We start from the raw sequence: 72,089 nt of genomic DNA, 5'->3' as shown, positions 1-72,089 counted from the left end.
GTACCCTCTCTGGCCTAGTCGCAAGCACTGACTCGATTGGAAAGGGCGTCATAAAGCCGTTAGATCCTCTCCTGAGACAAGCTGGCCGGGAACTGTTGTAACTCTCTGTTGGTCGATCGTGGATACGGGACAGCGGGTGCTCAGATATTTACCAAAGAAAAACAACCAAACAACCGTATGTTTTTAGAAGTTGGTACTTCATTTACAAGACCATTTTCGGCACCTCATTAATGCCATCTTCAGGACCATATACACTCCATGTATAAAGGATAAACTACATTGGTGCATGCATTACCGGAGCCATCACAACATGGATTCAGTTAATTTTTTTGGAATGGGTACTTCGAAAACACTCCACAAAAAATTCACTGATTCCTGATTTTGATGGTTCCAGTTTGTGTGCCTTGATGTATATGATTCTCTATACATGGAGTACATAGGGACCGGAAGATGGCATTAATGAGATGTCGTAACTTTCTTTCTTTTATTTGTTTTACTTGTGCCTTTTTTCCTGCCGATACGCAGGGTCTGCGCGGGTAATCAGATGTGGCAATGTTAGTTGAAGGGGTGGCCGGATGTCCTTCCTGCTGCCAGCCCATACTCCCCGGGAAGGAATTAGTGTACCCCAACTGTCTGCGACTAGTGTAATCCATGGAATAGTGCGAAAGTGTTCAGATGTCTGCAAGAAGTGTAACTGAGGCGGGACGTGGGGACCAGCCCGGTATTCACCTAGGGGATGTGCGCCTAAAAACCAGATCCAGGCTGGACGATACACCGGCCCTCGACGTCAATCCGCCGGGCGGATTCGATCCGGGGCCGGCGCACCTACCCGAGTGCAGGAATGAGATGCTGTAACTGATACTTTAAATAAAATAACAACAATCTGATGAACGGGCTTGTCCCACATATGTTCTATGGCGGAAAGTTCTGAGGATCTGACTGACCACGAGAGTACTTCAACATCGCACAGACAGTTTACAGAGATACGTGCCACGTTTGGACGATCATTGTGCTGTTGAAAAATGGCGCCACGATACTGTCGCATGAGATGTAACACGTAAGGACGCAGTACGTCTGGGACGTCCCCTTGTACCGTCGAGTTTCCTGAATCATTTCCAGCAGTGAACTGAAGTCATATCCAATGGCGATCCACACCATGATTCCATTGAGTAACACTGCCCTGCCTCTCCAGAACTTTTGAAGAATCGGAGCTCTCCCCAGGTCGCCACCAAACTCACTGACGATGTTCTCATCTGCGGTAGTGCTGAACCGCGATTCATCACTGAACACATTGGGACGCCATCATGAGCAGCGCATGCTTCCCCGTCAAGGAACCACTCCAAATGCAGCCGTTTTTGTTGTAGTGTTAACGGCAGCCTGTGCATGGGACAGTATTCCCCAATCCGGCGCTACTAGTATCCGACAAATGGTGTGAGATGACGCAGCCTGTTGTCCATTACTTGTTCTCGGATAGAGGATGCAGACGTGAAGGGCTACGATGTGCTTGGTGCACAATTATGTGATTCCTTGCTTGTTGTGGTCCGACGTGGTCGATCGGAACCTTGACGAAAGTCCTGCTCTCACTTTCCTATGCAGTACTATATCTGGCTACTGTCATATCCGAATGCTGGACAAATCTGGATATCTCACGATTCGACCAGCCAGCCAAATAGTGACCCACAATGAGGCCCTTTTAAACACTGTCAGGTGCTGTCTCACTAGAGTACATGACATATCCGGTCTCCTTCACAGTGATCACTCAACAACTGACCGCTGTTCACACTCCCAATAAACCTTAGCAGCTCTGTAAACAACACTAAACACGAAAGTACTCTGTTTTTATACGTTCATTCTTGTGACTGATGGTCGACAGGACTTCAACCGTTCACTACTTAATAATATGAAACACCTGCAGTCGTTGTCTTGATATCATTTATTATTTTTTGATCACCATCGGTGATACTGTACACCATCTTCAGGTCTGTATGCACAAACAGTAATGATAGGGCCATCAAATTACTAACCATGTAATACAAAGACAGATTAAAACAGAAAATAAACCAAGGACAATACTATATAAGTGAATGGAGAGTTATCGTTTTATAAAAACCAAGAGATGCAATTCATTCTCACGTACCTAAAATAGAATTACATGCAATACACCATATGAAAGTCCACTCTGAACATAGTACAAATTTAATATTCATTAATAAAATCATTAATTAAATATTCCACGAATAAACACTGGTCAGTTAGGTGCCACACTGTAAACTCTTGAAGTAACCTATCAAAGTACAAAAATAACTGAAGGAAATGATAGATGTATGAAAGAAACCACCTATTTGTGAGATTGACCAGTCGTGTATGTTGATTCCATACAGGTATTCAATGATTTTTTTAATGATGTAAGTATTACCTTCACATATCCAGGCCATGTTTGACCATATTCGTTACAAGAAATATAGGTAGGACATACAATATTTTTATATTTTGTGATTTTGATCTCTTTGTCTGGATAGGAGCAATTTAGGTATAATACGACTTTTCATCTGTATCTAAATCCTCGGTACGAAGTTGGAGTACCTATTAAGTTTTTTAGCATGGATACTGCTGGTAACTTATTATATGATCTATGGAATACTATATGTTATGTGGATGTATATTTTTAATCTCTGACATTTACGTGACGTAGATAGTAGTTCTCGTTTGATATTTGCTTTATGGCAGTAAATGATATATGCATGCATTCACACATGAATAATGTTCACCCTGAATAGTATCTACTGTATGAAGCTGGTATCTGTACAGATATCATTGGTGAACTTGCAGCTCTCGAATAACAAAATTATAATGAAATCCAGACCTTCCCTGTTGATATTTATCAACGCCTGTAAGCAACTAAAGGTCTGTAAGCAGTTAAAGGTCTTCCCTATTGATATTTATCAACGTCTGCAAGCAGCTAAAGGTCTGGATTTCATTTTAATTTCATGAGTAGTATCTTGTTGGGTTTTTCCATGTATTCTGTGTGTGTTATGATGTAGGTGGTTTGCTACATTTTGTCTTTAGACTGATTTTATGCATGTGATGTAAGTATAGCCCTCTACAGCTTGCACCTCAGCATTTTATATCTTTGACATGACGTGTAGATATGTTTGTATTGCGTTTTTGATGGTTTTACCTGTACTGACAGATTTTATTGACGCTGTCCATTCGCAAGGGCTACTTGCACATAGACGCTTATATGTCGTTCATCCTGAACATTATCTTGAGTTGTGTATATTCTGTCTATGGTGCGACATCGGTGGTTTTCTACATTTGGTTTTTTTGACACGTTCTTGGACATTCACGTTATGTATATGACATAAATATGCCCATATAGGGTTCTCACCTAATCGTTTTGTAACTTCAGAGGGACATATAGATGTATTTATGCTGCCATTCACCCATATTCACACTTGGCTGTTGATGATGTTGTCCTTTTGCACATAGATGCATATATCTCTGGTTTAATTTTTTTGTAATGTTGTTGTAGTTTCTTTCATACATCTATCATTTTTACAGTTTTTTCGTAGCATGGTACGTTACTGCAGGATTTTTCACGTTAGTGTATCATCCAATTTTTAACTGTGGAATGTTTGTTTAATGACTTTATCAATAAATAGTACATTAGCACACTTTTAGAGTGGAATTTCGTTATGGTATACTACACATAATTCTAATTTAGGTGTGTAACAATGGATGCATATGTTGGTTTTTATCAAATGACTACTATAAATTCATTTTTATAGTATTGCCCTTCATTTTTATTCCGATTTAATCTGTCTTTGTATTTGCATGGTTGGGAAGTTGATGGTGCTATCATTACTGTTTATGCATACTGGCCTGAAGATGGTGTACTGAGTCACCAAAACTGACTGCAATATAATAAAGTAACATCAAAACGACGGCTTCAGGTGTTTCATTTCATTACCTAACACACTCTGTTGGCCCATCTATGTGTGCAGAGAGTTGCAACTGTAATGATTTACTTGCCCTCCGAAGGTGTGCATGTTAACAAAGTTACATTGACATCCCGTGGCGGCTTCTTGATGCTTCGCTTTTTTGTCAGGCAGTGCATGTATTCCAATTTCCGACTGTAGTGAGAAAATAAAAAGGCGACTGCAGGGAAAGAAAGGCATAACCATTCAACGTGAAGATGCTTTATTGACTACTTACGTATTGGGTTACGTACTCTCAGAACACTGGAAAAAAGGAATGTTTCTGAAAGACTCCACGCTACGTATGAAAAAATGTAACTGGTGTAGTACCGTATTATTTAAATTCCAATATGTCTTCCTTCGAGAGGAAGGAAGAATACGTGTAGAGCACCGAAATAAACGAAAAAGCCGATGGAAAAGTGATATATAACATTGGACTGCTACGTTCAGGTTTTACATTATCAGTAGTGAGCTGTTCTTTATTGCACGTCGAACCACCCAGGGAACTGGGAGTGAGCCTCCGATGTCTCTACAGGGAATTTCTTATTAATTAAAATTCCTGGTCATCGGCCTTGCTTCCCAATGGAACGGTGTATGAGCACATTTTTGAGAGCTTCCTCATTTTTGGCGCGTCGATCGGGCAGCTGGGTTTAATTAACTTTTGCCGCTGTTTATCAGCTAAATGGAAACGCACGCGCCGGATGCGTGGCGCGCTTCGGGAATTCGTTTGAGACACGGATACACCAACTTCCTGACGCACGCGCGCGCTGCTATCGACTCGGAATAAACAGCAATATGTGTGCCTCGCTGATCTCAGTAACAGAGATAACTCTTCCCTGACGCGGAATATTGCCGTGGTTCCTTTCTGAAGCTGATGGGTAACTTTCCTCGATAACATGGAAACTGACAGTTACGTGAAACAAAGCAAGGGCAGATGCACGTGTGCTTTTTTCCTTCCTTTATTTCGGTTTTTGTGTTTAGTACACCACACAACTGTTTTGCTGAGCAAAATATCGTTACAAAAGATCCTTATTCATCATTATATAGAATGCACACATCTGAAAATTACACATTTATAATTTGTGATTATGTTTGTACCAAACTGCATAGCATACTGAGAGTACAAAATCATCTACAAGATAAACTGAGTCGCTGTGATAACTTTGAACAACCTCTTATATATGTGTACAAGTTACCGTTGATAAGCTGGGCATATAACGAAACTGCTTCGTCATACAGAAATTTCTGAAAACCTTCGTGCTACGTGTTGTGTACATAGTTCCACATAGTCAGCGCGTACACAACTTTCCGACTGGAGCGCGCCCCGCTAAGCACAACAGCGCAGGCGCAGCGCTCGTCCGTCTCTGCACTATGAGATGGCGCTGTCTTAGAGACGGACCAAATTCTACTTCCGCCGATCCGCGTATTAATATGTAACGCAGCCAATGAGATTGCTTCTAACGTAGGACCTTTTCTCCTCGCGGATCACATTCGCGCAGTGATACCTGAACGCGCGAGGTATTATAACGAGTGTACAGACCTCAGATTAGTCAGTTGCCGGCCGCGGTGGTCTAGCGGTTCTAGGCGCGCAGTCCGGAACCGCGCGACTGCTACGGTCGCAGGTTCGAATCCTGCCTCGGGCATGGATGTGTGTGATGTCCTTAGGTTAGTTAGGTTTAAGTAGTTCTAAGTTCTAGGGGACTGATGACCACAGTAGTTAAGTCCCATAGTGCTCAGAGCCATTAGTCAGTCTGCATTAGTCTGCAATAGTCTGCATTTGTCTGCACCAGTCTGTACCAGTCTACATTAGTCTGCACCAGTCTATAGTCAAGTTTCAGTCTGCGCCTAATAAGATTACCATATTCCTGTACATAGCCATGAAGATAAATGAATAGACACTTTGTCAAGTATCAGAGATATGAGAGAGTAAGATTCACGTACCAAGACCAAGGGAACTTCAGATTGTCCATTGTAAATAGTATCCAGAACCAAGTTAAGTTATTTTTATGCTTGTTATTATTTTAGTAAACGTGTGTGAAAATTAATCAAGTTCTGTTTAAAGTTGGTCACCGTCAATCTGCTACTCTAAGCGTGCAAGTGGCATTTCTATCGTCTGACCTAATGGCAGAAGATAAACACGTCACGATAAGACCACGAGACATATTGCTGGCACTTGCCTACTTCGGTAGAGCGACAAGTCAAATAATCTGATTGTGTGTGTACCAAAGGTCTTACAGTACGCACACCACACTACGCATAAAAAATGTAAATGGTGCAGCACTTTGTTATTTGAATCATTAGTGATACAGTTGCAAGCTGTCCAAAAATATCTTTTTGATGGATGAAATTAAGGAGGAAATATTGGTTCTCCATAGACTTGTCTGAATTTCGTTATAAAAATGAGGAAATACCGATTTCTTCACGGAATCGTTTAGTCGGTGTGAGAGCGTTACGGAGGTCCTTAAAAAACTCCAGCGGCAGACGTTACGAGAGAGGCGATGTGCATCACGGAGAGGTTTGTTATTGAAATTTCGAATCACTTTCCGGGAAGAGTCGTGCAACATATTACTTCCTTCCACATAAATCTCGCGACATGATCACGAGGACAAAATTCGAAAACTTAGAGCTAATACAGAGGCTTACCGATATTCGTGCTTCCCTCGTGCTATTCGCGAACTGGCCAGGGAGAGGAGAGATCCGTTAGAGGTACGGGAAGTAGCCTCCGCCACACACCTTAGGTGGCTTGCCGACTGTGGTGTGGATGTAGATGTAGAAGTCATGGAAACCCATAACTAAATGTCAGGGTTTTACTTGTTGACCCATGATTTTAAAAACTCTAATTTCATTGTAGATTATGCACTCTAACGCGTCTCTCTTATCTAATCCTTTAATCAACACGTTCTCTGTTGGCATCTGTGACAGGTGTGGTTGGCTGGTCGTTGGGCGGCTTGTCTGCAATGTCCCTTTTTCGAAGCGTCATCAACCTCACTGCTCATTACAGCATCTTCATGGGCTTTCTTCATGGATAAGGGTAAAACAGCTAATCATGGATCAAGAAGCAAAACCACGAATTTTTCCAAACTGGTTTTGATGTCCTGGTTCAACTATAGCGCAAATGTGTATAAATCCATGTCGATTATGTTAATAACGAGCGTATGGCATTGGTCGGCGGGAGACCCCTCGCGGGGCGGTTCGGCCGCCGCTCCACAAGTTCTTTAACGCCATTACGGCGATTTGCGAGTGAATGAGGATGAAATGATGATGAAAGACACATAACACCCAGTCATCTCGAGGCAGAGAAAATCCCTGACCCCGCCGCGAATCGAACCCGGGACTCCGTGCGCGGGAAGCGAGAAGGCTACCGCAAGACCACGAGCTGCGGACTCGATTATGTTGAACGGTACTGCTTGTGCAGAGGAAGTTCAGGCTACTACTACACGTTCATAACTAAAAATTTTTATGACAGAGAAAGCATTGCTTTTTGATCCACCTTCGTGTATACGCGTCGTATAGTGCCATCCGTTAGTGGCTTAGGAAACTGTTTGTATAAACCTTTTCATTCTCATTTTCTATATGAGCAAATTTGTTATTGAAAGTTTTCTTAATAAATGAAAAGCACCAGTTTGCTTTTGTTGTACAATATTACTCTTATTGTTAACCGCTTTTCAGCTTACAAGGCCATCTTCCGACAATTACTGAAGACGGCCTTGTAAGCCGATAACCGGTTAACAGTAAAAGTAATATTGTAGAACAAAAGCAAACTGGTGCTTTTCATTAATTATAATGTTGTTCTACCAAGAAACGACGGAAGATTCTGTTAATATGAAAATTTTCTTAGTTTTCAGATGTAGTTTACATAAAGTTAAACGGTAACTAAATAGTAGAAAGTGTACCAATAAAAATAAAAAATTGTTAAAAATTACATTACGCCAGAAAGAGAGCTGTACTGGGTACGTAAAGACTTTATTTATTGCAAAAGCTTCTCGTAGTGTAGTCTGTGACTCACTGGCGTGTGACGGGATGTATGTGTTTGGATGCATTTGTATGAAAATGTGCTACGTGTAAGAGAGGCGTTGCTTGTCATAACTGCAGTGGCGACGTAGTAATGAGTGAAGCAGAAAGATATTGGCCTGCATGCGGCGATGAAAAACTGCCACAGAGACACCACTAAAATACATTGACACAACGTCAACAACGCATCGAACCAGCTAGCAAACAAAATGGCGTAGTTATTATCACACTGAACAAACTTTCGGGAGGTCGACAGTTGAAATTACCATCCAGCCATTCTGATCTATGTTTTCCGTCATTTCCCCTAATCTCTCCAGGCAAATGCCGAGATGATCCCTTTGTGAAGTCCACGGCTGATTTTCTTCCCCATCCTTTCGTAATCAGAGCTTGTACTGTCTCTCTAATGACCGCGCCGTCGACGGGACGCTAAACTACACTACTGGCCATTAAAATTTCTACACCAAGAAGAAATGCAGATGATAAACGGGTATTCATTGGACAAATATATTATCCTAGAAATGACATGTGATTACATTTTCACGCAATTTGGCTGCATAGATCCGGAGAAATCAGTTCCTAGAACAACCACCTCTGGCCATAATAACGGCCTTGATACGCCTGGGCATCGAGTCAAACAGAGCTTGGATGGCCTGTACAGGTACAGCTGCCCATGCAGCTTCAACACGATACCACAGTTCATCAACAGTAGTGACTGGCGTATTGTGACGAGCCAGTTGCTCGGCCACCATTGGCCAGACGTTTTCAATTGGTGAGAGATCTGGAGAATGTGCTGGCCAGGGCAGCAGTCGAACATTTTCTGTATCCAGAAAGGCCCGTACAGGATCTGCAACATGCGGTCGTGCATTATCCTGCTGAAATGTACGGTTTCGCAGGGATCGAATGAAGTGTAGAGCCACGGGTCGTAAAACATCTGAAATGTAACGTCCACTGTTCAAAGTGCCGTCATTGCGAACAAGAGGTTACCGAGACGTGTAACAAATGGCACCCCATACCATCTCGCCGGGTCATAACGCCAGTATGGCGATGACGAATACACGCTTCCAATGTGCGTGCACCGCGATGTTGCCAAACACGGATACGACCATCATAATGCTGTAAACAGAACCTGGATTCATCCGAAAAAATAACGTTTTGCCATTCGTGCACCCAGGTTCGTCGTTGAGTACACCATCGCAGGCGCTCCCGTCTGTGATGCAGCGTCAAGGGTAACCGCAGCCATGGTCTCCGAGAAGATAGTCCATGCTGCTGCAAACGTCGTCGAACTGTTCGTGCAGATGGTTGTTGTCTTGCAAACGTCCCCATCTGTTGACTCAGGGATCGAGACGTGGGTGCACGATCCGTTACAGCCATGCGGATAAGATGCCTGTCATCTGGACTGCGAGTGATACGATCCAGCAGTGCGTTCCGACCGATTCCATATTCTGCTAACAGTCATTGGATATCGACCAACGCGAGCAGCAATGTCGCGATACGATAAACCGCAACCACGATAGGCTACAATCAGACCGTTATGAAAGTCGGAAACGTGATGGTACGCATTTCTCCTCCTAACACGAAGCATCACAACAGCGTTTCACCAGGCAACACCGGTCAACTGCTGTTTGTGTATGAGAAATCGGTTGGAAACTTTCCACATGTCAGCACGTTGTAGGTGTCGCCACCGTCGCCAAACTTGTGTGAATGCTCTGAAAAGCTAATCATTTACATATCACAGCATCTTCTTCCTGTCGGTTAAATTTCGCGTGTGTAGCACGTCATCTTCGTGGTGTAGCAATTTTAGTGTCCAGTTGTGTATAACATTCCTTTCGAATTAGTTTGCTTTGTTTATAAATCTATTGTAAAGTGCAGCTTCAGTATCACTAGTTCCATAGTTCTTTCAATATAAATTCGTTAAAAGGTGGTATAATGAAATCGCGGTCTTTCATTCTGCAAAATCTTTCATACAGCAGAAGTACGGTTGCCACTTGTCGTACTAAGTCAATTCACGAAAACCTTTAACCCTTGCAGTAATACAGTAGATTTCATTAGATGCGTAGTACGCTTTATTGTATTGCAGTAAGAGTGTTACCTATGATTGATTATTAATATAAACTGAATGCAGATCTGCATGAACGATTTGTCTTCTTTTTCTTCGGAGTTTTTCTCTAGGAGTTAGCCGTTTTAGAGTTCCACAGGCTTCTTTTATTCCACTCATCCAGACGTAAAAATCCTTCTTCCATTCCTTCCTGTACATATTTTCCCCATCTTGCCTTTCTCTCTTTTTCGGGGCGCCACCGGTTTAAAATCTCTCTTGCCCAACTATGGTTAGCCATTCTCTGTACTTGCCTGCACCATCGAAACACTCTATTCACGAAATTTCTTCGCTTCCACTACACTTTCTTCCGTATTTTATCATGCATGTTGACTGAAACATTTTCCCCTAATTCCATGTCACTCTTCTAATTTTTCCCATACGTTTCCTGCTTTGAGGCCTCATCTCAGCTTCAAATAGTACTATGTTCTCTACCACTTTGTGACATACTCTTTATCTAATGTTATCCCGAATATTATTATTCAGAATCACCCCACACAAACCTTTAGCAGCTCTCTCTCCTATTGCTATTCTAGATCTACACTACTGGCCATTAAAATTGCTACACCACGAGGATGAAGTGCAACAGACGCGAAATTTAACCGCCAGGAAGAAGATGCTGTGATATGCAAACGTTTAGCTTTTCAGAGCATTCACACAAGGTTGGCGACGGTGGCGACACCTACAACGTGCTGATACGAGGAAAGATTACAACCGATTTCTCACACAGAAACAACAGTTGACCGGCGTTGCCTGATGAAACGTTGTTGTGATGCCTAGTGTAAGGAGCAGAAATACGTACCATGACGTGTCCGACTTTGATAAAGGTCGGATTGTAGCCTATCACGATTGCGGTTTGTCGTATCGCGACATTGTTGCTCGCGTTGTTCGAGATCCGATGACTGTTAGCAGAATATGGAATCGGTGGGTTCAGGAGGGTGATACGGAACGCCGTGCTGGATCCCAACGGCCTCGTATCACTAGCAGTTGAGATGACAGGCATCTTATCCGCTTGGCTGTAACGGATCGCGCAGCCACGTCTCGTTCCCTGAGTCAACAGATGGGGACGTTTGCAAGACAACAACCATCTGCACGAACAGTTCGACGACGTTTGCAGCAGCATGGGCTATCAGCTCGGAGACCATGGCTGCGGTTACCCTTGACGCTGCATCACAGACAGGAGAGCCTGCGATGGTGTACTCATCGACGAACCTGGGTTCACGAATGGCAAAACGTTATTTTTTCGGATGATCCAGGTTCTGTTTACAGCATTATGATGGTCAATGGTCACATCCGTGTTTGGCGACATCGCGGTGAACGCATATTGGAAGCGTGTATTCGTCATCGCCGTATTGGCGTATCACCTGGTATGATGGCATGGGGTGCCATTGGTTACATGTCTCTGTCACCTCTTGTTCGCATTGACGGCACTTTGACCAGTGGACGTTACATTTCAGATGTGTTACGACCCGTGGCTCTACACTTCATTCAGTCCCTGCGAAACCGTACATTTCAGCAGGATAATGCACGACCTCATGTTGCAGGTCCTGTACGGGCCTTTCTGGATACAGAAAATGTACGACTGCTGCCCTGGCCAGCACATTCTCCAGATCTCTCACCAACTGAAAACGTCTGGTCAATGGTGGCCGAGCATCTGGCTCGTCACAATACGCCAATCACTACTATTGATGAACTGTGGTATCGTGTTGAAGCTGCATGGGCAGCTGTACCTGTACAGGCCATCCAAGCTCTGTTTGACTCGATGCCCAGGCGTATCAAGGCCGTTATTACGGCCAGAGGTGGTTGTTCTGGGTACTGATATCTCAGGGTCGATGCACCCAAATTGCGTGAAAATATAAACACATGTCAGTTCTAGTATAATGTATTAGTCCAATGAATACCCGTTTATCATCTGCATTTCTTCTTGGTGTAGCAATTTTAATGGCCAGTAGTGTGATATCCTCCTGAAATGTACCGGAGTTATCTATTATTGTTCGCAAATATTTGTAGCTTCTATAGAATTTCATTTCTCCTTTCTCTGTGTCAATTTTCATCAAACCCCGTTTCATACACGTACGCTACGTTTTGATCAGACTTATTCCAATGCCTCATTTGCTGTTCTCCATTTTCAGAATGTATTCCATATCGTCTTTATCTGGTCGTCCCTAAATGAAAATGAGTGATCTTCACCAATCTTTATTCCAATGCGAGAGCATTTCCTGTACCAGCCATTCAGTTTCTCTTCCTAATAAGTATTAAACAGAATAGATGACATTCCACAACCTTGTTTTACCATCTGTCACTAGTATTACTTTGGGTAACCTTGTTTTCCTTTATAATCATTACTGTTGTCTTATTTCATAAATTTTTAAGCACGTTTATTTTTCTCTCGCATTAAACCTTCTCATTTGTTCCCATATGTTTATTCCAGGGACATCGTCATACGATTTTCGCAGGTCCACAAAGGTCGTGTATACACTTATATTTTCATTTCCGCATTTTCCTTGATACAGTGAATGTTATCAAAACAAGGCCGGCCTTGCCTAAAACCACTTGCCTATTCACTTAAGGCCGACGCGTTCTTGATGATAAAAAGTAGTGTCATGCAGAGACGATCATAGTTCTTTCGTGACAGATATTCCCCTTACAAACCTGCTAGTTCCACGTAGTTACGTCTCTGGCTGAACGATGTCACTATTGTAGTCAGTGAAATCCTGACAGTGTGTTCAGGAAACTGATTTTTTTGTGAATATTATGTCTTTTATTAAATATTGCGGATTTAATACATTTAGTTACGTGATGAAGGTGTGAATGTGAAGTAATACGTTAAACGGATGTCGTTATGTCTGTTTAATGGTAGCGTGGGCGTTGTATTCATACAGATTTCACATGCTCAGGGCTTATCTCGTAACGTATCATTCAGCAGTTTATGGTACTGGGGAAGCAAGAAACACACGTACTACGATAATTCAGCTATGTAAAGAAGGGACTGTTTTGCTATTTGTGGGTTTTCCGAAATTGTTCGTTTAATAAATTTCTCGAAGACGGTATTATGTTGTGATTGCTTCATAGCAAAACATGCAGGATAGTGCGGCTGTTTGATTGATAGCGATTGGTTATTCTGTATTTCACTCAGTCAAAAGAGAGTACTCTCGTGCGTAATTTGTGAGCTAGAGAATTGCTTTACGGAATATAGAGTTCATTTGGAGCTCTGCAGTCATAGCGCTGTAACGCGTGTGCATGGAGCAGCGAAAACTGGCTGTAATTTTGCGTAATTCTGAGTTAAACTCGCCGGAGGAGTGCCGTAAAGTGCTAATGAGGCAACAGTAAATATTGAAGCGCAAATTTTGGATTTCCTGTGCAAAACCATCATGGTGTGCTACGCAAGTCGTGACCGTGAACTGGACATTCGAATTGATCGATGTGTGAAACATTAGGACTAGCATTTTGTCGGAGACAATCCGTTTTAAACTTCCCAGTTACAGGTTCGGTTAAATACCATGAGCTGTCTATTACGAGTTACTCTCACTGCGTGTGAATCACTAAACTATACCTTCAGATTAGCGTGGACTTGACGGTTATTATGTATCAAAGAAGTAGGAATATATCGTTATATTAATTCGGAGCCTACCATTTAACGATTCACTTAATCTGATACTAGAAATCTTCTGATGTGCCCTTCAGAATAGTTTAGCGTGACTGATTCTTCTACAGCTCATCCAATCGAGAACCGTTATTCGTTTTCTAACAGGGCAGGTCCGTGGCTGCTACTTGAGAACAGGTCACCACAAGGTGAGAGGGACTCTTTCTGTGGGCGAAATACGACACTGCGCCGCCGTACTGGGAAATTGTATGAGAAATATTGCCTTCATCAGCCCTCCGTTTGTCATGTCAACAAGTATCAATTTCCGTCGTGTTTAAAATTCAGATTTCCAAAATTGTGCCGACACGCAAAATTAATATTTCATTACTGTGCGTTTTTTCATCATTGTTGTTGGAACACGGCGTTCGGTAGTCAGATGTTTTCCCGCTCTGACTAATTAAGGAGGAAAATTTAAATAGGAAATCCCGACGCGCGTTACCGAGCACTACATCAGGTCGAGGTGAAGAATTTGGCAGAGTCCTGTGGAAACGAAGCAGTGTCACACTCAAGGGTCCAGCGGCAGTCGCGATGAGAAGATAGTGACGTGACGTAGTGATGACCTGCTTGAGGTGGCTGCGCGCAGAAAAATAACTTTTGTCTGATCAGCGGTCAGGTGGATCGCCATCATTTTAGTCCCCGGCAGCCGACTTTTGTGACAGGCGGTACAACATATATCATTCAATAAAGACGCAAGGGTGAACTCTTGTGCCTAATTAAATAATCGTGAAGGGACGTGGTAACAGCAACGTCAAATGATATTTTGATTGTGGATTGTCACGTAACAGTTACTTGTATTTTTCGGTTAAAATGATTGCAATTGTATGTCAGTGCTATTGAATGGTCAGCAAAAAAATTTTTCTTTTGGTCGCACCTATGTAAAAGAAAAGTCTTGGAAAAAGTAATACTTTCACAGATTGATGATAGACAAATCTACGTCTTAAATAATTGTTCTCTCTGTGAAATGCGCGACACTAAATCATTTTTTCTTCTTCTTCCGGCATTGACGAAATACGGATGTATTTAGTACAAGATGTATCTTCTTGCCAATAATAACTGAATATTATTTTATAAATCTGTGTTTGTTGTGTAAAACGACAAACCTCTCGGTTATTATGTTTTAATCAAATCAGACAATTAATTTCTGGCTGTATAAATTAAGATGGAAGGGGCTTATTTGGTGACACAACGATCAAGCACCTTAAACCCTCTATCGTTACTAGAGGTTGAAAATACCCCTACAATTGTAAAGTTTTTTATTTAGAAGACGATCGATTTCGGATCTTATACACCCATCTTCAGGTGTTATTTGTTCGTGCTGTGACCCCGAGCGCAGCGATGGTCTAGTCCAGGGCGCAGTCCATTACCACCGAGCGCAGTTAGTTATTTTATTACCAGGGGGCCGTGTGAAACTTTCGCACTTTTACAGGTTAAATAATGACAATATTTTGGATTAGTGTAGTCGTTAGGATAAGGGTAGTTGCGCGAACCGCCTTTATCTTTGAGCAGGAGTTTTTGCTGCAGCCACCCTTCAGGGGCGACCCTTCTCACTGAAAGCTTCTAATCTTCTTTCCTTGGCATCTGTTGTTTATGACAGCAGTACTTATACCGCCCTGTTGTTGACTAAAGCTAATGACTAATGTGCAAGTACAAACACAAAATTAAATACGTATGGAAATTAATTTACTGCTCATGACAATGTTTGACTGTTATCATCTGCATGTAATTTTCATCTTTCGACCGTAATATTTACATTTGCCTATTGTTGAAGAGAAGTTTAATGAGAAATACGAATACAAAATAAGAAGAAGTAAATAAATGCGAGATATTTAAGTGAGATCGAAGTGCTCGTTTCTTACATAGTATATCACTAAGGCCACAAAAACCTCTAACACCATCTTGAGCTTTGAACTGCATTTCGTGCTTTATACAGGGCGTATCCGTAACAGTGTGCAAAAATGTATCAGGACATAGAGAATACTCCACGGAACAATCTGAGTTGGGAAACCTGGGATCAGAGAAGCCAGCTTAAAGGGATATGGAAGTAAATTTGTCTACCACTTTGTCTAGCATTACTGTTTTCCAGCTCATTCATCAACTAACATGAGTACAAGTTTACACGTACTGTACTGTCTATTGAAATATACATTCTTTATTTCCTGCAAGGAAACAAGGACGACGATCATCTGTCAGGATGAGCGTTGATATCTCTCGATCGATGAATGCGGGAGACTGGTTCATTGGAAAAAAGAAGTGAGGGATCTGGCAACGTGAGAAAGAATCGCGCACCCGATTTTGGAGAGGGAGTGCAGGAACGTGTCGCAGCGGACTCCACTACAAGTGATCGTCGTATTGCACGTGAAATGGGCGCTGCACATACTAGCGAGTACTTCACGAACAACCACACAACGAGTCCATGCAATGCTTGCTACTGACTTTGCACCAAGGGTCGTATTGCGTCAGTGGTTGCTCTAACAATAGATTGATCGACCAGGTCTCCTCAAAATCGTGCTGTGTACTACCGATGCCTCATTTGATCGTGATGGTACTTCGAACAGCAGGAGTAGCCATGTGTAGGATGAGGAAAACCCTGACGCTGAAGTAGTCACAGCATCAAGTACGTTTTGCTGTGAATATCTGGGCCGGCATTGTAGGCAACAATCTCATTGGGCCATATCTTCTACCTAGCAGTCTGACTGGCCACCTTTACTTGAGGTGAGTGCAAAGAGATCTAATTGATTGTTGGATTGTAGTGTGTCAGAATCTTGTTTGCCGATGTCATGCTTGCATTGAGGTTGATGAACATCAATTTCAGCACATTTTGTAAGATACAGTATAAATGGTACGTTCATTGTATCAGTGATGGTATTTACAGTTAACTGTAACTAATGTAAATAAAAAAGTTCGCACTAATGTGACTTTATTCCTAATATCTCCTTAATCTGGCTACTCCGACCCCAGGTTCCCTATCTTAAATTGTTCAGTGGAGCATCCTCTATGTCCTGTTAAACTTCGCACGCTATACGATAGGCCGTAATACGTACGTCACAACTTCCAATGCTGCAATGCGTTGTCCTGTGCCAACACTCCATCTCGCACGTATTGTCTTGGCTTTGTCAGTTAAAATTCGACCTGCAGCGTAGCGTCTTGGGAGATATTTATTGCTGAATATGCAATGTTATGTTCCAAACACGCCTTGTGAAGCAGATTAATCCGCTTGACACGGCACGGCAAATGTATTTAAAGCTGTTTCCAGGGCCACAGTAGTTACATCTCGGAATGAGTAGCTGGCCGGGGTGGCCGAGAGGTCCTAGGTGCTACAGACTTTAGCCGCGCGACCGCTAAGGTCGCAGGTTAGAATCCTGCCTCGGGCATGGATGTGTGTGACGTCCTTAGGTTAGTTAGGTTTAAGTCGTTCTAAGTTCTAGAAGACTGATGACCTCAGAAGTTAAGTCGCATAGTGCTCAGAGCCATTTGAACCATCGGAATGAGTAATTCGACCGGCAGTTGGTCGAGAATGTTTGCAGCTCCTCTAAGGCGACAATGACATACATGAATGTCGTTTCGGAAAGTACATCCATTTCGAAAAGACAACTTGTACGATGGGCAGAGACAATGGACTACCTCAGTGGTCCTGGTTATTATCCATGACAATGCTGAACACAAATTATGCAGTTAATAATTTCAAAAGAAATAAAATGTGATAAGGTGATATGAAAAGGTATTCTCTGATTAATAAGTTTCCAACTAAAATAAAGGTATGAAGCTGGGCATCGGTGATGCGCTTCTGTCTACGATAGTTAAAATTCACTTCTATGTTAAAATTTTCCGTGGATAATACGTTTTAGCGCAAAATCGGTATACAAATTCAGAATCCGGTTAATAAACCTTTCCAACGATATCTCTTTTCTATCTGTAGTATGTATTGAAAAATAGGGATGTTGTCTTGAGAAGTAGTATACATGATTGAAAAGTCGAGCTTGCATTTTAATTCGAAAACCGATTAACTCTTCACAAAATAATCTTTTTTTTTCTAAGAAAAACTAAGTACACTGTCATTCATTACTAAGCGCGCATTTGACCAACAATGACCTTTTGCCCTGAAGATAATTTTCGTTCGTTGTCCATGTGTATAATTTCATCTGAAGCAAAAATAATCAGCATTTACAATAACGTCAATTACAAATGCGAATATTTGCTCTTCCCCTTTTTTTAATGCCTTTATTGTGCATTATTCTGTCTGAAACTTTATGGCATCTTGCAATCTGGAAAATTAAATAATTTCTATGAAAGAAACCACTTCAGATGTCACGTACCATAGTTGCCGTCGCTTATGGTAGAGCCGCTAAACCTATGCTGTCCATTGTCTCTGTCATTTATGCGTCTTCGTCCGTCGAAGCAAAGATAAAGAGAGATCTAAATTCAGTACTAGTTCATTCGTAGCACTCGTCTGCCTGGAATTGGGCTGGATGCGACTGGGCTTCTGGACTACTAAAGCAAATGTCAGTGAAGTCCTTCTGAATGGGTGATAGGGTCATGTGTGATGGAACTACCAGGTTGATTTCTTCGGGGTGATTATGAAAACTGTCCGCAACACCATTCGAAGCTTGGGTAGTTCTATAACATATGACATGGTCACGCAGCCATATGGGTTTATTCATATGGACTATGGCGGCGAAAGCCTATGCTTTTATGTTACAATGATGAAGCAGACTAGCTTTTCTAGTACTTCTATCAAATTTTTTGTCGTTTATTTGAAGATATGTGTATTTAGAAATTTTTATTTACACTTCTTCATCTGGGTAATGAAAAATACACATTAGAGTAACATGAAGTTAGTTAGAACGTACCGAAAATAAAGTTATATCTTAGAAAAATGGCAGAAAGACATAATACGAACCACCTTGTTCACCATTTACGCCTCTGGGCTTCACTACCACGGTGAAGAGGCTACCCCTGCAGCCTTTGAGGGACCAGTGTGCAATCAGCTGGATGTTTTGACACATGTTGAAACGAACGATGCTTGTCGTCTGGTCTACGTGGACGCACTTGGATCAGTCCAGCTACTGACGAAGAAGGTTGAGAAGACCAGCCTTCGTTTTCGTGAAGCTGACACCACACACCGTCTACCCAGAAGTATTCATTGCTCCCTGTTTCTGAATCTAGTGAAAGTACTCAACTAGAGATATCTTAAGTTCTATGAGGAGCTAGGCTATCTCGGTGTGCGCTGTAGGACTGAGAACTGTGTGGTCTCCATAAATGGCTTTATTCTGGCGAATTTGTTGTACTCATTCGATCTTCAATACGAAGTCGCTATAAAAGCTGTGTCTGTTTGTCGCGATACCCACCCTCACCTTAGAAAAGTTAGCAGAACACACATGTAATCTTATGAAATATTTTATATGGGTAAAAAAAATTGAAAATTTTACTGATGATTGTGGGATCAGTCGGTTTTAAAGTCGATTACTACATGAGAAGAAGAAAACAAAAGAGCATCAACGAGCATGGTGAGCGTCTGGATTTGAACTTAGATAGAGAGGTATTATATTCGAGGTGTCTTGCAGCATTCACATATCTGATGAAAGATATTTTCATTTTTGCGGATGTAATAACAAAGGCAAATGTGTAACCATTGCAGAGGAACTAGAAACCCTTATTTACATGAAAAAAGATCCAAGTGGTATTCTTGCTGAAAAATCGACCTAGAAAACAAACATTTTATATTCTGCAAATATTCTCTTCAAAACATGAAGCAACCTTTTAAACGAAACATAAAAATCTTTATACTGTTAATATTTACTGATTTTGCTTTTATACTAACTATATTTTATGTATTTTTTAAGAATGGGTGAAAGAAACATTGAGTTCTCACATACTACCAAAACTAAAGAAAAATACGCTAGAAGCCGTAGCTCTGACTTGTTTGGCACTTTGACAACAAAGTATGTATCTGAAAATACGATTTGACTCATTTATAATAATATGAGATGTTGCTAAAAAGTAAATAAAATTAATGGAACATCTGAAATAAAATGAAGGTTTAAAAGCAAAATATAAGTAACTACAGAACAGTCCACCACAAAGAACACATAATAAGAAACAAATTACAGCTCCCACAACATATGGCCTACAACGTTTATTATGCGTTACTTTTATGTATATTCTATAGAGCATGTGCTCGATTCTGGTATGGAAAATTAAAATATATAAAAACACGCAGCCTTGTCATTTTATATATATATATATATATATATATATATATATATATATATATATATATATATATGTCTTTCATCAGGTATAAAAAGCGACACGAGGTCAACAATACTTAGCAGTCTGGATGTAGTTCAGGCAGCAAGTACATGCAACATCAAAACTCGCAACACCTGAAGAAGACGGCTCGTTCGGTCGACGAAACATTTGCAATTCCTAGAATACCAGGAAGCATAGTATTAAATTTCAGAATCTTAGAAAATATAGATTCTACATAGCGGAAAGAGAAAACTACTTAACAAAGGGTTTCTGACAAATAGCGAATGATACAAAGAAAGCAAAGGAAAAGTAAAATCTAAAACTGAACATAGTAGCTGTTAAGAAAGGAGAGAGTTTTGAGTGAGTGATAGCAGTATTTTGACAGAGACATAGCTGATCGAAAATGCCTTGAAAAGGACATGAGAATATATTATCAAAATATAATTAGAAAAATTGGTGAAAACAATGAATGAAGGAGGAAGTAAAACAGTAATTTACAGTAAAAATATCGACATTTGGTACCTAATGCAAGGTAGTGTGTTCAGAGTCATTCCAAGGAGGTGTTCGGAGATGATGGTACTTCATTAAAAATGGTTAAATCTATGGAAAAAATAATAGAAAGATAAGTGCAAAATTGTTTACAGAATTCCCTAAAACTGGAGATACACTGTAGTTATTCTGCTTCACAAGCAAGACAAGACATGAAAGATGTAGAGCCGTCAGACTGCTCCCCACAATGTGCACGATGTTCGCTAAAAGCATTATCAAAGGCATAACAAACACCGAATTTGAAGCAAGCAGAGGAAAAGGGTGGCTTTAGAAGAAGATACACTATATTGGGCCTCTTACAAGCCTTGAGCGAAGTTATACGTCGACGCAGAGAGAATGAATTGCAGTTTTGCGCAGGATTCGTATTTACTTTGGAATTTTTTGACTCCTTGTCAGTAAAATCTGTGCTAAAAGCCTCAAGCGAATGAACTCTTATCCAGATTTAAGGTACATAATAAAACTATTTGAAATATCGATTTCGTTTGCAGTTTGCATGATGAAAGATACAGGGTGTTTCAAAAATGACCGGTATATTTGAAACGGCAATAAAAACTAAACGAGCAGCGATAGAAATACACCGTTTGTTGCAATATGCTTGGGACAACAGTACATTTTCAGGCGGACAAACTTTCGAAATTACAGTAGTTACAATTTTCAACAACAGATGGCGCTGCAAGTGATGTGAAAGATATAGAAGACAACGCAGTCTGTGGGTGCGCCATTCTGTACGTCGTCTTTCTGCTGTAAGCGTGTGCTGTTCACAACGTGCAAGTGTGCTGCAGACAACATGGTTTATTCCTTAGAACAGAGGATTTTTCTGGTGTTGGAATTCCACCGCCTAGAACACAGTGTTGGTGCAACAAGACGAAGTTTTCAACGGAGGTTTAATGTAACCAAAGGACCGAAAAGCGATACAATAAAGGATCTGTTTGAAAAATTTCAACGGACTGGGAAAGTGACAGATGAACGTGCTGGAAAGGTAGGGCGACCGCGTACGGCAACCACAGAGGGCAACGCGCAGCTAGTGCAGCAGGTGATCCAACAGCGGCCTCGGGTTTCCGTTCGCCGTGTTGCAGCTGCGGTCCAAATGACGCCAACGTCCACATATCGTCTCATACGCCAGAGTTTACACCTCTATCCATGCAAAATTCAAACGCGGCAACCCCTCAGCGCCGCTACCATTGCTGCACGAGAGACATTCGCTAACGATATAGTGCACAGGATTGATGACGGCGATATGCATGTGGGCAGCATTTGGTTTACTGACGAAGCTTATTTTTACCTGGACCGCTTCGTCAATAAACAGAACTGGCGCATATGGGGAACCGAAAAGCCCCATGTTGCAGTCCCATCGTCCCTGCATCCTCAAAAAGTACTGGTCTGGGTCGCCATTTCTTCCAAAGGAATCATTGGCCCATTTTTCAGATCCGAAACTATTACTGCATCACGCTATCTGGACATTCTTCATGAATTTGTGGCGGTACAAACTGCCTTAGACGACACTGTGATCACCTCGTGGTTTATGCAAGATGGTGCCCGGCCACATCGCACGGCCGACGTCTTTAATTTCCTGAATGAATATTTCGATGATCGTGTGATTGCTTTGGGCTATCCGAAACATACAGGAGGCGGCGTGGATTGGCCTCCCTATTCGCCAGACATGAAACCCTGTGACTTCTTTCTGTGGGGACACTTGAAAGACCAGGTGTACCGCCAGAGTCCAGAAACAATTGAACAGCTGAAGCAGTACATCTCATCTGCATGTGAAGCCATTCCGCCAGACACGTTGTCAAAGGTTTCGGGTAATTTCATTCAGAGACTACGCCATATTATTGCTACGCATGGTGGATATGTGGAAAATATCGTACTATAGAGTTTCCCAGACCGCAGAGCCATCTGTTGTTGAAAATTGTAACTACTGTAATTTGGAAAGTTTGTCTGCCTGAAAATGTACTGTTGTCCCAAGCATATTGCAACAAACGGTGTATTTCTATCGCTGCTCGTTTAGTTTTTATTGCCGTTTCAAATATACCGGTCATTTTTGAAACACCCTGTACTTACCGTGTTAATTTTTACGCCACACAGGCTTGTTATAAATATAGCGACATCTGCTGTTACTAAATGCGTGTTGGAGTCGTATAATATTGCAGAGCAGACATACACATTTAATCGTAGTTCTCGTTAATGTAATACCTGTTTGGAACTGTGTAACGTTCTTTAGAAAAAATGTGATATTATAAACTTTTCGACAATGTTGAATGATGTCTGAACTACGGAATGGTTACAAAACTCGAATTTTTGTGTGGCATGTTGTAAATGCAAGTGGTGTGCTTACTCTGTGTTATTGTTAGAAAAACTTTACACGAATCGATTGGGAAACCCAACTCCCAATACCAATAAAGAAATACTGCCACTGCAAAATACATTCAGGTCCTTAAGCACTGAATCCTAAGGCCCTGTTCACGTAACAAATAAATTGTCTTACCTCTAAAGCAGCAACGAAGTAATGCGATATATTCTGGTCTCTCACAAAAAATAGAACGCTAGTTACAGGCTCTGCATTGTGCAATGCTAGCCATAATGCTTGAAATGCGCATGAAATTAATTTGTCTTATATACTAGAATATTTAAGAAAATTCAACTTCTTTGATAAATATATGGCCAGGACTGGCAGGCGGTACTGATTATGATGAATTACTAACACTCAGTTTTTTGGAGAAATTGTATTGCAAGTTAAGTTCGGCTTTTCAAAAACATCTGACAATTGAAGCTACATTATTCACAACTGATTCACAAACAATGAGATTTAAACAGCAAGTATTATCTAACTTCATTAATGCAACATAAACGCAAATCATTAAATTACACATAGCTCTCTTAACAAATGTTATAAGCATTACAAAAATGAAATATCTCACTATTTTTCTTCTTAAAACAGTTTACATACATTCTGGGGTTACTCAACAATTACAAATTATCAGCCAACTCATATGTACTAACGCGCTGGCAAAAACATAAATCATTATTGTTGAAAATATTTACTTTATTTGCCTGAAGACTTCTGTTTCCATGTTCAACAATATTCACATAACTACATTAATCTAACTCTTGGTGGCTTCACACAGCACACCACAAAAATTGCCTACTCCATCGTCTTTCCCTCACAGACAGCTGTCTACAACTCTGTGTTCAGCGTTCTCTTACTCCAAGAAAGCAGTATATTTGGCACTGCGGTCGTGCACAGTCAGTGATTCGCACTATCGAACCTATCAGAGACATTAATCGTTTATAGTATACTAGTCTCACTTTAAATTATTAATATCATTATCTTATTCTGGTGCCACATACAAGTGTGCCCTAGTAGACGCCTTTCAACTGGTTGTGGCCTGGACTGTCACAGGTTGTTATGTATCATGTGATAAGACACAGAAATCACACACAAAATATCCCACCCAAAATAATTAACAGAACTTTTGGACAACATGGTTGTGGAGAGAAGCAGCGATTAGTATGATTAATCAATAATTCAAGAACAGTCTTAATCGCATTTATTATTCTTGTAATATTGCCAGCCGGTTTCAACCCGACGTAGGGGTCATCTCCTGGGCGTTTACACCATTGGTCGACTGCTGGTGGTGTCACTCCTGTCTACATAACGGCAGGATAGTTTCACACTATGTCCACAGTACTGGCCTCACTTGTACTGAAACAGCAGTTGTATCCCGACGTGTTGAAAGAGATCGCAAAGGTCTCTTAATTTATATGACCTGGAATCTTCACTCCAAGTTATTGTCCCACCGCACGAAGCGGCAGCTATTAATCAGCGAAACAGATTACTGCCATATGCGAATCGATTGTTTAGGCAAACTATTAAGTTACGTGGTCAATGTTTGAAAAGGGATGTTAATTACTTTATTCAAGTAGTTAACGGTGTTTGAAGTAACACCATCATTAAAAAGTCGTATACTCACATCGGTACGTGATCTACAAACCCAGAAGCAAAATAATCCACAATTATTAAAAAAATATGCTTTTAACACGTTAATAGCAATGGATAAAAATTTTCCTAGTATGTAATTGTTTGCTTTGATCGCCGACTTGCGGCACGAAATACGAGTACATTTCTACAGATTGCCAACCAAATCCGAAATCTACTCGTAACTGTCCAGCTGGCCAATAACCAACTTTATTGTCTGCCAGCAAGACGTTATTCTCTGGCAGCATGAATCACTCCAGCGCATCGCTGTTCGTAACAACAAGATAATGTATGACGTGATTCCAGTTCTTTGTAAATTTTCTTGCATTTTAATTAGTGTCAGATTATTTATATTAGTACTTCCAAACGAGTACATTGGCGAGAGGCCCTGTCGCCTTCTGCAAATTCCTATTTAACACTTTACTTAAAAAATAATAATATCAACTTAAAAGTTCTGAGGCGCAGGTACAGCCCTAGGAACCAATCAGATCGTAGGATCTCTCCGTCGATTCTACTTTATCTAAATAAAGGGGCCCGTCAAACTGTGGTGCTGTGTGCAAACGAAAGTTGCGCTTTACTGCCGCATACACCGATCAATACTTTGTACTTGCTTCATCTGCCGGCTACAGGGAAAACGGTGCTTTGATTGGTAATAATGATCGTTGCAAGAGCCATGAATCTTACAAGTTAAGTTACTCAACTTGCTGCCAGATGCATCAGTGCCAGGTAGGCGCGAAACAATTCACTGAAGCTGAGTTACCTCTGTCTGGCGCCTCGTAATGGTAACATTAGCATGTTCCCCCACCTACTAATTCTCTTCATGCCCATCGTTCATTACAGTCAGCAGATAACGTTAAGTTCTGTCGGCTGTAAGGTGGATGAAGGGCTCATCCACCCTCTCTCCCCTCTCCCTGTTCCTGACTGCTATGTCTTAAGAGCTTTTTCCTTGTTCGGAAACGAACAGCAATTTGAAACCATGATGTTGTTTATCTGGCTACTTCCTAGAAAATTTTTCATACAGAAGTTACCTGTTTGATTTAACGTTGTCATCATACACAATATGCATACTGTCAGTTGTTAGATATATCAGCATTGCAATTTAAGTATTACACAAAGTGTAAAAAATGTAATTGAGTTTTAAAGAAATTTACTACAAACTCGTTCACAACATGGTATCGATTAAACCTATGTTAGCATACTAAACGACGTACAGATCAGTGCTGCAGCGTCAATTACATTCTATCACGATAATGGGAATTCAGAACTGAAATAGGAGTAAAGAAAGGACGTAATTATGGTTAAACCTGTTTCCACTAGCTGTAGAGAAAGTTTTCATATCCCTAAACTAGTAAAAAGGAGGAATACGTGTTAGCGGAACATATCTCATACATCTTGGGTATCACATTGTGCTGCTTGCCTTTGGTGCACATAAACAACGAATACAGAAGCTTAATCGAGATTCAAAGTATACCTGAAAATCAATTGTGATAAGATCAAAATTATATGCAATCAACACACACAAATGAAAATAGGGCTAAGTGACGGTAAGGGATGGAACCGGTTGTCAACGATGCATGGAATGCAAAAGAAATGAACAGAAGAGTAAAGCTGGTCGAGTTCCACTAACTAAACATGGGTTTCAAAACTAACTTTTCACTATTTCTCAAAAGGAAATTTTTTAGTCACTATTACTACCAGTGTTGACTTACAACAGTAAGAAAAGGTCTTTCAATGAGAAATGCAATTTAAGAAAACTACAACTTATCAAGCTAACAAGTTTGAGAGATACCTGACCGGAGCTATGAGGGACGTTCAATAAGTAATGCAACAAATTTCTTTCTAGGGCGATTTCGGTTGAAAAATGTGGAATTTGTTGTGGGGCATCGTGGAATTCCAGCTTCAGCTCCTATAGTTTCATCAAGTTCCGACAGTTGGTGGCGCTATACGTAACTTTCCAAATGGCGTCTGTAACGGATGTGCGTTTCCAGCAGAGCATTGCAGATATTCGTAGGCGCTTGCAGAATGTTTGCGGACACCTGGCAGTGGACAAAAGCACGGCGAGTCGTTGGGCAAGGCACCTGTCATCTACGCAATAAGGTCGTGCAAATCTGTCCAATCTACCGTATGCTGGCTGGGCCACAAAAGGCTGTAACTCCTGCGGTATTGGACTTCCGACAAAAAGGCAAATGGACTTCTCCTTCTCCAAGACTCTCACAAGTCTGCATACCTGAGACGAGCTCACAAAACTTCATTGGACCGTTCGTCCTCACCCACCCCACACCTTCCGCCATCCATCTGTTTGACCCAATGACTGATGCACTTCGCGTGAAGTAGTACGAAGATGTTGGAGATGTTACTGATGCAGCAAGAGTTCGGCTCCAATGTCGACCAGTATAATGGAACCAAGCAGGCAACCAGGCCTTCGGAGTGATGTGCAATAGGGCCGTTGCATTGAACGGAGGTTATGTTGAGAAATAGGGTTGCGTAACAAAAAGAATGGGGTATGATGCGGTGTACTGGAATTCTGAATAAACCGGCCTGCTTTCAGGAAAAAAAATTATTGCATTACTTATTAACTGTCCCTCTTAGGAGGGATACGAAAAGAAATAATGGACAGGGAAACTTAACTGTTAGTGCAACTGAAATGAAATTGACTTAGACAAGATTAGGGTAGGGGTTTGCAAACGTTTCCTTTGACGGAAAATGCTGAGAACTCTGTACTTCGATAGAAGGTTAATAACATTTTAAAAATGAGACAAACTTGTTTTACCGTGATTAATTCCGTTTTAAATCATAAGTAATAGCACAGAAATCGTAATGAAATAAAAAAATAATTAGTATCAAGAAACTGTAAATTTTAACTACCATATTATTAACAGTTTTTCGGAGAGCACTTATTCACTTTCCTTCAGAACACCAGTGTTACGCAAAACACAGTTTGAGAAACCGTGAACTAGGGGAATCGATGGACTATGGCAAGTTTTTGTTGGTTTATGACTAATAGGTCCGTGCAGAAAATGTAATGCGGCGCAATGTGTATTAATCCCAGGTGGGCAACACATTTTGCGTTGTGATATCGTGTTGAGTGTGTGGGTTGCACTTGAAACGGTAGAAGGGCGATCACATCAAAGAACAGAGCAATGCATTTTCTCTTTGCCCGTTGACTAGCCCTTGAAAGGAAATATTGCCTTTCCTGTCCTCTGGTTGACTGAAAGTTGGAAGCAGAGTCCAGAAGAGCTGGACATCAGAGTCACGCCATATCACTTCAGTTTTGGAAGCTGAGTTTGTCAGTTCAGTCTTGGCATTAAATTTTGGAAGTTAACTTTTGGAAGCAGTTTTGGAAGTTCACGTTTTAAAGGAGAGTGAGGAGAAGGAGTCGCTCTGATAAGTATATAGTATGACATGGCGTTTTAAATTCTTGTGTAATCTTTGTATTGTGCTTGTCATGAAATGTAGTGGCTCACGTTGCACCATGGCGATAAATTATTCCGGTATGCACTAAAATAACGAAATAATTGAGCAGATTTAGACAATCTTTGATCCTCATTACCGTCATGATGGGTATAACCAACGGACCTTAGACCATGCGAGATCTGCGAGAGACACATAACTATTACAAGACACAAGTTAATTGGACAGAACTTTTGCGACATGTGCCTGGAGTGTACACGTTCAACCCCAATCCTCACCTCAACTGGTAGCCTGTGGCAACCAGTCCACATTGTCACGTTTTCGAAAGTCTGACAAGCAGAGATTTTATCGAATGACTGAGACGATTACCTGAAGGGAGGCGGATAGATGAAGTCAGATATCATGGAGGAGTAACATGGTGTATAAGAGCAGAACTGAATGGATGGACAAATCTGGCACCTAGTAGTGCGTATCAAATGGCCGACGACGGTGATGATGATAATAAAACTTAACTGTTTTCTACTATAGAAAAAGTGGTTGTGTGTAGCGATGAGTTACAAAGCTTATTAGTGAGAATCAGCCTGATTCTAGCGGTCTGTGTAGCAAGTAAGAAATAATTCGTAACGGGTATGCATTTCGATGGTGTTGCATGGCTACACTGATGTGTAGTGCAGTGATTTGTATTCAAACGGCAGTGATCATGAGAATGGGATTTGGTACGTGCTCGAACTAGTATGGACAAGTAGCACCTTCAAAAATTACCGATAAAAACAAGAACTAGAGTTATTTACCTTATTCCAAGAGCCACCTTATAATTAATTTGATAGCATAACTTAAAAAACTGGAGTAGTTAAACGATAATTCAATTAATCTCACTCAAAACATTGGAGGCATTTACCATCCAAATAAGATGGGTTCAACAAACAGAAATTAATCCTCAATAACAGTCTTCAATTACACACATAGTATTCTTCAAATATATTACTGTTAATCTGACATAAAGGACACGAATAACAGGATAAAATTGCAATTGAAAACTTATGTGGGGTCAAACGAGCTCTGAATGTGTTGAGACAATAGTTACATGCGGCCACTATGCACTGGATTAGATATTACACTAAAATATACACGGTGTCAACATTGATAACCAATTAAATAGAAGTCTTAACGCTACATCAACGACAACTAGAGCAGTGCAAAACGTATTACTTTGAGACAGCCAGAGAGTCTCTCAGCTTATAGCAGACAGAAGTGCAATGATCAGAACCAGTAGGGACACACTGTTTTGCTCTAGAACACAATGTACTACCATATAAATCAACAAGGAGTATGGTTCGTTACCACAGCTAAGAAATTGAGCATTGTGACCAAACTGAAATACCTCTAAAACAACGCCGTTGAAACAATGTTTCAACACTCTCCTGCGCCTCACGACAGCAAACTGCTAATCGAATGGCCTTTACCGAGCTCTGGAATTTTCGGATCCGTTCACTCGCAAGAAAAGTTCACATTGGCCTCTGCTAGCGTATATGTCCTCTTCAACTCGCTGCCACTGCATCCAGCACGTAACCGTCACTTCCACATGCAGCCTTATTGAAAGTGACTGATGTAGCTCGGTCAGCTCGTCGTGCTCCGTTCAGAGCTCGGTCAAAGAGAGAGAGAGGGGGAGAGAGAAAGAGAGAGAGAGAGAGAGAGAGAGAGAGAGAGAGAGTGAGAGAGAGGGGGCGGGAGGGATAGACTGAGAAAGAGAAAGGGAGGGGAGAGAGAGAGAGTGAGAGTGAGAGGGGGAGAGAGAGAGATAGGGGGGGTCATCCAGTGTTGCATAGGAGACACGTCATAACTTCCGGTCTTCTGGCTCAGCAGTGGTGCTCCCTTGTTGGCCCTCGGCTCACTGCCCACCCCAGCTCTTTTAATTTGCTCAAAGAGGCTCCTCTTTGATCCCCGCATTAGCTGCGAGACCTCTGTGGGATCGATACCCAACATACATCACATATCTCGCTTTGTTTTGGCTTCAGCAATGCCACGGAATATGTATTGAGAAGGTGCAGCTCGTAGTTAAAGGCTATGAGGCGCAGTTGCCCCAAAACGTATATTAGAAAATGTATGTCTCAATGATATATTGCAGAATTGAAAGTATCGGGAGCATTCTGACTATTTCTCACACAAATTTAAATAATGACCGTCAATACTTTTGGAACTGTTGACATCGAATGATGTTTTTATAACAGGCAGTTGGTAGTTTTAAGGCATGCTTTAAATGCCGGTTAACTCCTTAAAAATTGAGACTGTGTTAGATGACGAGCAGTTTGGCTTTAGGAAAGGTAAACGCACCAGAGAGGCAATTCTTACGTTGGGGTTCATAATGCTAGCAAGGCTAAAGAACAATCAAGACACGTTCATAAGATTTATCGACCTGGGAAAAGCGCTCGACAATGTAAAATGGTGTAAGACGTTCGAAATCCTGAGAAAAATAGGGGCCAGCTATAGCGAAACATGGGTAACATGTAATATGTACAAGAAGCAAGAGGGAATAATAAGAGTGGTCGATCAAGAACGAAATGCTCCGTTAAAAAGTCTGTAAGACGGGGACGCAGTCTTTCGCCCCTTCTGCTCAATCTGTGCATCGAAGAAGCAACGACGGAAATAAAAGAAATGTTCAGGAGTGTGATTAAAATTCAATGTGAAAGAATTGTAATGATTCAGTTCGCTCATGACATTGCTATCCTGAATGAAAGCAAAGAGCAATTACATGTCTGCTGAATGGAATGAGCAGTCTAATTAGTACAGAATATGGATTGAGAGTAAATCGAAGAGCCGGCCGAAGTGGCCGTGCGGTTAAAGGCGCTGCAGTCTGGAACCGCAAGACCGCTACGGTCGCAGGTTCGAATCCTGCATCGGGCATGGATGTTTGTGATGTCCTTAGGTTAGTTAGGTTTAACTAGTTCTAAGTTCTAGGTGACTAATGACCTCAGCAGTTGAGTCCCATAGTGCTCAGAGCCATTTTTTTTTAAATCGAAGAAAGACCAAAGTTATGAGAGGTAGTAGAAATGAGAACACAGAGAAACTTAAGAAATCAGGAATGATGGTCACGAAGTAGATGAAGTCAACGAATTCTGCTACCTAGGCAGCAAAATAACCAGTGACGGACGGAGCAAGGAGGACATCAAAAGCAGACTAACATTGGAAATAAGGGCATTCATGGCCACGAGATGTCTACTAGTAACAAACTTAGGCCTTAATTTGAACAAGAAATTTCTGAGAATACACATTTGGATTACAGCATTGTATATTAGTGAAAGATGGGCTGTGAAGAAACCGGAACACAAGAGAATCGAAGCATCTGAGATGTGGTGCTAAGGATGAATGTCGAAAAACAGGTGGACTGATAAGGTTAGGAATGCGAAGGTTTTGTGCAGAATCGGAGAGGAAAGGGATATGTGGAAACACTCACCAGGAGAGGGGTCAGGATGATAGGACATCTGTTAAGACATCAGGGATTGACTTCCACGGTACTAGAGGGAGCTGTAGAGGCCAAAAACTATAGAGGAAGACAGAGACTGGAATACATGCAACAGATAAGTGTGGTTGTGGGTTGCAAGTGCTACTCTGAGGTGCTGAGATGAAGAGGTTGGAACAGAAGGGGAATTCGTGTCAGAAGAAGGTTTGTGGGCTTGACTTCCTCGAACTACAGTAGCTGTGGGCCTCCTGAATGCTCAGTCCATTCAGCTTCAGGGTATTGCCTTACCTCCCTCCACATGATGCTTAGATCGAGAGGGAAACAAACGAGTGGCAAAAACTTTGCTATCAGATCGCTGTCTATTTACCTCTCTTTTACGCTTTGACGCGTCAGTAATTAATGTTTAATACCAGTACTTTGATAGTGATGAAATAGTGTTTTCTTTGGCAGTTCTATCCATTCTAGGAAAGGTATGCTAAGTTCCTATACGTCTCGCTAGAGTGTAGTAACATATAGTATTGTAAGTGGCACCATCTATCGAAAGTTCCACGACTGATTAGGGGCGTGAGACATGTCCCATTCCCTTCACATGCTGGATATTGCCTTTTGCGAAGAAAACCGTCTACAGCGCTATTAAAATGTTCTTTATTTATAAAGCTATTTCGGCTGCTGCCATCATAAGATATCAAAAAGGTTGTAATGGAGAATAATGTGGTTCAGTGTCAGTATTAAAACCTATGGACTGGGTATATCATTTAATGCTGACATAAACCAATTTGTTCTCCCTTCTAAGCTTTTTCATGTCTGATGATGGCGGTAGCCGAAACAGCGTTATGGTAAACTGATGATAACTGCTCCCCTAGCTACTGGCTAGCAACCACTTACACCGTGTGGCGATCGTTGACCCACGTGGCAAACGTATATCTCCTTGGTCGGTTCTTCACGAAGTGAGAGAGCTCAGTAATCTACGAATGTTTCTTCAATTTGTGCAAGGTAAAAGTTGCTCTAAGCAATGTCCGGCCTATTTCTGAATCGGTCGATCAAACTTCGATGGTAGTGGACAATGATTTCGCACGAAATTCACACTCTTGGATCATTGGAGTGCAGAGCAGGGCTGAGGTGCCATTATGCCGTAAGCTTCCTTGCCTCGGCGTTGTGTGTAACGGGTTGCCCTGTATGCCAGATGCATCACGTCCATTTCCACGCTTGAAAATTGCCCCTTTGGCCCCAGCAGTGCAATTTGACAAATGAATGACTCTCTCATACACCTCTGGCATCTAGTAGACCGCTGGTACTTTTTCCGAGAGATTCGCGCCACACTACTTCGTCTGTTCTCTCCACAATTCATTTGTGATAATTAATTGACCTAGCAGCCATTCCCTCTTACAGTATACAATTAATTACTTCCTTCTCTAGCCCTGTTTGATAGCCATAGCCTACAATGACTGCATGCCCTTAAAGCTCGTAGAAAGAGCTCTGATAATTGGAGCTATCATCTGAAACATTATGTATCCCTTTCTGTTGTCGCTGTCAAAACTATCGTGGACCCTGGCGGTTCCTGAAGTGGACACACACACACACACACACACACACACACACACACACACACACACACACACACAGAATAGTGCAACTGGGGTAGGAGTTTACAATGGGCTAAGTCAGTTCCTTGAACATCATGTACATCAATCTTTAATGTTTGAAGCTTTGATAGCTGCAGTTGATCAGGATTCAGTGTTATCAACAAACGAGAAATAAAAATAAAGAACGTGTTGTCTTTATAGTGGTTTTGGTATGAGGTTTTGTAGGAATCAGAAAGCAAAAATCTGAATTTTAGATTGCTAAAATCGGTGCACTTCCTTACAATACGGTGGAATTGTAATGTACTTCAGATCCACCAGAGTCCATGTCTTTTATTATATATAAGGGATGGGTTTCTCAGCTAGCATTGTGCTGACAGAAGTTTTTCTGGGTGAACACTTGGAGAAAGAAGAAGCGCTTCTGCAAACACTTGGTAGAGGCGATGGGTTGGTGGTGCAATCGGAATCACTGTTGGATGCTAAAGAAACTCAGATACACCTTGTATGGTAGTTAATAAGAAAACAAACATTCTTGTACGTCTTTATTAATTATTAGATACATATCTACACACAGACTACGGAAAAATCTAGATACGAATGGCAAACAGAGGATACCTGCATTTACTGTAAATATTAACGGAAAGTAGTATGTACGAAAGATTTCTTTACGTCTTTCATTCCGAATTGGATCTGCTTATAAAGAGGGTTGTTATATTGTATCAAAATGTGGTGGACAGGACACTATGCTTCTTGTTATTCCACAGGTCTTAAGCAATGTCATAAATTGTTACTATTAGCAAAAAAACTGTTATTTCTTATGTTTTGAGGGAAAGAAGAAATGTATCGAATAGACTTAAGCCGTTCCTTACTAAAGGAAATATTCCTAGAAGTGCAGTTCATGTGGAAAAGTGGAAATGCAAGAGATGGGAGTAAAACAAGAAAAATCAAGAGTTTTTGGCAGAGTCAATTGCCACCAATGAAGAGTAGAAACTGCTACTTGAAGAACAACTCACCGTTGCTGATGTGCGAGGAGCACTTCCAAATTCGCAAGCGCAATGTGTGGTAAAAATCTTGGCATGAGTGGGAAATAGAAGATATATATATTTATATATTTACTGTAAATACTGTTTTTCATACATTGGTGTAATCGCCCAAAAATAATGGTTTCGAAGGAGTTTACTATATTATGGGACATCCAAAAAACTCAGTTTATAAGCTTTCATTCCCATTTGGATAAGCTTAAAAAATTTGAGGAATAAAAGGCAAAATTAAAATTCCTCAATACTCTTGGTTACTGATAGGTATAATGTATGCAATCCCTTTTGGAGGTTTGTTAGACTAAGTGTTTCAGCAATAAACCGTGGTACTACTGTGACGTATAGTAATACACACTAGTTTACTTGATACTTCGGACATGATAGATACAGAAGATAATCAGATGGTTTTGATATTCTCCATAGTTTACATCATATTAGAGATACACTGCTACAGATCAGCTGGTAGGGTGAGCAAAAACTGCTGTGTAATTATATACCGCCAAAGGATATAACTCTTTTGTTGAAGTGAGGCACGTCATATCTATATTCTATATTGATACAGATGATATCTAGAAGGGTCAACTCTCAATAGATCAGCTTGTGATCTTAACACTTCCTTCGAAAAAAAAAATGAGCAACATTAAAGAACAATGTTTTTAGTGCCAAATATGAATTGCAGACAAGAGTCTGCGCAGTGTTACCATTAGTTGATGTAACAGTCTTCTAAAGTATTAGAAAACATAATTTTATTCCTTTTAGAGTACTATTATTGAGACATATATGACTGTACTACAAAGTTCTGTATCATCTGTTAATAAGTGATTTGAGCTGAGAGAATAGTACGCCATGCAGATTCCAATGGAAGAATATCAGAAAGAACCATCTTGTACACTCAGTTAACCTAGTAATGATTTGAGGCAACAGGGGGATTTATACTAAGGAACATACCCGTTTCTGTTACCACAGAAATCATACAGAACGTCATTCGTTGCTTACACCAACTTGTCAGAATCCTTTACAATCACCACTTCAGCAATATTATACTTATTTATAGATATACTCACGAAAAAGAAATATACAGAGGAAGTAACTGGAATTTGCAAAGGAAACTGAGGGCTTATGGGGTGGTGGGTTAAATAAGCCCCTTCGCTGTTTTTACAAGAGCCTGGAAACTATTTTTGCAGTCAGCCAGAGAGCGCTGGAGAACTTAGTGACCACAATTTCCAGTCCTCAAGTGCACATTATTCTTGGGCTCACTGAAAGAAAATGTTCCTTTTGGAATTCACTCAGCGTTATCAGGGACAAGAAATATAAAAAAAAGTTTTGAGTTGTAACTGATTAATATTTTCAGTAAAAATTCACATGAAGTAACATAATAATATTCCTGATAATAATAATGATAATGCCCCTATCAGAAATAGCACTGTCAGCAGTTCAGAGGCTACCCCTGCTGTAAGTTAAAAGTAAAATGGTCTATCGCTCTACTTCTAATCATCAAAGTTAATTGCTCGCCACAAAAGTGGAAAACAATCTCAGCACTTGCCAAGCGGTTTTGTCAACACTACGGGCGGCACACAAACAGTTACTTCCGTGAAATCTAAGCGATCCAGGACGGTGTACAGTCCTCGCGCGTTAACTTTCTAACTTTGCCGTAAACATGCGTTTCGTAGGTGCCCAGCACTGACCCCATACGAGGCAGAGCGTATGCCGGCGTTTGACTGACGCAGACAATTTGATATCTCGGTGGGAAGTGTCTCATTTACCGCCTCTCTCGCCGTATTTATATATGGGCACAGCGGACCGCCAAACGGAACATCTGCTGTCAACCGCTGTTAGCAGTATCTAAATGGCCGCTTTCTCAGACACGTACCAAGTAACATCTCTGTTGTATAATAAGTTGGCCTGAATTGTTGAAAAAATGTCCGTTCGACTGCATTTAAACTTCGCCGGCTAAAATTTTCAGTATGAGACCGACACTAGAACGTGACCACTGAACTACCACTTTAAGAGTCCATGTATTGATTTTTATTTACACTAAAATCTTGAAACTTGGTTCAGCTGGATTGTTTCCTTAATATAATCGAGTGCTGTAATTAGAACTTCCTATAACAGATAAAATGACACTTAATCTAATACGAATAAGGACGTTACCGTTCCACATTTGGTATTTAGTAAATAACTACAAAATAATTTCAGGTAGCTTAATGGAGTCACATAGTTACGGTTTTTATATCAGACTGAGGCTGCATACGAATTTTTGTCTTTCTAATATCTAGCGCCTTGAAATTTTCTTAAAAACCCTGATTTCGACCAAACTATTTCACCGATCAAGTTGAGACTTGTAACTTTTGATTGTGAATACGTTTGCACATTCTGAACAATTCTTAGCTTACTACTTGCATTATTTATCATCAGTTATTTTTATCTCAAAACTTCTGAGATTTAACGATTCTAATATTAATATACTGAAGCATACATTGGCATATTTTGGAAATGTTATTTTAATTTTTAATTTAATTCTTAGGTTAGGCGCAATACTTTGTATGCTACACACAGGAGCGCTATGGTGACGTGGCGCTAGTAGCAGTGTACTGGTGCAAGTCCCAGCACGGTCGCTCGCCACTATATCTCTCAAATGATACGGTGCTTGTTTCGCCACATCACCCCTATTTATTTTTCTGAAAAAAGTTTTTTTGAATAAAACTAGATATTAGAGACAGGTGATGTTACTGACCTCTTTTAAATGAAATCGATTTTTGCAAAAGTTTCTTAATACTACACTCACAAAATATATATATATATATATATATATATATATATATATATATATATATATATATAAAGACATAAGGGATTTTTACAAATCAAGTACACAAAATAACATTGACACATGAAATAAGATTTTGGATTATTGTAAGATTAATTTTGTGATCTAGAATTTTCAGTCTTTACCTAAAAAAGAAACACATAAAAACTTCGCCAAGTTTTAAACATGGCCGCTTGGTTCAGTGACTGTTTATAAACTGAAATTGAAACAAATGAGCCTTCGGTCACAATTTTTAGTCTTATTGACCAGGTTTCAACACTTCTAAGAGTGCCTTCATCAGAATTTAGACATGCAAAGTGGTTTATGATATAATTACAAATTTATGGAAAAGAAATTTTATTTTTTACAGGTATGAGCAGCCATTAGGGGCTCGCCTTCATACATTCCCTTTGAAATTTTTTGTGGCTAAAGCCCTTCTGGCCTGTTATTTATTTTATACTTGACATGTGAGTACTGTGTCTGTCTGGTATTGTTAGTCAGTACTTACACTTTTTTGTATATAAATTTTTTTCCATAAATTTGTAATTATGTTATAAACCACTTTGAATGTCTAAATTCTGATGAAGGCACTCTTAGAAGTGTTGAAACCTGGTCAATAATACTAAAAATTGTGACCAAGGGCTCATTTGTTTCAATTTCAACATAAAAACTTTTTGCTTTTCAGTACTCAATCATTTAATTACAATCGTAATCTCCAATGTGAGCTGTAAAATAAGATTATGTTACGGCATGGGCGGGAAATGACACCGCATATCTATAATTTAATTAATATATGACACTCGATATTTCGTGTTCCATATTCTGTAATAGTATGCAATGGTTGTTGATTGTGGCAAACTATTAAGATTGTAGAATTATGCATTAAGTAATCTTCCTCGTCAAGTCAGAGTAGCATACACCGAAATTGCTGTTGTGTGAGCTATTAATATTCAAGTACGGGCCACAATTGAATAGATGTTTTTTTTCTGATACCCGGTCCACATTGACGCTTTCTTGCTGTTTATGACTTAATTTAAGCCTCTTTGGAGATGGTTCATTCACTATTAAGTGATATGCTACTATAGTCATTACAGTAAAAATCGAGTGAATCTGTGTAGACAGTTGTATCTAATGATGAGTAAGGATGTGCCGCCTGTGTAGGGGTCAAAAATTTCTTCTCTCAGAGGCCATGTATCACGTAATCTGTCACTTTGCAGCTAAGGGGTACTAAAGGTGACGTTTTAGTATACAGTTTAACACAATATTCCTGCATTGTTGGAGAGAGCCTGTGACAGATCTGAATATCAAGAAAGTAGGACTTATTAACTGATTTTCAATAGATGACTAAAATTCTAAAAACTCAATGATTTTTGTGACAAAATCACTGACATTGTACTGAATGCAAAAATCTCTGATTGCATGCCCAAAATTAACGTGCTTTTGCACCAAAGTGAACAATGTTATTTTCGAGTCTAAATTCTTAGTATTATTTTTCTTTTTTAAAAACTCGTCTTAGTTCTGCAGATATCAACATCAAAATCATTTTTACATTATAGTGCTCAATTCTGACATTAACACTTGGTTGACATTACCTTGTTTTTTACTTCGATTGTTTTATACAGTGGGTGGGACGTAATGGGAGTGATCTTTTTTATTAGAAAGACATCGAGTCCGATACTTTACTAAATACAGTTTATGCCACTAAATGTCTTCCCTTTTAAGATGCCTTATGATGTAGAATAGAGGTGCGAAAAACCTATCAGTTAAAACCGATACTGTTATTTTAGTTCTTAATAACCGAGTTTTTCGATATTTATTTGGTTTCGGCTATAACAGCTGATTTCTGTTTTTTTCTAACAACCGAGTAAAAAACCAAAATATCAACAGTAATAAAATCTTTCGTTTTTAAATAAATCTTTTATAAAAGAAGCAATTTTATTCGTAAAATTTCCATTGTTTAGAAATACTGCGTTATTACAGATAATGGGAAAAGCGGTGCCAATTTAATAACAATGCCGACGGAAACGAGCAACAAACACATGGCATAAAAACTGGCACAGCAGTGCTGAGACAGTTATGTCCCGGTCGTGTATGTCGTAGCTTAGGATACGCGCTTACGTGCAATGTGTGGGGCTTGCCCCATATGGGCTATCAGGTACTTTCTTGCTGTTGTCGCCGATATCCGCTGTATTGGAGAATGGCAGCAACCCTAGTCTGAAAATACATTTACGTAGTGACGTAGCAGTGAAGTACAATGCTTCATTTGCTGTAAAGAATTAAAGATTTGTCTGCTTTTTCTATGAAATAATAAAAGAGGAAGGTAATTATGGTAATAGTAATAAATCAATATCTTAACAATAATGCATTCATAACATACAATAAAAATAGTGAGTAGCTGATCTGCTGTCTGTGTCTACATAACATTACGAAAATACTAATGATTTTTTCTACTATTCAACCATTCATCACTTTTCAAGAATAGCAGCGAATGGCAGCCGGACTAAAATTTTTGTTTGTTTGCCTATTTAAAATAGTGTTTTGATTCTATGTATCTTGAAACGAAGAAAGTCAAAATTTTTCAATGTTTTTATGATTACTGCAGGAACAGGAATAAGAAAAGCAAAAATCAGTTATTTCAGAAACCGGTTAATTTGAACGATGAAGTTACACTTTCGTGAAAAAAAGATACAACCGAAAACTGATTGTTTCAGTGCTAACCTACATCCCTAGCATAGAGCAACATCATGCTCACATAAAACAAACGCATTTTACTTGTCGTAATACGCACATACGATTACAGATCTCTGATCGCAGATCACAGTCATCAGAAATGTCGCAAACAGATTGGAGCTATGCAGCATATCTCACTTTACCACGTAAGGATGCAAAGTTGCTGTCAAGGTACAATATAAGTGCAGACAAGGTGATGTCATTTGAGTAAATACAGGGCGAACATTAGTAAAACCGACGAACTGTAGGGCCGGATCACTGACTGGAAATGGAGGAAAAAAGGTCCTTTGAACAAGTCTACAGAATGCATCGTTGTCACAGTAGATGACGCTGACGAATGACAGTTACTCCGACCACGTGCCGTTGTGTTCTGTGTGTGTTGCAGGCTGTGTGGCTGACACAGCCTGCTGTAAGCAGCAGAATGGTCCGGTATTCATGACGGGAACAAACCGTTTATTTTTTCAAATTCACACTATTCATTTTTACGTAAGTGGTTGTTCGTACATCACTGATGGCTTCTAATAATTGAAGTGTGTACGGATGTGAATGATAGAACATGTCGATCAATTTCGAATGAAAACTTTCGCGAGCATTCGTCGTTCGGGTCAGAGAAGTGGAGAATTCTGCTTGTAAAATTGGTTCCATACCAAACTGGGCGTCTGGTACAGCAACCGGTTATGAATTTCTTGAAATAAGGCAGTCTCGGTTGCAAAATCTTTTTTATTTACAGCAAATGATGCGTTTCGCCCTTTTGTCGCATCATTAGATTGGCGTAAAAATTAATGTCGAAAATCAACATTCGTCCGTTATTGCCGATATATTTGGGTTTTCAATATTAATTTTTACGCCAATCTGATGATGTCCCAAAAGGGCGAACGCCTCATTTCCTGTAAATAAATAAGATTTTGCAACCGAGATTGTTCAATTCCGCTGTATCTGCATATGCTGGCGGTGGAAATTTACATCTGAGCTTGCTTTGGTGCTGAGGTATAATAATAATAGGTCCCTTGGAAATTTAGGACAAAGTCTCATATTAAAAAATATATCGAGTGTATATTTTTTTCTAATCCGAATGAAATCTTTGCCATTCAAGGTAGCCATGTATCAGCAGAACATTCGTAATGGAGAATTTTGCAATGTCGTACACACAACTGTTCTGCCGCCATGCTTTTCAGAGAGTTGCTTGTGTTCTGCTGATCGTAGGTTGGACGTCTTCAGATTTATGGTTGTTAGCCGGCCGCTGTGGCCATGCGGTTCTAGGCGCCCGCCTCAGTCCGTTTGCTATCACAATTTTTTATCTTAAATATCTTTGTGACTAATGCCCTTTTGGTATATTTATTATTTTATAAATGACATATAGGTACTGCCAGTCTTTCACGATGATTCTGTACTTATACTCTGTATCATACGTTTTTAGTCATAATTCTGTGATCATGTTATAGACCATTCTTTGATTTAAATTCCGAGGAAGACACTTCTAGCAGTGTTGAAACCCGGTTAATTTGCTAAAAATAGTGACCGAGGGCTGTTTTCTTTCAATTGAAGCCAATAACGTAAGTCTCAAACCAAAATCAGAAATTTAAAAGGCAGTAGGCCTTATCTTAAATCAGTTCTTTCAATTAGGCTCAAAACCCAAACAATCTCACACCTTAAGAGCAAAACAACTTTAATTAAAAAAAAGTCGGCTGAAGGTCCATCTCTTAAGACTCAAAGCAAAATTAAATTTTTAAAAGGCAAAGGCCTTATCTTAAAACAGGTCTTTAATTAGGTCTAAGGGCCAAACAATCTGACACCTTAAGAGCAAAACAACTTTAATTTAAAAATCGGCTGAAGGCCCATCACTTAAGACTGAAACCAACATAAATTTTTGAAAGGCCAAATGCCTTGCCTTAAAACGGCTCTTTAAATTAGGCCGATGGCCCAAACAATCTTACGCCTTAAGGGCAAAACAACCTTAATATTAAAATCGGCTAGAGGCCATACAAATACAAACAATAAGAACAAATAAGAAAAGGCAGCACACCCAACGGCTCTCAGAAGTTTCTGAAATCGGCCTGGAATTCAAACACTAATGCTCGCTTAGGTGAGACAGGTAGTCGCGCCCAACCATTCTCGATCCGACGACAGCCCAACCGACAGACAGTCAACGGACCCACTGAAAAGATAACTTCCGCTCCACCTGACCAGCACACAATAGGGAGTTCAATGGAACAACGCAGAAGGTGTTGGCGCCCACAGCTAATCATACATTGAGCTGTCAAACTACACACCGTGCTGGACAGCGACAATATGATGAGGAAAATACACTGCCTGAATTTACTTCAACGGCCAGGGCAGATAAAAGGAACGTTTACGGCCACAAGGCAGAAGATTCCGCTGGTGCACTTCATTTCAAAATAACCAAAAACAGTTAAACTCCACCGGGGGGTGGCTAAAATTTGCCAACTTGAAAACATACGTTGTTGCTCGCGAGAAAGCCCCACAGCCGACAACGAAATCCACACGACGCAATGTGAACAGTCGTGACTTGCTGGTATATTAAGTCAAAACTCAACTTCCGTCTTCAGGATCGGTGAGCCACGGACCTCGTAGCCATGGGAACAGCACCTCACACTCCGACCGCGCGTGGACGCCGCCAGCGGCCCCGGCCAAACTACGCGCCACGGAGACTTACTTCCTCGCTGCTGCCACTCGCGGAGAGAGAGGATAACAAGCAGCATAATCGCGATAACCGCGGGAGGCTAAACACAGAATAGCAATCAAGGTTTAATCCACCGCATAACATGAGCCAGCCACCGCTCAGGTATGTTTATGGACGACGTGACCTACCAACTACTCTGAGGGTTCTACACCGAATCACCATTGAGGAGTGGGACAATCTGGACCAACAGTACCTTGATGAACTTGGGGATAGTATGCCACAGGCATGCATCAATGCAAGAGGACTTGCTACTGGATATTAAAGGTACCGGTGTGCACAGCAGTCTGGACCATCACATCTGAAGGTCTCGCTGTATGGTGGTACAACATGCAAATGTGTAGTTTTCATGAGCAATAATAAGGTCGGAAATGATGTTCATGTTGATCTCTGTTCCAATTTTCTGTAGAGGTTCCGGAACTCTCGGAACCGAGGTGATGCAAAACCCTTTTTGATGTGTGTATCATGTACTGCCATGAAACAAACACATACTAGGACACTAAGTATCCGCGAGGTTGAAGTGCATCATAAAGGATGACTCAACAATATATATATGCATGATATATCAGAAAGGCTTTCCGAGTAGTACACAGCTCAAAAGGTACTTACATGTGTTAAACGTAAGTGATCACAAGGAAATAAGTGAGAAATAAAATAACGTATAGTTTCGTATAAATATGTTGTAACCATTACACACCTACGTCTTTGGATGACATTAAAACCAAAAGCCACACAGCCACGGAATTAAAATTTCAAACGAAAATACCAGCCATACAAATAGTTTAAAAGTCAAGCCACATAATTAATTGACCAGTGAGGAGGCCACACAACATGCCAGTAATTAAATCATAAGTAATTATAATACGTCTGTCAAATGTAAAACTGTTAATGCGTAACAGCAAATGTACAAGTTGGCAATACATACGCTATTACAACAAAAACACTGGCAATGTCACAAGTCGTATCCAGCGGAACTTAAGTTTGGGTAGTGTAAATCCACGTAAAACTGAAGACAGGAACATAATCACTGAATGTGCCACACATGACCTAAGTAATTTCACGTTGAAGAGAAGGAGGCATTTAAAGATCTCTAGATACAATTCTGGGGCTAACATACACAGTTCTACGACCAAGCACCTAACTAGAGGCCAGTGGTAGCAACGTTCACGTAAGCTAGCTTCCTGACCAGCAACCCTCTCGAAAAGTACTCATATGTTTTAAACACAGGTAAACGCGCAAAAAATACAAAAAAATTAAGTTGCCTATATCCATGAGTAAACGTACTGTAACCAGTACACACCTTGATCTTTGAACCACATCATATGCAATCAAGTCTCAAAGAGGCATGCTGGGCATACAAATAGTCTCCCAGACAAACCAGTTTATCAGTTGACCAGTGCGGATCCCACACAACATGCCCTTATATTTAGTTCCCAAGTTATTCAAAAAGCTTTATGTATCATTATACTGCAAATCTTGTAGTTAATGTATATTATCGTTGTAAACAACTTTTTGTAGCCATGTGAAAATACGCCCTGCGTTAGATTTCAAGTAGCTAGTGTCGAAACTGTAAGCAATAATAAACAAAAAGTTAATGTTTAGAAGCTAAAAACGGAGGAGTTTCTATGAGAATGGTGCGAGGGAAGTCAAGGGTGGAATATGTTTCTCAGTGCAGCGACGGTGTAACACAGTATTATTCCCATGGGACACGTAGCTATAGCGAAAGTACGTAGAACCAATCAATAAAAGGAACAAAAAGACTGACAAATTTCAACTCGTTTCGTTCTATAGAAATGAGAATTGTTGTCATCATCAACAGTAAATCTGCGTCCGAATGTTCGGTGAAAATCCAGCGCTGCTCATTTACAACTGAGGCGCAAAATACAAGCGCAGGTGGTCGCGTGCCGCAGTGGATTACCATTCGAAGCAATACGAGCCGTTCCCGTTCAACGCACGCCACCCCTGGAGCGGGTCGCTGGAGACTCTGTGCGTTATTGTCCCACAGAGCTGGTAATCCCGAGCACAGGCTTACCGCGCCATTGTACTTGGCACAATAGCCGCGTCGGGCATCGAACCTGGAATAAGCCAGCCGTGAAAACGCGTGCCGACTGCGAAAGTACTCGCAGTCTAAAAGGGGCCCAACTCTGCGCCGGTACTGGTGAGTAGTGTGCGACTTCCCGGTACCTGTCATCAGGGTGGAAGCTACCACTGGAGCCCTGCCTGGTTAATCAGCTCTGGCCCTACGCGTCGGCGCTAGGCATGCGCCTGACACGGAGATGGTGAAAATCCGGACGTGTATTGTGAAAATACCCAACAGGTGTTTATTTGTTAAAACGTCCGTCATCGTAGCGTCGACATTGACGGATGGGGCACGCCGGAGTGGGCGCTTGTTAACTGGTTCCAAAAAAGTGAAAAGCTTCCGGAAAAAAAAAAAAATTCCAGCCTGCTTAGTGCACTACAGCAGGCTACAGCTGCGTGCGGTAGCGCTTAGTCGCTCATGGAACGCGTCCCTCTCGGAGACAACTGTGATGGAAATCTGTGGAGAGCTTATCGGTGTAAAGGCTTTGAGAGTGCGTTAAATCTGGCAGCGCATTTCTGTGACAATGACATGCAGCTCGGCGCCATATTTCGCGTTACCCTGACCGCTGCAAATGTTTTACCCGTTCGTGCACGTGTAACCCGAAACCCTCTCTCCAACCCACGCCCCATCACCGTCCCTCCACTTCATGTTATCATGCTTTTTTTATATGAAGCGAAATAAACGGGCATCCCCAGCGGAAGGTCCTATCGGTCAGATTTTCAAGCGTATTAAACACTGAATGCTTTTTTTCAGTATGACTTAGTCGCATAAAAATAAAGTAAAATGAAATTAACTGTTCTAGATATGTATTTCGATTATTTGAAAGAGAGGCTTACCTCGGCTATTCAGTAGACTGAGCAACCTAATTTATTAGGGTAATGACAACGAAAATATGAGTTTCATTATTTGAGGAAGAGAATTTGGGTTGTAAGTGATAAAGAATTTTTCTGGAAATAACATGTCCAAGGTATAATTATAACAGTGGAATTAAAATCGAAGACGAAAGGATATCAGTGATAAGACCCGCTGATGGTATTGCTACCCTCTCTGAAAGAGAAGAAGAATTACAGGATCTACTGAATGAAAGGAACATTTTGGTGAGTTCAGAACATGGACACAGGGTGATTTGAAGAAAGAAGTAGCAGAAATGAAAACAGCAAGAAACTTAACATCAGCACTGGAGCTTCCGACGCAGATGAAGTTAAGTAATTCTGCTACCTAGGCAGCAAAATAGTCCATAACTTTCGGTGCATGGACATCAAAAGCAGACTAGCACTGGCAAATGGGGAATTCCTGGCCAAGAGATATCTACTACTATCAAACATAGGCCTTAATTTGAGGAAGAAATTTCTGAGAATCCACGTCTGGAGCACAGCATTGTGTGATTGTGGAGCACGGGCAGTGGGAAAACTGGAATAGAGGAGAATCGAAGCATCTTAGATGTGGCGTTACAGGAGAATATTGGAAATTAGGTGGACTGATAAGATAAGGACTGAGGGGGCTCTGCGGAGAATCGACTAGGAAAAGATTATATGGAAAACATAGACAATAAGTAGGGACAGGATAGTAGGACATCTGTTAAAACATCATGGAATAACTTACATGGTACCAGAGAGAGCTGTAGAGGGTAAAAACTGTAGAGGTAGACAGTGATTGGAATATATCCAGCAAATAATGAGGATGTAGGTTGCAAGTGCCACCCTTGGAATGAAGGCGTTGGCACAGGAGAAGAATTTTTGTCGGACAGCATCAGACCAGTCATAAGACTGATGGGAAAAGCTATAATTCATTTTTTGTATTGTATTTTCTGTTTTCTACTAGTTTCAGAGTCATAGACCCATTCTCAAGCACATACGAGTAAAAATGGTACGTAAAGAGTAAGTCTCAAGATAAAGATACATATCTTGGTTAATCGTATTATAACAATATCACACTGCCATTAGTTTACAAAACGCACTGGAGTCCATCAATCTGTACAAAGCATCAAATGTAACTTGGCTTCCTGATAGCTACATAATCTCTTAAGCAAAAATAAAACAGGTATGATGCATTTCAGGGTAGCGAAACTACCATAAACGAATAATGATTACAAACCATACAATCTGAACAGTTGCGTAACCTCATAGGACTTGTAACCTCATAGATTCTGTTTTACACGAAAGGTTAACATCAAGCATAAGGCAGGGTAATACAGAAAGCGACTTGCACTACAAGATGCAACATGAGGGCACACTTACATCATCTTCGCTGTATGCTGCTTCTCGGCAGCAACACTGCCTTCAAGTACATAGTATCTGTTTTCGTTGACGAATCATAGCTACGAGAACCGTCACAAAGGCTTCAATTATCATCTCGATAAAATAAACTTAATTAATTCAGATTTTGATCGTAATTTTTGAGAACACCTCTCGTGTAGAAAAACAGGGGTCTGGCAAGAGTATTTTAAAATTGTATTAAACAGTCTTGATCCCAATAAAATATTCATTTGCAATAGTTACCGGTTTTTCTCAGAATGTGACCAAATGGTTCAGATGGCTCTAAGCACTATGGGATTTAACATCTGAGGTCATCAGTCCCCTAGACTTAGAACTACTTAAACCTAACTAACCTAAGGACATCACACACATCCACGCCCCAGGCAGGATTCGAACCTGCGACCGTAGCAGCCTCGTGGTTGAGGACTGAAGAGCCTAGAACCGCTTGACCACAGCGGCCGGCAGAATGTGACCATCTTCAGACCGTTTACACCTTGATGGCGAGCAGTGACGGAGAACGGAGCAGGTGTTGTGACATCGCGAACGTCAGTTGCTTGACAGAAACCGGTGACTACTGGAAATAAATGTTTTATTGCGGCCAAAAATGTTTTAATCCATTTTTATCACATTTTGTCTGTTTTCAGGGCTATCTCTGCAGCCCTCTTACACGATGGAAAGTCAGCGTCACAATATCGCAGAACGCCGCTAGAGAAGACAAAATCAAGTGTCATGGCCCACTGATACATCTAAGAAGCAATGACGGAAATAAGAGGAATGTTCAAGAGTGGGATTAAAATTGAAACAGAAGGGATACCAAAGGCAAGATTTACTTTTGTCATTGCTATCCACAGTGAAAGTGGGGAAGTATTACAGAACCTGCTGAATGGAATGAATGATCAAAAGAGTACAGAATATGGATTGAGTGTAAATCGAAGAAAAACGAAAGTAATGAGAAATAGCAGAAATGAGACAGCAAGAGACTTAACGTCAGAACTGGTGACTGCAAAAAAGTCGAAGTTAAGGAATTCTGCTCCCTACGCAGCAAACCTACTTGTGATGGACGGAGCAAGGAGGATATAAAAGGCAGACTAGCAGTAGCAAAAGAGGCTTTTCTGACCAAGAGAAGACTATTAGCACCAAACATACTCCTTAATTTGAGGAAGAAATTTCTGAGAATGTACATTTGGAGCACAGGATTGTATGGTAGTAAAAGATGTACTGCGGAAAAATCGGAACAGGAGAGAGTCGGAGCATTTGAGATGTGGTGCTACAGACGAATATTGAAAATTAGGTGGACTGATAAGGTAAGGAATGAGAAGATTCTGCGCAGAATCCATAAGGAAAGGACACTGACGAGAAGGGACAGGAATATAGGACCTGTTAAGACATCAAGGAATAACGTCCACAGTACTTGAGGGCGTAGTAGAGGGTACAAACTGTGGAGGAAGACAGAGTCTAGAATACATCCAACAAATAATCGACGACGTAAGTTGCAAGTGCTACTCTTGAGATGAAGAGATTAGCAAAGGAGGAAAAAAATAATAATAAATAACTTGATTTTTCGAGGTAAAAATTGAACCCTTTTAATGATCCCTTATATTTGCTTAGTAGATTATATAGCTATCTGTCAGCCACTGTACATTTTATAGTTTGCAAGATTAATGTCCTATTGCCTATTACATTAGTTAACGGTTGTCTAATCTCTATAGATAAATGCAATGCCCTGACTGAGTGATGACTGATTCATCATCGCCTAGCCCAAACCGGCAAGAACAATAAACTGAAATTTGTAGGTGTGTATCTTATACTGTAGGCGTCATTTAAGAAGGGATTTTGGAAATATCCAACCCTAAGGGGATGAAATACAGGCTGAAGAGTTTTTTTTGAAAAATGTTCCTATTAGGAGGATTTTGAAGCAATACCTACGAAAAATAGTATTTTGTTTCAAGGGCAGAAATAAAGAAGTATATGTTTCATCAATTTTGGAAATATAACTCTATGGGGGTGAAATAGTTGGTGAGAGCTTTTTTTTAAACATTTTTATTAAAGAAATACAAAAGCATTTTTAACACAACATCTATGAATATTGGTATTTGACTTCTCAGTTGCAAATAAAAAAATATGTATTTCAGCGGTTTTGGAATTTGAACTCTTAAGGGGGTGAAATAGGGGATGAGATCTTTCATGAAAATATTTTACTATGAAAGCATTTTTAAAGTTAAATCTATGAAAATTTAAATTTGGCTTCTCAGTCAGAAATAAAAAAATATGTATTTCAATGTTTTTGGTGGGGTGAAATGGTGGATGAAAGTTTATATGAAAATATTTCATTGTGCAAGCATTTTTGAAGCTAAATCTATGAGAATTTGTAGTTGGGTTCTCTGTTAGAGATAAAACGTAAACATTTCGCTGTTTTGGAAAATTCAAACCCTAATGGCTAGAGGTGAAAATATACATCATCAGTGGTTTTGGAAATTCAAACCCTAATTGTTTAGAATAGGGTCAAACTGGTTCACTGACTCATCATCGCTAAGCAGACACTGCTAAGGATAGAAACTTGAAGTTTGGAGAGGGTGTGAATCTATACTGCAGGCATCGTTTAAAAGGGATCGACCGAAATTCCATTCCGAAGTCGGTGAAATAGGGGACGAAAGACTTTTTGAAAGTATGTCACTATTAAGGAAATTTTGAAGCTACATCTACGAAAACTAGTATTTGGTTTCTCAGTCAGAAAATAACTGATTTTTAGGGCATCGTCTATGACAAATGGACATTTATGGTTTCTCGGTTAGAAAAAAAAAACCATACATGTTTCAATGTTTCTAGAAATTCAACTTGTAAGGGAGTGCAATAAGGAATGAGAATTTTTCAAAAAAATTTCGTTTGAGTAAAAAAATTTTAGAGCTAAATTTATGAAAATGAATTGAACAGTCACAACAACATTAAACTTTTTAAAATATGTGATTGAAGGTTTCGATCTGCTTTTAGATCATCTTCAGATCTACACCACGATGGTAGATGGTGGCTGTGAATGGAGCGGGCGCTACAACTACTCGCTAGTGTTAGTGGAGTTGTAGCGCCTGAACGGAGAGGGCGCCGCAGCTCCACGGTAGCGTGAAGCAAGCCTCCTGGTAAAATTCTGCACAGACTATACAAATCAATCGTCGCCGACTCTTGGTTCAGCAATAACGATAGACGAAAATATGCTTGGAAGAGAGCTGGAGGCACTTGAAGGTTTCAGACTTGTTACATAATCTGTCCTCTGAGTCTTTGGCGGTGGCATGCTGTAATAAAATATCTTTGAATAAAACCCCCGGGCTTTCGATAGCTGTTTCTGCATTCATTTATCGTGAGTTAAAATGTACAACTACCTGGACTGGCATGGTGTCCTGCTTATACAGCGTGAGGCATTTAAAAGTGTTTTGAAAATATCTCAAAAACTACTAATTGAATCAAATAAAGGTTGCAATAACAGTTAATCAATTAGATGGAAGACTTCTTATGACACCAAACGCGATCGCCCTACTCCACCCAAGGAAGCGGGACAGGGTCAACTTTGAAATATTAAATAGGAATCTCCATTTTTCATTGTGTATTCGGATTTTTAGGGATAAAACACGTAATTACTATTATTTTCCATTGTGTGAAAAGGTGGCGCTGTAATAGACAAAAATCAAAGTGGCTTAAAAACTGCTGACAAATGATCACATATCAAGTTGTACGGTGGCAGAATAAATGGAGGTCAATTTCGCACCTTACATAAGAGTTTTATTCATCATAACAGGAAGGTGAATATGACACCTAACTTATTTCAGAGGTAATGAGCAGATTTGCCTATAAGTATGTAATACAAAAAGGGTGACACACAATCAACGGTATTAACACACCACTTCTACATAATGCTTGTCAATGAGCAGAATGTGAAACAAGCAACGAGAGGAAACGTTTTGTGTGGAAGCCAGCGTGGACAGAGGCAGAGGCCGCACCTGGGGAGGCGCTAAAGAAAGCTCTTAAGGGAGCGCGTCCGGCAGTGAGAGTCAGTGAGTGGACAGGTGACGCATACTGCAGGGCGAAGAACAGGCCACCAGAAGTAGGACAGAAAGAAGCTTTATAAAACTGCATTCCAAATAGACGTGAACAAAACCAGTGACGCATGCGAGCATGTGAACTGCAAGTGGTACAGACGTGATAGACACATGTAACTTTTCTGGTGTCTGGAGTGTGTGTGTGTTTGAGGTTTACGGGCGCTAAACAGCGTAGTCATCAGCGCCCAATTGGTGTCTGGAGCAGAAACAAAACGTCCGATTGGCGGAAACGCACTGGGAAGGAATAAAGTGCCGAGACATCGACAAAATTGAATGGTAGGTCCCTTGCAATTGGTAGGGAGAGTTTCCGCAAAACAAGAGGAGTGCTCCTATTGGTCGAAAAAAGCCGTGACGTGGAGAACGAAAGAATCCAAGTGGGGAGAGAGTTCGGCTATGAGAAAGACGAGAGCGAATTTTCAGGGACTCTTCTCTGAACTGGCGTCAATTGCAGAATGGAGTGCATAACCCTCTGTTTGACACAGAGGAGAAATTTGCGTGAACAATGCATTCACAGTGGCTGACCTCCAGCAAGAAATTAGCTGTAGCGTTGTTGAGCTCTAACTGTGGAGAAACGAACCAGCCAGTTAGTTAATTCTTCGTACATCCATAATTGAAATGGAGGACAGTGAGACATGAGCTGGTATAAATTTATATTAAAAATGAAGAAATTACTCCAGCTGTATTTAAGGTGTCGATTTTATTTTGGCAACTAGTTTCAACGTTGTAACAACGTTATTTCAGGCCCATACACTTGTTGACGACAACTGTTACTACCCACCTTAAACACAGAGCATGTCCATATCTCACCACTGACTTCTAGTATCAGCCGCACGCAGTTGACGTCAACAAGTGTATGGGCCTGAAGATGATGTTGTTATAACATTGAAACTAGTTGCCAAAATAAAATCGACACCTTAAATAGAGCTAGAGGAATTACTGCATTTTTAATAAAAAGTTAGTCAATTGTTCTTTCAAAGACTGAGAGGGCATTTTAATATGCACACTGCTCCAGCCACATCCATGCATATCGCCGTATTCCAAGATAAGGGATCAGTACTTTTTTTCTCGCATACCGAGAAACATGGGGAGAGTTTCTGCTGGAAAAATTCAGTAAAGGCTTAACTACTTTTTTATTGGAATTTTAGAGGACTACAGCAACCATGCAGATGACAACTCATCGCAGCTAAGGTAAATACCGCGAGCAGTGGCATAAACTTGTTGGTTCACCAGCTTGTGTACACTGTAAAATCGAGTGACGTTGGGTAACCTTTTTCTGAACTTGTCACAAAACTAACCATCCTCCATAGACTTGATTGTCATCCTCAAAATAGTACTGAACTTTGAACCAGAATCGGATGATTTATCGCAGTACTAGCTAACATCATAACATGATCTTAAGAAGAATTTTGTAAAGAAACTTCTACTTAAAATTTAATATTGTTGTGTTTAGGTTTAGTTAACTTTCTGTGAGTTACAATTTAATACTGTTGTGTTTAGAATTAGTTGACTTTCAGAGGCTGAGATGTGCCATGTTGACAACTGTCTTAACATTGTCACAAAGTAAACTGGGTAAAAGCGTGTATTTCTGTGACAAAATTTCAATATTAAAGAATCTGTTTACAGCTTACACAGTTGTGTTCAGTCATAGAATAAGAAACCACCTAACCATAACCTTACAAATGGTGACCCTGCCAGGATACTGGTCCACAGAAACCCAAAATAGAATAAAATGCGAGTTGTTACAGAAAGAGTTATTCGAAAATTCGGGAAAAAAGAAACTGCACAGATTTTTGGGAGAAATGACAAAAAGGAATCACTGTTTAAGCAATCCATACAGTGATGGATAACTGATAATATACAAGCATTTAAAGGAATGTTAAGAGAACTTGAATTCATTTTCAGTGAAGATGACGCAAAGAAACAACGTGCAGTCAGAGAAAACAATGGTAGGGGGAATAACAGCAACCAATTAATTGTTAATAATAATTACAATGGCAATGATAATGCAGGAACTGGTAATCGTTTTGGGATAACAATAATAACTATGGTTCTGGAAACATACAGAGGACTAACAATAATTATGGTTTTGGTGAGTCAAGGAATTACAATAGTCGTTTTCTCCTAAAAATTACGGTGGTAACTGTGATCCGAGATATAATCCCCGTGCAAACGAAGCCGGAAGGTTCAGAGGTTTTAAACAACAAAATCCAAGTTATTCAGGTGGAAATTGAATGGCCAGAACGCAGGAAGTTTGGGAAAATCAAGCTTCAGCAGGACAAAACACCCGAAATATACCGGTACAGGAAGTCGAGTTGTGGCCACCAAACCCATGTAAAAGACAGAAATGCCGACATGAACGGTATGAAGACGAGTCACAAGTGATTCAATCGAATAATGAAATTAATTACATAATTGAACATGTAAATATACTTAGTTTTGATCAGCAAGATTCTGAAGTAGGTCCAGCGAGTAATCTGATAGAAACACCAACATGCTGGGATTCAGCTGACGGGGAATCGACTGATGATGAGGGACAGGAGTTATTAACGGTGAATATAGTGAATATAGACAGTAATACAAAAACTGATGAGGACTAAATTGTAAAAGATGTAGCTCATTTATATGAAATAGATAGATAAGTAGTATGCCAAGAGGTGAATGTACCATAGGTTCGCACCATTTAAAATTATATAAAGGCTAGACAGAAGGAAAAAAGAGTAACTCCACACAAGAATTTAGTTGTATTAAATGTCCAGAAAGTAAAGAAACATAACAAAATGCATACAGATAAAACTTTAACTAGTACTTATGTCAGTTAACTAAATAAAATTAATGTGGTAGGAAGGTAAATGGAGAATGTTTAAGAAATGACAGGAACGTAAGAACTAAAGTAACTCTTCTGCAAACGAAATGTGTTCTGGGGAAAGAGTAGAAAACATGAAGGAGTATAGAGATCAGCATGTGGACAGTTTGACGAAATAATAGTATATTCTCTCTTAAATATGTAGTGTGAAGGAGCAGGAAGTTGATTTTTGTGGATGAAAGAAAGTGAAGAAGTAGAAAGGGAGTAGATAATTGGGTAAGAAGGAGATAGGCATTTCTGATTTGTTCCGTCAAGGATGGTGAACAAATAATTTAGGAGATATTTTGGGGTAATATTGTAACGCTTCCGCCCTACTCGGACGTACGTTAGCTTTATAAAGCCTGTACTGCAATAAGTTCACGGGCTTCACCTTATAAACAAGGATTTTAGTACATTAGTTGATCGCGTGTACCTAATAGAAGCAAGATCGGACTTATACTCAGTCAATAACTACAGTGATGCAGTCAAGCAAATGTAAAGTATAATTACTCTTTCGCATGGACAAGAAGTACACACAGTAGATGTCACCTATAATTAATAATTCGGTCGCCAGCCTACTTAGGCAATGAGTGAGTTTTTCCTTGTACAAGTGGGTGCATGTACAAGCATAGTAACTCGTAGTAATGAAGCGTTATATGGCAAAGTTTGAAACCGGAAAAATCCACTGAACTAAAGTTTTCTCCCTTTGTACTAATTTGGATGAACTACATTTACACAACACCACACAGCAGTGATTACTACGAACTGCATTTTGTATGTTGAGCAGACTGAAATCGGACATAGATTGCCCTAGCATCGACAATCTTGAAAGTACACACACAATATCACTATTAATGATGGAAAAACACTAATACACTTAGGATTAATATAGAATTTAGTTTTGCTGATCAAATCTGATCAACACATTTCAAGGTTTGAAAGAATGGACAAGAGAAGGGGGGGGGGCCTGAAACTGTTATGGTCGTTATACTGAAACTATTAAGTACTGAATGCAAATTAACACTCAAAATTATCAATCTATGGATAACAACTCTTTTGTCTTACTTCTGAATAATTTAACTGTCATTATTTCTGTCTCAGATTAATTAAATAACATCGCTAACTCAATCCAACAAAAACTGTCTTCCAATTTAGTCATACTTTTGTTCTTTCTCAACATTTGCAAAAACACATAGAAATTTTAGGCTCCTTTATGGCATAGATTAATCTACTGATAATTTTCATTAACCCTAACATTAAACTTTCAGTTTAGGATACTCGGGTTGCACAATACGAGGTAAGGATCCTGTCTAGGTCAGTGATCAGGATAAGTCATGGCTAAAGCAATTCTGGTAAAAGTCACGTTATTATTGAACAGTTAGAAACAGTTTCGACACTGGTCCACACAGATACACTTCTAAAGATGAAATAAATGTTTGACCTGTGCAAGTCGGTGCGGCGGTTGGCGGGCAGCGAGATAGCGGGCAGCACGGCACACATACAAGCACGGCTAAGGCTCACACAACATCGGCACTTTCCATCTTCTTAGCGTCGTAATCTTTCCAATTTTGTGCCTCAGAATATAGCCATGCCAAGTAGTCGTCGGAATCGGTTCATCCGAGGCTCAATGGAATCCCTCTTCCTGGGTAGCCTCCTCGGTACAGTACGTGTACTTCCGACTGTTGCTCGCCTCCCACTGTCATACTGTGCCCGTTGTGCCGAACCGCGCCAGTGTGCGTTTTCCCGCCTCGCCTGCCTCCACCTTTTCCCGCTCCCATACAGGTAGGGTATTCACCACAGGTTTTCTACTACACATATCCTAATGCATTACCTACGTATGGACCAAGTGTATAAATTACAATTTTCACATCTTACAATAGTTTTAACATTAAATACACTTTCCTTTGATTACCACATTATTTGAAATCTAACATAAATAATAATATTCATTTCAAAAGTTGCTCACAGTCTCTTTAACATAACGATACAAACCGAAAAAAAGTTCAAAACATTGTTTACATTAATTTATCTAAATTCATAAAGAAAAAATTTATTATATGTACAGTTGTCGTTACACATGCCCCTGTTTCCAGAAAATTTTCTGAAGTCCAAATTTTATGGGAACACTAAATCTTACAATTATACAGTGGTTCCGAATCATTACTTAATTGTCCAAAAAGATTTACACTACATATTTCCTTTTACTCACTGTATATAGGTTTACACTTTTTTAACACATCAAGAATAATTACTTGTCATTTACTCAAGTGCCTTTTGCACAGTCCAACTTCCCATCATAACATCATTAAAATAGCAATTTAATCATTTTTTCTAAATTTCTCAAAGAAATAATTTAAAATTCTGGAATACAAACATTTAACTACAAAAACAATTGCATATTTTGTATACACTATAAGATAATTTGTCGCTGCTTGCTTTGAATAGCAGTCCATTTTCCTACTTACTAAACAAAACACACACACATATATTCAGAAAATTAACTACACATATTTGCTGCCTATTATGCGGATTTGGGCAGTCCTTTTTACTTCATATTGTCACATCTCCTGGATCACATTTACAATTTTCCATCGATTATTTATCTGCCCTCATTGGTATTTGGCAGTCCTTCATATTATGGTTCATACACTGCCCATTTTCATTTTTGATAGTCCCATCTTTTATCTGGCTGATAGCATTTATTCTTTCTTTTCAGTCCTTTTCTCCATACATTTTTACAGTTACAGTACAATTGGTAATCTGAAACTCACATAACTACATTAGCACACTTTCAAGGGTATACAGACATTTACAAAGATTAGATACATTTAGAATAACTTGGGTTCAGCATAAGATACAGCACATTTACTCGTTCCTAGGAACATACAGTTTCAGGTCCACAATATTTCTTACACCTAAAGGTCTTTTGGATTTTGGGTAGATCAGGTAGTAAGCATTGTCGTGTGGAATATTCTGTATTATATATGGTCCATTATAAATATATTTAAATTTTGAAATTTCATGGTTTAGTTCACTAGACTTTTCGTGGGTTTTTAAAAGAACATAATCTCCAATTTTAAATTTTGAAACTTTTAAATTTTTATTGTGTCTCTTAGATCTAGATTCAGCTTTTTGCTTTGCCCTTTTTATCACCAACTCTTTCTTTTGATCCAATCCCAAACTTGTACAAGGTGGAAACTCTAGTTTTTCTTCAATTAAACTTTTACTACTTCTGCCTAACAAAATTTCTTCCGGTGGAAATCCTGTAGTTTCATGATGTAATGTGTTCATGACATTCTCAAAATCCGATATAAAGCTGCCCCAGACTCTAAATCATGCCCCTTCCTGTTTTTTCCACAACGCACCTTGGTCAACTGTGACATCGTCCCAAGATACGTTCCTGACCTGTGAACCATTTCTATCTGGCGGCTTTTTCGGTTTCTGGAGTTCAAAGTCTTTGCTTACTTGAACTCTTTGCGAAATAAACCCTGAGTCGTCTGGTGGTTCTTTCTTTCTATGTTCGGTCTCAACGTCTGGATTTTGCTTTGAAGTTTCTTCATAATTAGGTACAATACCGCAATTAACTGCATCCCTATTCTTTTCACTGATTTTCTCATACCCTCTTTCAGTAAAAGTATATTCATTTTCCTCTACACCTGAAAATTCATCTTCACTAGAATCATCACTACTCTCTTCCTCAACATCAGATTCACTTAAGCACGCTACTTTTGCACAATAGGGAGTGTTAGTACATTCATTTTCGTCTGTATCTGTGTATCTTTCATCATCCGAACTATCGTCGGAATCCGACCATTCCGGATCGCTTTCGGGTTCCAACATAAAAGCTTTTCTGAGACAGGCACTAAGTTCTTCCTCTCTATTATCGTCAGGCTTGGATTTTAATTCAATCTCCCCTTTTGGCAACACGGGCTCATCCTCAGCTTTATTCACATCTACTGTGACTTCATACTCGGTGTAATTCTCGTGGACTTTAATTACTTTCAGGTAATCATCTGCCCCTTCTCCACGGTGCCTCTCGGTAGCAGCTCGTACTATTGGCGGACTGTTAGCAGGAGTTATTTCTTCGTCAATGCTGAGGATTTCCTTCTCCAAATCCTTCCTATCATTAACCTTCCTCCTATCGGCAGCACGCGTACTTTGCGCCGCGCTATTTATTCTCCCCTCTTCAAATTTGGGCCACGTCACTTTATGGACGTCCCTACTATCTCTCTTTCCACCAACTAATTTCTTCGCCTCATACTCCCTTTTAAAATCCTCCCACTCACATTGTTTTAGGCCCTTGTACAGATCATCGATCTGCACACGCGAATCAGTTACTTCTGCTAATTCATCCTCGCCATTTATCTCATTGCAAACACTGCCAACCGCACCTCTCTGTGTATTCACAGTTTCATTTATTGTTTCCTTTGCCACGGAATTATCACTCGTAAAATTTTCATTAGCTCTGACGGCTATATTCGTATCTACTGCTGCCGTATTGCTAGCGGCTTCTTTCTGAACAGATGTTCTGCTAGGCTGGGCCGTTGCCCTCTGATGCTCCACTCGCCTGTTAACATGCAGTGCTCTGTGCGGCAGAGATGACTCATTCTGGCTCGCACCTGACGCTTGTTTCGCCACAACGCTTTGCGGCGTTCCATGTCCGACCCTAGCCTGTCTCATTACATTACGGTCGGTCCGATATTTTTTCTTAAATCGGGGCCGGTATGTATTGTCCGCTTCCGTTTGGGCCGCAACGTTCGCGGAAATTAGTTTCCCGCGTCGTTATTATTTTGCGCGGTATACCCTCTACCGCGACCTGGATTATTTCCTCTGCCTCTTCCTCTTTGTATTACATTGACGCGAAATCCATCGCCGTCGTTTCGTTCGTCATTGTGTCGGTTATTACGGTTACCAAAGTTTTGGTAATTGGCACGACTTGCGCGCCAATAGTCTTCCTCTTCGACCCTTTCTAGAAATGCTTGGAAGCTGCGATGATTGCTTCCTACATACCTCTTTGAATCCTCCGGAAGCTTTTTATATAGCTCCCAGATAATTTCTGAGTCTGATCTTCTACCTCTTAAGTGTGTCAATTTTCGGTACCAATACTCACAGAAATCTTTCAAAGAATTTCTGCCCCGGTTATCATGCTGTTTGGCCATAATAAACTCGCGCCATAAATGGTCCTGCTTTTGTTCAGACCAATATTCTTCCGTAAATCTTTGCCTAAATTCTTCGAACGTCATTCGTTCGGTATTTAAATTTATCCCCCAGCGCTTAGCGTCACCTGCTAAGGCGCTAATTACTACATTTATCTTTTCCTGATCAGACAAGTGCTCAGGAAATACTCTCTCGCAATTTTTGATAAAATCTAACGGATGCCACCCGTTATGTTTTTTGGCTGGATCGAAGCGTTCCTCGCCTTCTAACAGCTTCGTAATTGGTGTGCCATTACAGACAACACCAGGCCTATCTTTAATTTTGCTCTCCAGATCGAAAATTCTGCCTTGAATTTTCGTAGTATTTTGTTCACAATTTTGAACACATCCGGTTACTTTTTTACTTAAATCCCTTTCAGTGTCTAAAACTACCTTTTTCAATTGTGATATCCCGTGTTGACATTCGTTTACGATCTCAGTTTTGAGACCGAAAACTTTTTCGTCTACCTTAGTTTCAACCAGAGGTTCTACTTTCTCTTGGATGTTGAGAATTTCAACATCAAATATACTATTAATGTTTCCAATTTCCTCCTGCAGAGTATTCATATTTTTGTTAATGGTAACAATTTCAAGTTTCAGTGTATTTACCACAGAACTTAAATTACCCACTTTTTGTTCAACCTGTTCTATTTGTTTACTAATTTTAATTCCTTGTTCTTCAACCTGTGCTTTAAGCTGACCAACTTGTTCTTTAAATTGCTCGTCAACGTGTGTTTTAAGCTGATCATTCTGTGTTTTGATCTGCTCACTCTGCCCTGAAATTTGTTTGGTTAATTGTTCAAATAAATCGTTTATGCTTAAAATTTTCACACTGTTTTGTTCTACGGAATCGGTGTATTCCGATCCTACTTCAGAAGTTTCTTTCGGTTCTTTCTTTATCTGTGGTGAATCAAACATGTCAGTGGATTCGTTTACGTACCCACTATCATCTACAAAATCACCCTCTACTTCCTGTTTTATTTCTTGCTGTATCCGAGGCGATCTCAACCTTTCAATCTGTTCATTGACATGCTCGTGGTATTGTATGTACGCCAACTGTCTTTCGCTAACGCCATCTGTTATCTGGCCGCGTAAACTCCGGCTACTGCCAGCCGCATTCTCCATTTCGCTTGGCGCACCTACCCCGTCTACGTTTCTGTCCATACTAAATGCCAACTGCACCACACTATTATACTTGACTCACACTGCAGTTTCTTTTACTGAACTTTATTGCTATTCGTGCCACTGAACATCCACTGTTCGATCTTCACGTTAATTTGTAACCGACAACAGCTGGATGTCCTGTCACCGGGAAGCCACTTGTAACGCTTCCGCCCTACTCGGACGTACGTTAGCTCTATAAAGCCTGTACTGCAATAAGTTCACGGGCTTCACCTTATAAACAAGGATTTTAGTACATTAGTTGACCGCGTGTACCTAATAGAAGCAAGATCGGACTTATACTCAGTCAATAACGACAGTGATGCAGTCAAGCAAATGTAAAGTATAATTACTCTTTCGCATGGACAAGAAGTACACACAGTAGATGTCACCTATAATTAATAATTCGGTCACCAGCCTACTTAGGCAATGAGTGAGTTTTTCCTTGTACAAGTGGGTGCATGTACAAGCGTAGTAACTCGTAGTAATGAAGCGTTATATGGCAAAGTTTGAAACCGGAAAAATCCACTGAACTAAAGTTTTCTCCCTTTGTACTAATTTGGATGAACTACATTTACACAACACCACACAGCAGTGATTACTACGAACTGCATTTTATATGTTGAGCAGACTGAAATCGGGCATAGATTGCCCTAGCATCGACAATCTTGAAAGTACACACACAATATCACTATTAATGATGGAAAAACACTAATACACTTAGGATTAATATAGAATTTAGTTTTACTGGTCAAATCTGATCAACACATTTCAAGGTTTGAAAGAAAGGACAAGAGAAGGGGGGGGGGGGGCCCTGAAACTTTTATGGTCGTTATACTGAAACTATTAAGTACTGAATGCAAATTAACACTCAAAATTATCAATCTATGGATAACAACTCTTTTGTCTTACTTCTGAATAATTTAACTGTCATTATTTCTGTCTCAGATTAATTAAATAACATCGCTAACTCAATCCAACAAAAACTGTCTTCCAATTTAGTCATACTTTTGTTCTTTCTCAACATTTGCAAAAACACATAGAAATTTTAGGCTCCTTTATGGCATAGATTAATCTACTGATAATTTTCATTAACCCTAACATTAAACTTTCAGTTTAGGATACTCGGGTTGCACAATACGAGGTAAGGATCCTGTCTAGGTCAGTGATCAGGCTAAGTCATGGCTAAAGCAATTCTGGTAAAAGTCACGTTATTATTGAACAGTTAGAAACAGTTTCGACACTGGTCCACACAGATACACTTCTAAAGATGAAATAAATGTTTGACCTGTGCAAGTCGGTGCGGCGGTTGGCGGGCAGCGAGATAGCGGGCAGCACGGCACACATACAAGCACGGCTAAGGCTCACACAACGTCGGCACTTTCCATCTTCTTAGCGTCGTAATCTTTCCAATTTTGTGCCTCAGAATATAGCCATGCCAAGTAGTCGTCGGAATCGGTTCATCCGAGGCTCAATGGAATCCCTCTTCCTGGGTAGCCTCCTCGGTACAGTACGTCTACTTCCGACTGTTGCTCGCCTCCCACTGTCATACTGTGCCCGTTGTGCCGAACCGCGCCAGTGTGCGTTTTCCCGCCTCGCCTGCCTCCACCTTTTCCCGCTCCCATACAGGTAGGGTATTCACCACAGGTTTTCTACTACACATATCCTAATGCATTACCTACGTATGGACCAAGTGTATAAATTACAATTTTCACATCTTACAATAGTTTTAACATTAAATACACTTTCCTTTGATTACCACATTATTTGAAATCTAACATAAATAATAATATTCATTTCAAAAGTTGCTCACAGTCTCTTTAACATAACGATACAAACCGAAAAAAAGTTCAAAACATTGTTTACATTAATTTATCTAAATTCATAAAGAAAAAATTTATTATATGTACAGTTGTCGTTACAATATGTGAAGCATAGGTGATTTGTGGACAGTACCACAAACTGATACTGAATTAAAGAGATGAGGCAAATAAATATAAGAACATGTTGGGAGAAATAATTAGGAAAGAGAATTGAATTATTAAGCTAAACAAGAAACATGTTATTTCGTGGAAGGAGGTAAACATTAGGAAGTAAGATTGACCCAGAATAGATTTCAATAAGGAAGAGTATGACGAGGGAAGAAAATGGTTCAAATGGCTCTGGGCACTATGGGACTTAACATCTATGGTCATCAGTCCCCTAGAACTTAGAACTACTTAAACCTAACTAACCTAAGGACGGCACACAACACCCAGTCATCACGAGGCAGAGAAAATCCCTGACCCCGTCGGGAATCGAACCCAGGAACCCCGGCGCAGGAAGCGAGGACGCTACCGCACGACCACGAGCTGCGGACGGGGAAGAAAGGAGTATAAAAGTTTGCTATCGGGAAAAAGGAGAAAGGGATAAGTTCTACTGAGAAAAGAGATTTTTAAACTTTAAAACAATGCAATAGAACAATAGAGAAACTTTTTGAAAAGGGGAATCATAGAGAAAGAAGATAAACTGTGTTTTTGAAGTTCTGTTGCAGCTAACGCCAAAAAGAATAGATTGCTGAGAAAAAGACGCTGTAGTCGGAGCCAAGGTGCGAAGTTTTCAAAATAACATAATATACTTGTAGTTAGAAAAATAATAAGCGGTAATGGGAAAAATTCACTAACATACTAACCATCATCACCATCAACTTCACTCATACTATACATCGTGATTAAGATGAGGAAACCATGGGGAAAAGAGGGTAAATAAATAAAAATAGTGATAAGAAAAACAGTTTTTGGATAGAGTTAACGATACTTTTTCTAAAGTTATGAAAAAATTAATGTTTGTAGAGATGTAACCTAATTTAAGGGAGTAAGGGTTAGAATAAAATAGATAATGATATCTTGTAAAATAGAGAATAGGTGAGGACGTAAGAGGAGTAAGATACGTAATACAGGGACAAACATTATTTTAAATATGAAGTAATCAGCCAAGGTGCAGTATCATTGCGGCCAGATCGACGGCAGGACTGAGGAGAGCAATTAGGCATGAGAGGAAGGGACACTGAGCGTTAGTGCCCGGTACGTCACCTTACGAGATAACGAAAGAAGAGGCCTTGGTGAAAGCAACGTTCCTAGAGGACAACACCTCTGTGAAAAAGTCTGGATAGCTACAGCGGATGCTGGGTACAATCAACATGTACCATGTAGTGAGCTTTACTCATATGTCAGCCACATGCAAGCTTCATAACAATAGTTTTGCGAAAGTGTTAGATACTTGACACTTCTATGGCGAATTGTTCAATGCACCGTGTGGAGAGATGAGGGATGTCCACCAAATCGGAACGGAGGCAGACATAGTACAGCGCGGAAGAGCGGGTGTTTAAATTCACCACGCTGACTGATGTGGTCGAGCGGTTCTAGGCGCTTGAGTTCGGAACCGCGCGACCGCTACGGTCGCAGGTTCGAATCCTGCCTCGGTCATGGACGTGTGTGGTGTCCTTAGGTTGGTTAAGTTTAAGTAGTTCAATGTTCTAGGGGACTAATGACCTCAGATGTTAAGTCCCAGAGTGCTCAGAGCCATTTGAACCAAATTCACCACAGGAAGAAGAAGAGACGCGTTTCTGATACGAAACTTGAAGAATCGCTGAAACGGTTATCAGACGATACGGGATGCAACAATTGCGAAACAAACCCTGAATACTCATGGGACAGAGCGAGAAAATGATGGAAGGCAGCCCATCTATCTAGATGAATAACCGAATACAATAAAAGAGTACAACAATTTCAAAGAAGACGCCATAAGAACAGATTAAGCGATAACGAGGTTCAGCATGTCTTCAATCACAATTCCCGGTCCAGAGAAGAACGAAGACAGCAAGATGCACCAAGAACAGAAGATGCGACGCAGAAGATTTGGAAGAAAGAAGTGCCTGGACCAGAAGAGATGAAGAAACCTTTTCAAATCCCTTCCCATACAAAACCATTATTGCATTTAACTGTTCTAGCAGTACAAATATCTGATATTCCTTATTGTAATTTGCAACACCTTCAGATATCATACTGAGAGATCGGAGATAACTACTCATACGAAAACTTGGAGATGAATAGACCATTAATGAATCGACATAGAGATTCGTCAAATGAAGAAGAGAAGTTTATGCTGCCAAGAATAGATCTCCAATACAATGTCGTCATAGAATTTGCAAAATGGAACAAAGGCAACCACGCATTCACAGCACGCTCAGACCTACAGTAACCTTTCTCTCTGCCGACTGTCATTCCATGCTCAGCAGAGACGCTGCCGATCGTCGTCCCATGTTTGATGGAGGCCCATCGAAACACACGAGAAACAAGGAGACGATTTCAATGAACCATGTTAAAGAGGTAAGAGAAAGAACTGTCTGTGATGGACTAGTATCCGAACAAAGGGAAATCACAAAAATCTTTGCGACTGACCGTAAAAAAAAATTTCCTTTGAAGACTTTTATGTGTTAGCAACAGATACTTATTGGCGATGAGTTTAGTATTTTTATTTTGACACAACCATAATATTTCCTAATATCTCACATTTTTCAGCATGTTTTAATTACGAAAACCTAAAGTTAACATTGTTGGAATGGTTAAGATTCTAGTGTGTGATAGATTTTTCAGAAAGAGAGAATAGATAAATATAAATAGGTTTAGGTATTCCATGATGTCTGTTCAAGTTTTGTAAAGTGCTCAATAGGATTAAAAATTTAATATGTTTGTAAAAGCCAAATCTGAAAATTTTTGTAAAGTTATAATGCACAGATTTAAGATTTCATGAATAGGATTTTACCCGTAAAGTAGTCGGAATCATTTGGTTGAGTTTAAAATAATTTATAAAGCTATATTATAAGAAATGAAACTTTCTTAGATTATGATTGATATGAAAGCTGGATATTGAAGAGGGGGAGGATAATGTTAAATCACGGTTTCCTCAACTGCAATACATATCCATCATCATTTAACATAAATTAGGTAATCAAAAAACAGATCAGCCTCAAAAAAATTTACATATGATACAGATTTAAAGATAAATTAAATTGTTTATATTTAAACTGAAATTAAAATGTAGGCATCTACATTGACAGAAAAGGAGTTTAGATGAGTTAAATAGACTTGTATAAAAATCAGGAAATTAGAAAGAACGTTAAATTTTGAAAGAAAAAAGAACATAAGAGCTCAAATCCATGTATATAAAATCAAATACAATGTGAAAAAGAACGATAAGGCGACTAGATCAAACCACTGTCTAAGGTATACAAAATATTAAAATAGGAAGTAGGTTAGTAAAGAGGCCAATTGCTACAGTCAGTAGTTGCAAACAATTTTGCACTGACTTCAATCAATTTCTCAACCACTGACTGACCTAGCGCAAAATTGAACACAGAAGGAGGATGATATGTAAGGTGGCAGAATAAATGAAGGTCAATTTCACACCTTACATAATAGTTTTATACATCGTAACGGGAAGGTGAATATGACACTTAACTTACTTCAGTGGTAATGAGCAGATTTGCCTATAAGTATGTAATGCAAAAAGGGTGACACTCAATTGACGGTATTAACACATCACTCCTATATAATGCATGCAATGAGCAGAAATTGAAACAAGCAGCGAGAGCAAATTTTTTGTGTGGAAGCCAGCGTGGACAGACCCAGAGGCTGAACCCCGGGAGACACTACAGCTCATAAGGGGGCACATCCTGCAGCAAGAGGCAGCGACCGGATTGGTGACACATACTGCAGGGCGAATAATAGGCCACCAGAAGTAGGACAGAAACAAACTTTAGAAAACTGTGTTTCGGCATTCCAAATGCATATGAACAAAACCAGTGCTGCATTCGATTACGTTAACTGCAAGTGGTACACACGTGATAGACAAATGTAACTTTTTAGGTGTCTGGAGCAGGCACAAAACGTCCGATTGGAGGAAACGCACTGGGAAGGCGAAAAGTTCCAGGACTTCGACGCAGTTCAATGGTAGCACCCTTGCGATTGGTAGAGAGAGTTTCCACAAAATAAGAGGAACGCTCCTATTGGTCGAAAAAAGCTGTGACGTGGAGAACGAAAGAACTCAGGTGGGAAGAGAGTTCGGCTACGAGAAAGACGACTCTTCTCTGAACTGGCGTCAATTGCAGAATGGAGTGCATAACGCTCTGTACGACGCAGAGGAGAAATTTGTGTGAACAATGCGTTCACAGCCGCTAACCTCCAGCTAGCTCTAGTGTCGTTGAGCTCCAACTGTGGAGAAACGAACCAGCCACTTAGTTAATTGTTCTTGCGAGGACTGAGAGGGCATTTTAATATGCACGCTGCTCCAGCCATGCGCGTGCATATCGCCATATTCTGAGACTAGGGATGAGTTCATGTTTTCTCGCATAACGAGAAACATAGGGAGAGTTTCTGCTGGAAAAATCATCAAAGGTTTAATTAATTTTTTTTGGAATTTCAGAGGACGAGAGCAACCATGCAGACGACAGCTCATCGCAACTAAGGTAAATACCGCGAGCAGTGGCGTAAACTTATTGGTGCACCAGCTTGCGTCCACTGTAAACTCGAGTGACCTTTTGTAATCTTTTGCTCAACTTGTCAGAAAACTAAACATCCTCTGTAGACTTGATTGTCATCCTAAAAATGGTATCGAACTTTGAACAGGAATCGGATGATTTATCGCAGTACTCGCCAACATCATAACGTAATCGTAAGAAGAATTTTGTGAAGAAACTTCTAGTTAAAATTTAATACTGTTGTGTTTAGAATTAGTTCAGTTTCAGAGGCCGAGATGCTTCATGTTGCCAACTGTCTTAACAGTGTCACATTGTGAACTGAGTATAAGCGTGTATTTCCGCGACAAAATTGCAGTATTAAACAATGTCATTACAGCTTACACAGTTGTGTTCAGTTATAGAGTAATACACATCAGATTGTCGTCCCAGGAGGTTAGAAAGCCAGTTATTCCTACATTTTTAATGATAATCCGGTTTTTTTGCAGCAAAAAACTTAGTTTTCCAGAGCATATTATATTATATTAGCCGCAAAATTGGTGTAACTTCTTTGACATATGTCGCTAAAATGGAAACCAGTTGGAACAGTTGATTAGATTGTTTATCAGTGAATTAAGTTAGGAGATGGCAATGCACCCTGTCATAAAGCATCATCTTTGAAACAATGATTTGCAGCCAATAATATTCCTGATGTGAACTGGCCTGCGCAGAATTACGACTTAAACCCAATGGAACACCTTTAACGTTATTTAGGGCGTCGACTTCGCTTCAGATCCAGGGATCCACCGCCATTAGCTTATTCGGTTTCGACTTTAGAGGAAGAATCGGCTGCTACTCCTCCACAGACATTCGGACACCTCATTGAAAGTGTCCCCAGCATAGTTCAGGAGAGAGCAGCAAATGTACTCGTACTTTTCCAGTGGTATGAGTGAACGTAATGCAGCAAACCGTTTGACAGATCTTGGTGTACAGGTAAGTATCACTCTGCCGAATCATTTTCTTTGGGAAAATTAGCAGAACTCTACATTGTAGACAGGAGAACTATCTCACACTTGCAGAGTTGCCGAAAGACGACCAAGAATTTGATGCAATTGTTAGGAACTATTCCGTAACTCACTTTCAGAATGTCGTTAAGGGGAGCCGGAGGTGGTCAAATCCAAAAAATTACGATTAATTTTGCTACCGAAAATTAATTGGAACATTCCTCTTTAATGTAAACTTTGAATTATTGTTCTACTCGCCCTAGAAGTGGAGTTAATACCATTTTCCCCCACGCCTGCAGAGGAAACGGGAGGCCGCTGAATGTATCTAACACCCTCTCGTGACTTCCTGGCGAACTGCTTGGGATTTTCTCGGTCTGTTACGCATACAGCGCCTTCTGTTACGCATACAGCGAATGTGCAAGGGTTGGCTACATGGTTTTCTGTGACAAATGAAGCGCTAAGAGCGCTGAACATCGTCTCTTTGCTGTTTACCGTTTCGAATTAGTTCAGTGTTGCGCCTGTTGTTGGTAGTATTATACTTCTTGTGTAAAGCGTTGTTCTGGTTGCGATGCCACGTTTTAGTAACCTTCTATATAAGAAGAGGAAGAACGCAGGGAAAAGAAAATTAACACTAATACCAAGTTGCGATACTACAATTACTGAAACAGTGCGTTCTTCTGCTAAGCAACACATGGCCGGCCATAGCCCTGTGATATCATCTAGCAAGAAGCTGACTGGTGGAAGTAACAGATTTCGTGAATGTGTTAGTGACAGTGATGATATTAACGAAGTACTGAATATTGGATTATTATCTTCTGTGCTGAAAGAAAGTGTTCTGTGCAAAATGTGTTGAAGTGTAGGAGTGGGACTAGAGATAACAAAGCACTTTGGTTTAGATTGTGAGATGAAGATAATCTGTGCATGTTGCAAGTATCAAGTGACTTTCTGCAATTCACATGCCAGTCTCTTTGGTGAAAATGGACGATCTAGAGTGTTTGATGTGAATGTTCGACTTGTGTATGGTCTTCGATCCATTGGAAAAGGGTCTGCTGCTGGTAAACTGTTTTGTGGTATTATGAACTTGCCATCGCCTCCAAGCGCATTTGGGTACTACTGTGAACTGGTAGGATCCTCTGTTGAAGATGTGGCTTTGAAAACCATGAAGGAAGCAGTGGAGGAATCTGTAGAAATGAACGGTGGTTCTAGGTATTTGGTAGTGGCATTCGATGGTTCATGGCAAAAGAGGGGTCATAAATCCCTGAATGGGGTTGTAACTGCTACTTGTGGTGATAGTGCAAAAGTGATAGATGTTGCAATATTATCAAAACATTGTCGGTGCAAAAATAAAATCAAAGGAGAGCACAGTGGAACCTGTGAGCCAAATGTTAGTGGATCAAGTGGAGCAATGGAAGTGGATGGAGGGAAACAAATTTTTGAACGTTCAGTTCCCAGATACAGCGTTAGGTACAAATACTACCTTGGGGATGGTGACTCCAAAGGTTTCAAGACTAGAGGAACTGAAACCATATAGAAATGAATTTGTAGTTGAAAAGTTGGAATGCATTGGGCATGTGCAAAAGCGTATGGGTACACGGCTTCGAAGGCTCAAACAAAGTTTGGGTTCAAGTAAGCTCAGTGATGGAAAGACAATAGGAGAGAGAGGCAGGCTTACTGATGAGGTGATTTAACGTCTACAGAGATACTATGGGTATGCTATAAGGCAAAATACTAGTAATGTTAGTGACATGAGAAAAGCAGTGTGAGCATTGTTCCTTCATACTGCCTCTTCCAATGAATACTCTCAACACAGCCTATGCCCAAAAGATTCCTGGTGCAAATATAATGCAAAAAAGGACTATGATCTCAAACATGGTTTGCCAGCAGCTGTGATAAATGCAATAAAACCAATTTTTCATGACTAAGCACAGCCAGAATTGTTACACAAATGTCTACACGGAAAGACGCAGAATCCTAATGAGAGTGTAAACAATTTGATTTGGAAAGTGATTCCTAAAAGGGTGTTTGTAAGCATAAAAACACTGCACTTTGGCATTTATGATGCAATAGCAACCTACAACCAAGGGAACAGTGTGAAGTGTGAAGTTCTGAAGGCATTAGGATTTACAGTTGGGGTGAACACTGTACGAGCACTAAGAAATATTGACAGAGAAAGGATAAGAGGAGCAGAAAGAAGAGAAAGGCATATGAAGTATGATGGAACAACAGGCCAGAAAAGAAGACAGAAGAGGAAGCTTTTGGAGGATGAAGAAGAAGACCCTGATAATCCATCCTATAGTGCAGGAATGTATTGAGAAACTTTGATAACCATTTCCCATAAATTAGAATTTTTTGAATATAAGGAACATTTTCTCAAAGTCCACTCAAGCTAGAGAGATGAAATTTTTATACAGCACTCCTAGTGGTCAAACTTATTGTAACACAGTCATTTGGCAAGATGTTCAGTAGTTTCATTTGAGTTTAATTATAAAGCAATTATTTGTAAAAAAATTTGAGTCATTAATAAAAAAAAATAATTGGAAGGAAACTAGAAAAGATACTCCAAAATCACTCTGTCATAACTGCAATACTAAACCACTCTATACGTAAAAAAAATTCAAATTTTTCTATTTGGTAGTTTATTCATAAATGTTCCTCAAACTTTGTGATTTTAACATGGGCAGTAAGCTTCGCCATGAGACCAGCTGGATAATTTTAATTTCGTATTTTTACGGGGGCAGGGGGGGGGGGGGGGAGCACGAAAGAGAATAGTCGAAAATGAGCAATCATTTGTTGTTGTTGTTGTGGTCTTCAGGTTTGCTGCAGCTCTTCACGCTACTCTAACTTGTGCAAGCCTATTCATTTTTGAATAACTAGTGCAACCTACATCTGTCTGAATGTACTTATTGCATTCATCTCTTGGTCTCCCTCTACGATTTTAAGCCCCTACACTTCCGTCCAGTACTAGACTAGTGATCCTTGACGCCTCAGAATGTGTCCTATCAACTGATCCCTTCTTGTGGTCAAGTTGTGCCACATACTTCTTGTCTCCCTGATCCTATTCATACCTCCTCATTAGCTACATGATCGACCTACTTAATCTTCAACATTCTTCTGTAACACCACATTCCAAAAACTGCTATTCTCATTTTGTCCAAACTGTTTATCGTTCATGTTTCACTTCTGTACATGGCTACACTCCAGACAAATACCTTCAAAAAAGACTTCCTAACAGTTAAATCTATATTAGATGTTAACAAGTTTCTCTTCTTCAGAAATGCTTCTCTAGCCATTGTCAGCCTACATTTTATATCCTCTCAACTGCAGCCATCATCAGCTATTTTGCTGCCAAACAATAAAACTCACGCACTATTTTAAGTGACTCACTTCCTAATATATTATATGTATATATATATAAGGTATATACAAGGTAAATTAGTATTATAGTATTAATACATGTCTGGGCATGTAGAAGTAAAAGTATTAATAATTCACAGTTTTTGGATTCTTAAAACTAATAAATATTTGTGGAAGGTGGTAATATAGTTACAGGTGAAGGAGCGCAGCATATTTACGGTAACAACATTATTGAATATATAGGCATACTGCATAATTTTTTACAAGTGGAAAAATAAACCAAAACAAATAAGAGGAGAGTGGTAAGTGGCGATCCTCAGGGAGGTTCCAGAGAGGATAAATATTTCTAAAATTTATATAAGCAGTATACAGTTGTAATAGAGCTATAGTGCAGAAAAATACTGATGATTGCTGGCGCTGTAGATGTAGGTAGAATTAACCCAAATAATTAAGGTTATAATATCAATAAAAGTAAAATTAATGGCATACAGGAGTTAAAGTTCTGTAAAAATCTATAAAAGAGATAAAAAATTGTGAGGATGGGCAGTATTATAATTGTAGGAAAATAACATAGCTAAATTAAGATTAGAGTATAAATAAAAGTATGAGCTTAAAGAAGTTACAGTATTATACAAGGAAATAACAGTTCCTTAAAGTCTCTGAAACAAATGAAAAATCGAAGAATAGTGGCGTTATAATTCACTGTAAAAATTGTATAGCCAAATTAAGATTATAATTTTAATTCAAAACCAGACTCACAGAAGCGCAAGTACTACATAGTTCATAGTTCTTGAGGCTCTAAAAAGTGATAAATGTTAGTAGTATTGCAGTTACAAGTGAAAGAACCCAGCTAATTTAGGTAAGAATATTATTGAAGATGTGAGCATACTAAATGTAAGGTATTACACCATATGATGTAGTCTATTTCTCAGGGATGCCAAAGAGGGCGTGAAGATAGAAGAGTGAGTGGAAAGGGGGCTGAGATACATGATAAATCAGGTAAAACATTTTTGTTGTTTATGTTGATGGTAGACAGCTAAAATTAGGGGTACTTTAATTCAGAATGAATTGTAAGTAAGTAACAACTCAGAGTGAGACCAAAGTACTATATGCTTCTGAAGGTTATAATATGGACTCATCACACAGTACCAGTTAGGTGCCATAGTTGTACCCTAAGACAGTAATAAATGTAATCGTACTAATGTTTAGAGATAGTTATCTACTGTTATTTTGAACAGCTAAAAGAATGCATCATGAAAATGTTTAAAAGTACTGCTAGTCTTTCACCAATCATACTGAAACTGTTATAAGATATTGCTTATGACATAGTTCCCTTTTTATTATGTGGGTGATGTGTCCCATTATACAAAAAGGCCATGTGGAGTATGTACTATAACATACAGT

The sequence above is a fragment of the Schistocerca americana genome, chromosome 6 (assembly GCF_021461395.2).
Source record: "Schistocerca americana isolate TAMUIC-IGC-003095 chromosome 6, iqSchAmer2.1, whole genome shotgun sequence".
In the NCBI taxonomy this organism is placed as follows: domain Eukaryota; kingdom Metazoa; phylum Arthropoda; class Insecta; order Orthoptera; family Acrididae; genus Schistocerca; species Schistocerca americana.
This window is presented reverse-complemented; position numbering follows the sequence as displayed.